Source organism: Pleuronectes platessa, chromosome 7, assembly GCF_947347685.1.
Source record: "Pleuronectes platessa chromosome 7, fPlePla1.1, whole genome shotgun sequence".
Classification (NCBI taxonomy): Eukaryota; Metazoa; Chordata; class Actinopteri; order Pleuronectiformes; family Pleuronectidae; genus Pleuronectes; species Pleuronectes platessa.
This window is the reverse complement of record NC_070632.1, coordinates 21,442,567-21,514,655: the sequence shown is the minus strand read 5'-3', so window position 1 is coordinate 21,514,655 and position 72,089 is coordinate 21,442,567. Positions and strand designations below refer to the sequence as shown.

General features: G+C 40.7%; 2 protein-coding genes across 3 annotated transcripts; one reads left to right on the top strand and one right to left on the bottom strand.

The window, feature by feature from the left end:
- Positions 1-8,135: 8,135 nt before the first annotated feature.
- Positions 8,136-21,212, top strand: map1ab (microtubule-associated protein 1Ab). The gene is made up of 5 exons (XM_053426479.1): positions 8,136-11,475; positions 11,752-11,859; positions 11,965-19,530; positions 20,207-20,439; positions 20,913-21,212. The coding sequence occupies exons 1-5, from the start codon at positions 8,151-8,153 to the stop codon at positions 21,066-21,068; spliced, it is 11,388 nt and encodes a 3,795-aa protein (XP_053282454.1). The 5' UTR covers positions 8,136-8,150; the 3' UTR covers positions 21,069-21,212.
- Positions 21,213-28,250: 7,038 nt separating this feature from the next.
- Positions 28,251-71,259, bottom strand: ppip5k1b (diphosphoinositol pentakisphosphate kinase 1b). Of its 2 annotated transcripts, XM_053426612.1 has the most exons (29): positions 70,743-71,259; positions 70,281-70,476; positions 69,105-69,195; positions 68,331-68,416; positions 67,526-67,680; positions 67,182-67,283; positions 66,212-66,373; positions 65,476-65,597; positions 64,151-64,252; positions 62,972-63,058; positions 62,698-62,773; positions 62,286-62,395; positions 58,640-58,725; positions 58,235-58,360; positions 55,747-55,868; positions 54,579-54,761; positions 54,185-54,326; positions 53,818-54,041; positions 53,498-53,625; positions 53,259-53,373; positions 52,522-52,629; positions 52,295-52,411; positions 49,383-49,523; positions 48,731-48,839; positions 46,130-46,279; positions 44,031-44,093; positions 35,985-36,122; positions 35,093-35,206; positions 28,251-30,340 (listed from the first exon to the last, which is right to left on the bottom strand). In XM_053426612.1, exons 1-29 carry the CDS (start codon positions 70,917-70,919, stop codon positions 30,249-30,251), a joined length of 3,624 nt encoding a protein of 1,207 aa, XP_053282587.1. In that variant the 5' UTR covers positions 70,920-71,259; the 3' UTR covers positions 28,251-30,248. The 2 variants fall into 2 exon arrangements, with proteins under 2 accessions (XP_053282587.1, XP_053282589.1); XM_053426614.1 differs by lacking the exon at positions 44,031-44,093.
- Between the last annotated feature and the right edge of the window lie 830 nt (positions 71,260-72,089).

Here is a 72,089-nt window from a genome sequence, read left to right as displayed (position 1 = left end):
TCAATGATTGGTTGAGTCATCAGTGAGTTGATTGGCAGAAGCAGCTATTTTGTTAAATGATTTTAGTTAAAGCCATTTGTAGATGAGAATTAATGTCAACATTGATATTTTATGCTTTAGGTTTATGGTCATTCAGAAGCCTTAGACCTATACTTTTTCAATGGTAATCACTGCTTATATTTTCAAAAGATAATTTTGAACTCGGCAACATACTGATTCTCTCTCTCTCTTTAAATTCCTTAAACAATCTTTCACCACCCGCCTGTCACTGTAAATGTGGAACATGCTATCTGGAGCAGTGCAGGGGAAGTTTTTTTCGCCTTTAAAAAGAGCGTTCTCGTTTTGGGAGTTCAGACATGGATATTTATATCAAACAGGTCAGCTGAGGAAGCTCTGTCTGACAAACGACCTTCCTTCCTCCGGGGCCTCTCAGTTATGAACATGCAAAAGACCAAAGGGGAGCCAAGAGTTCACTTCCCCAAGACCAAGACCCAAGTCAAGGGACTAAAGCAGAGCAGATGATGCACAGAGTCTACTCTGCCACCAAATTTATTTTTGTCAAGAAAGTGGATCATTGCAGATGTGTGACCTTGCTTTACACAGATGTTCCTGCTTGATGACACATTACTGAACACTTCTCTGGACCAGGACATGAGATGTGACAATGACAGGACAAATTCAAGGTTAAAGGGTTCAGTATATTTGACCATCATATGCAAACGTGCATACTTTCATACACATAAATAATAGTTAAGTTTAAATGCAAACCCCTACCACCATCCCAGACACAGCAAACACATTCAAACATTCTCGTCTTCAACCCAAAAAGTATAATTACAAATCTAGAAGTCAAGGACACAGAGGCTGGTTCAGGCTCAAAAACACTGTTTTTAGTGTGACACTATACGCAATATATGCACACTAGCAAAACTCACTCAAATTCGTATGTCCTTTCATCATGTAGGCGGAGTCTACCTGTAGTGTTGTCAATTCTGATAGAGAAAAATAGTCTAAATAGTCTAAAGTCTGAAGTAACAGAAAAACTGCAAACGAACTGAACCATTGTTCAGTTTGATCCGGACTGAGATCACCTCTTTTGATCTGACAACATTTTGGGCCATTGGTCAAGACTGGGCTTTGAGGCATCTTTCACACCTGTTACTTTGGTTTGGACTAAACTGAAAAGTCTGAAGGTTTCAGGAATAACAATGTTGGAAAATACTAGTCTAGTTTTTTAAGCCCAAATTTTGTTTCTTTGTCTAATACAGTGGCCTTAGTGAACTGCAGAAGTGTGTCGCAATGACATGATAGTGATATGCAGAGTTGTGTTGAGAATCACAGATATATAAACAAAACAGGTTTGCAGAAATTAGACGAATAGAAATATGAACAATTTTATCTCTCTCCTATTTTTACTGTGATTCTCAAAACTCCCTCAGCTGAATTTCTACTCATCTGATAGGACGATGCCTCTTCTTCCCTGTCATTGCAGCGAAGCCACAGGGATGAACAGTTGAGGGCAACTTGGTGGAACATGGTCCTTGGTGGATGTAGTACTGGACCTAGGGATGTTATTTATTTAAAAAGAGCTCATCTCAGACTTCTATTAAGTAGTTAGTTAATGTTGCATCCAATTAAGAGTGTACACAAGGCTGTATGCTGTGGAGACTTGTTGTAGGTGGATATGTATTTAGTCAAGCATCAGTGACGCACTGCAGATTAAAACCTTGATTTAAGTATCTGCGAAAATCCATCAGTCTTAGCAGTTGACAGCTTCCTGTAGGCTGAGCACATTTATAATTTTGTCAATAAGCAACTTTAACAATGATGCCGATAAGGTAGCATATGTCACTGACCTACATAAACAAATAGCTATTAAAAGATACATTTGTATGCAGCAGTGTGGCTCAAGGAATGACACAGTCTACCAGCTTGGTTCAACCAGAATCATCTCTGTGTCCTTAACACGTTGGCGATGCCCTACGAGGTTGACATTTGTGAGTTTGAATAGGATTTGGTATCACTGCCTAACAGTTGCCAGAACTGATGCTGATGTTTTAGGTCCTCAGACGGAACAACGACTAAACACTGAGCTTTATCATTTACTCGCCTGCAACCAGCTCTAGTCCTCTGCTGTGTTATGGTATCCTACATGAGCACTAAGCAGGTCTTTGATTAAAACAGACAAGGTGGGTGTGGATCCACACAATATTAAGACATGACTCATCCATAGTCAAAACATTATATAAGATGAATAGTTTGAACCTTTTCAAACCTAATTTTGAATATGTTTTATGTGCCAAGTCGGTTAATACAATCGGATTTCCTAACCTGAGGTTCACATTATAATTTAATAGTTCCTTGCTCAATAAAGCTGAATGATGTCATGCTGTGTAGTTCGTCTGTACTGTTTCACTTCACCATGTCCATCATAGGGCATTAGGACAACTAACTATTTGTTTGATTGCTGATTATTTGCCAATATAAAGATTTTTTTCTAAAGATAGTTTTGTCCATAAAATACCCCAAATGTTTTTTAACTGTTTCCTGTTACTGTTTTAATAAATTCCATAAACTAAAGTGAAATCTTCAAATAGGTTGTTAGAACATGAAGTTCATATTCAACACAGGAGCTAATTCACAAATTTAGCAATTATAACTTCTCTGTTATATATGAGAACATTTATAATCATACATTTGGTTTTATTATACTGACAGACCAGATGATGACTGTCAATATACTCAAACAAAATTATACAGCAGACACTATTTCTGGGTTCCCACTGGTGGAGTTGTAGTGGTTTTGTAGTAGAATAACACTTTCTTGCTAACAACTACATGATAGGGTGTTAAACATTTATTTCATTCTATAGACTGCTTATAAATTCTAAAACAATCAAAATAGTTGCAGATTCATTTTCTGTTGATCATTCGAGGAATTAACAAATTGATCTTGATCTAATATTAATTTACTCATTGAGATAATTGATACTTTATGAAGAAAACACTTTTACTTTACGCAATTACGTACATTACATTGATAAGAACAATTCATGTGATAATGTATAACCACACCACCGGAGTCACACACAGATCTCCCACCATTAGTGGTGTGTGGTAGTGAGAGTGAACCTGACGTGAGAGACGTCCGGCCCTCAGTGACAGTGACAGCCCCTTTCAAATGCTCCTTCTCGTTGACGTCCTCTGACCTCTGGGGCCAAACAGCAGTGTTTCAGACTGACTCACTGTGTCTTTGTTGTTGTCGTATCCCGTTCCAGTCTGCAGCGTTAGCGAGCAGTCACCCTGCAGGAAGCCATCAACAGCCGCTAATGCAGTCTGCCTCTCCTCTGTTTCACCTGAGAGAAGCAGATTGGTAGGTCAAAGGGACACACCGTCTCTCGGGGGCCTCATCCTCCTGAAAGGATTCGCACAGTCATAGCTGGATGACGCTAGCGTTTCCGGCACTTGTATCGATCAGGTTGCCTCTGTGTTATCGTTTTTAAACTTGTCAGCGTTTGAAGTATCAAAGAAAACTTGCAAATCACCCCTCCCCCCGCAGCTTAGTCATGATGCTGTGAAAGTGGATGCGTCTGTGGGCAGATCTGCTGAAGCGTTAGATCCTCCTGACTGCTGCAGCTGTATTTTCATCTGAACACTGAAGGGTATCATTCCACCTCCATCCACAAACCCTGCAGTCTCCTCCCTCACTCTGTGTTGCAGTTTAGTACAAATCATTGTTTTATCTCTCATATTAGTGATGTAACTGCAGTGTGTCTGCAGGCTAACAAAACATGGACGTCAGTTTCTATGATAACATCAACAGCCACATCTTCTGATTTGTTTCATTGAAGCTCTCTGAATGTTTCAGTTTTAATACATTTCATTTAGTTTTGCTTGGTCTCAGTCTCAGCTTCATGTCTTTGGTGTTATGTATTTTTCTGGCAACACTGATTCCTTGGATTCTCAGTTTCTTAGTTTATTTAGACTCTTTTCATTCTCTGTTCATACATAGTTACTGCTGCTCAAACCCGCACTTTATTTACAGTGGTACATTCCATACACAGTACAATTAAAACAGAATAAAATTAAACAAAAAGGGTGGTACCAATGATTAATTGAAATGAATGAAAATCCGATATTGATACAAAGAAAGGAAAGGAAAGTTTGTTTGTACATACTTGTTTTACGATAAAAAAGTGTAAAGAAATCAAATATAAAAAGTCGAATCAATAAGATTAAGGAGTAAAGAAATATGTAGAAGATCAAAAATGATATAAACTCAAATGAAAGTAGTCAACAACTCAGTTTAACATATGGACAACGCCAAAGATCATCGGGCCGTTATCTTATGATGCTAAACAGCTAAATATGGGAGTCATCACCTCATACCCATGTCATACCTATTTTAAAACATGGTACAAGATGGTGTGTATCCCTTTCAAGGTCTTCCACAGTAGTTTGATGATTAAATCTCAACCACCAGCAGGGTTCACCATCAGAGGTTAGGGATATATCATCAGCTGTGCACCTTAGCATTAGCTGGTGTTTAGTTCCGTTCTCCAGTCCCTAAGTTTGTCTTTGACTCTTTGAGCAACCCTTATGGTGGATGTTGCGAGAAATCTGCTGCAGCCAAGCTCCACTTGGAGAACTATTGCTTTACAGCTTCATTGTTCTGTCTCAGAGGCAATCCCTGCATTCCAAAGCCACTTCATCACAACTTCTTCCAGTGCTTTTCCATATCAAGAAATTGTCATGCTGATAAATGTCCTACCATGTGATAAAACCAGAAGTCAGCCTGCTGTTGCATTAAGTTGACTTCCCTGACTGTGCTCAGTGACAGCCAAGATTCTCGGGTTTATTGCTTCTCTGGTAAATCCAGTCTTCTTCAAACAAATTTTCTCACACTGCGAGAAAATTTCTCGCAGTGTGAGCATCTATAGTGTCGCACCTCAGCCAGGGGTATTAACCTTTCCATTCGGAAACCAGAAACCATTTGCTGGAATAATGCTTTACTGGGTTCGCATTCAATCCGTGCATTTGCTTCATAGGCCTGTGGCATTGCATCTAAGGGAATAATGAAACAATGAAATAAATATTGTGGTTTTATAGATGCTACACATTTATGAAAAATATAAATTTTTGAATAGAGGGATATATGGGTGTATATTTTGAGCATTATTTTCACTATTCGTATTTTCATGTTAGTAAGCATCACAACAAGAAGGTGATGGTTCGAATCCAGGGTCGGCTGAAATCTTTCTGTCTGGAGATTGTGTGATTCCCTGTGTTTCTGTTGGTTTTCTCCAGATTCTCCAGCTTCCTCCCACAGTCCAAAGACAAACTGGAGTTTCCTAAGGGCTTATTTAGACAGACCTGAGAAAAGATGAATAGATAGCTCAGGTTTTTGTTTTCTGTGCCTATTTATTCTACTTAACACTTTGTTTTTGTTGCCAGAAAATATGAAAAGCAGCATTGGCACAAAGTGCAATGATCTGAATAGATTTGCACTGGACTGTGAAACTGAGAGAAGAACATTTCATTTTTATGACAATGTCACTGATGGATAGTTCCCTGATAAGAGGAAAATGTGGTTGAATATAAAAACAATCTGCTTACATTTTCCTCAGTTATAATGTTAATATCATTCATTTCACTGAAGAGTAAGAAAGCATAAAGGGAATGAAGGACAGTCATCAGCTACATAATGAGCACTTCTTCCTCTGACTCTGACTCTGGTGCAGAATTGTAAGCACCGCTCTGATTGAGAGACACTGTAGCTGTGAAGTTTTGTTTCTTAACGTATGAAATTACTTTTCTTGCACCGTCAACTGCATCTTAACTGTTGATAGTCCATTATGGTATGCCAATGTATCAGTCCCTCTGCCACCACAGCATCTGAGGCTGATTATATGATTTCTGCCAGCGATTATGACCAGATCCTAAAAAGATACCACAGCACTGCAAACTCAGGGGATGCACTAAAGAGTCAGAGATCCCACTATTATTAGACCTCTCTAATATTAGCGCCTGCATCTGTGCTGAAACAAAAGGGAATTAAAAACGTCACCTATGAGTGGAATGAAGTTTTTTTGCATAATGATGATGAGTGTGTAAAAGGAGAATCGTAATGTGCTTTAAAATCGAATTCATTATGAAATATTTCCATATGTGGTTTAGAGTTTTTTTTCAGATTATTATAATTTTTTCAAAATGTAAATCTCCTCCTGCAACGCACTACAAGTGGAACACATATTTCTGTCCAATGCAAGAAGTCGTGTGAAGACAAATCCAGAATTCCAGTTTAATATCTATTATGTCTTAACTTAGTGTGTATTGTTGTCATGGCTTAAGTTTTAAACTTCAGCCAGCAGATATCAGTGACCTATTTCCTATTCCAACTTTTGTTCTTGTATTCATTTTAAAGTGGGTTGCCTGTCTCTATATAGTCATTGCCCCACATATGATAGAGAATGCACTGTAGTGAATCTCCCTCAACACCGTCATGCCTTGATGAGGTTGGATCTTACACATCACTGCCTGTTTGTGAAAGAAGTTAACTGAATGGTTTTAATTCTCTCTCCTACAGGACAGAGGACTCTCTACCACAGAAGTGATGTCCTAGAGACGGTGGTGCTTGTCAACCCTTCACAGGACACTGTTGTATCAGAGGTACAGCAACATTCCTATTCAGATGAATGGGACTGTATGTGTTAATACAATTCACATTCGACCAAGATCCCAACTTAAGAGTGCTAAATTGCATGTGCATTATAACAGATTGTACGTTTGGTTGTCGGGCATTTTGCGGGTGATCTACTGAAAATAATTGTGTTACTGATAACAGGTGCAAACATGGAAGAGGCACTACTATTTAAATGTTTTGCGTGTGTTACTGGTTTCCACCATTGAGGATTATGGAGAGCAGAGTGACCACAAGCTCAAAGCGAAATATTTGTACCCGATATCTAACCCGATTCTCTATTAGATATTAATCACTAAATTCACCCAATATCCTTTTTGAGGAACTATGAAAACATTTTTTTTTAGTTTTGTGTACTAATATTTTTCTTTGACAAATTAAAGTTAATTTTCATTTGTCAGTGACTTGTATATTTGTCATTTTATTTCAGTATTCTTATATTTCCTTTAACTGTTGGTTGTCTCCCTCTCTCTTCTTCTGTTTGTGTCTCTGTCTCAGATCCAGTCTCTAGTCACAGACTCAGCAGGACACAAGCTTCTGGTCTTAAGTGGCCAGAGCTCAGATCACGGTGGCCTTGTCCTTCAAACTGGGGTTTTCACCTACCAGAACATTTCACACATTTTTACTGATCCTGGGGTGAGTCAAGTCCTTGGTCGCCAAAATCTTGGGGCGACATGATGAATGTTTTGAAGTTTATACTGTGAAATCATGTTTGTGGTTTAAAATAGTTCAATACGAAAGGATAAGTACATATTTTAATAAATGTTAGTAATTTATTGGTTGGTCCATAGTTTTAATGAGGAGGGTTGCAAACACACCAGAGGAGCAATAATCTGAAAAAACCTTTATACATTCTCAATATATAAATTGAACACATTCACCATTGAACGGACATTTAGATTCAATTTTTTTTTACATGCTAACTATTTTTTTATCTTGAGAATAATAGCATGTTTGTATTTTTTTTTGTTCTTTCTAATTGAACACAAGATGGTGCAACAATGAGAAAGGCAATAATAACAATGCAAAAGACACAGATGATGATTTGAATGGTAAATTATGTAATTATACTATCAGATGCAGGTATTATGTTAGTAAAGTGTTTTTTTGCTTATTAATGTTAACGTTTGAGGCTTTAATTCACAAAAAGCACAAGAATATTGCACAAAGAAAGACAGAAGGAGGGTTTTATTGAAATTTTTTTATTAATCCGAGAAATTCCTTTGTTGTTGTTGTGAACACAATATGTTCCCGTCACTATCCCTGATTGATGTGTCTGGGTGTGTCTCTCCTGCAGGTCAGTGAATTATTTGGCACAACAGCCCCCAAGCAGCAGGCTACACTCACTGTGTCCTGCCGCGGGGAGGTGGGCTGGACCTCCCTGGGACAGCAGCAGACCCTACGGGAGTTCCTGTTGTGCAAACTAAACCCTGAACCTGTTCTCCGCAAGATGGAGGGCATCACCGAGTTCACAGAGTACGTCTCTGAAACGGTCGATGTGCCTTTGCCTTTTGACCTCCTGGAGCCACCCACCTCTGGGGGCTTCCTGAAACTGTCCAAGCCATGCTGCTACATCTTTCCTGGTGGACGAGGAGACTCTGCTCTCTTTGCTGTGAATGGGTTCAACATCTTAGTGGATGGAGGCTCTGATCGAAAATCCTGCTTCTGGAAACTTGTCCGTCACTTGGACCGCATCGACTCAATTCTACTGACACACATTGGCGCTGACAATCTCCCAGGTATCAATGGGCTTCTTCAGAGGAAGATAGCAGAACAGGAGGAAGAGCAGTCCCAAGGCTCCACCAACTACAGCGAGTGGATGAAGAACCTGATCTCCCCTGAACTAGGCGTGGTCTTCTTCAATGTACCAGAGAAGCTACGTATGCCAGAATCTAACCTCAAAGTAAAACGCAGCATCGAAGAGGCATCACTAACTCTACAGTACCTTAGCAAACTGGAAATCAAACCTGAACCTCTCTTTCGAGTGTTGAGCAACACTATTGAGCCCATTACTCTGTTCCATAAAATGGGTGTGGGCAGGTTAGACATGTATATTCTAAACCCTGTTAAAGACAGCAAAGAGATGCAGTTTCTAATGCAGAAGTGGGCTGGTAACAGCAAGGCCAAAACTGGTATTGTGCTGCCCAACGGAAAAGAGGGAGAAATATCTGTTCCCTACCTGACATCCATAACAGCCTTAGTCGTCTGGCTCCCTGCCAACCCTGCAGAAAAGATTGTCCGAGTGCTGTTCCCTGGGAATGCACCACAAAACAAGATCCTGGAGGGGCTAGAGAAATTAAAGCACCTTGACTTCTTGCGCTACCCCGTAGCCACACAAAAGGACATTGCCTCAGGAGCTCCTCCCTCTGTTATAAAGCAAACCAAGTTAAAACAAAGAACAGACAGCAAGGAGAGTCTTAAATCCTCCCCGAAAACCACGGCAAAGGTTACAAAGAAAGAACCTGAGGGACAAGATGTTGTGTCAGCAGCCGCTGAGGTAAAGAGCGAGTCTGTGATAGAAAATACATCAGAGAAAAAAGAAGAGATAAAGCCAACTAAAACTATCAAATCTAAAACTGATGTTCCAGAGAAGAAAAAACTCTTGAAAGAAAAATCCTTAAAAAAGCACTCAAAGGAAAGGGTGTCAAAAATGGATGAGAAGAAGGACAAGGAAAAGAAAGAGATAAGGAAAATAAAGAAAGATGACTCAGCTAAAAAAGATGAAAAGAAAGATATTAAATCCAAAGAGGACAAAAAGAAGGACACATCAAAACCTGAGCTGAGAAAAATTACAAAGCCTGACCTAAAACCACTGACACCAGAAGTAAGAAAGACATTACATAAAGCTAAAGTTTCGACTAAAGCCAAAACTGGGAAAGTTAAAGCAGCAAAGTCTGAACCTGCTGAACCCAAACCACAGGAGCTGAAACCTGCAACAATCCAACCTGAACCTAAAGAGAATGGAGCTGCTGAGGGACTGCCTGCTCCCTCCCCACCCGAAGACCTCACCAAGGATTTCGAAGAACTTAAAAAAGCTGAGGTCTTACTTTTGTCAGCAGAACCACCAGCGAGTACGGACGTTTCATCTGAGCTAACAGCAGAAGAGAAGCACGAAGCACAAGAAAACGTATCAGAGATTCCAGCTGGCACAAAGTCTCCTGAAAAGGAGGCAACAGCCCCAGAAGTGGAAGCTGAAATTGAGGACAAAGACAAGGAATCAACACAAGAAAGAGAATTAGAGGAGGCTCAAAAGTTTGAGGATGAGGGAGCAGCATCTCAGGATGAGGAAGAAGAAGAGGAGGAAGAAGAGGCCCCACCTGCCAAAAAGAAACCAGAAGAGGAGGAGGAGGAGGAGGATATGGGAATAGGGGAAGAGGAGGATGAATCCAAATGGAAAGAGGCAAAGGATGATGGACTTGACAGGAAACATGAGCTTGAAGAAATGGAGAAATCAGAAACTCTCTCAGCTAAGGTTGTGACAAGAGAAGATCTGGAGATGACTCCACCCAGGGAGGAGGAAGAGGAAGAGGATGAAGCAGGAGAGAAAGCGGAACTTGAGGAAGTGGAAGATTTAGATGTCATAGCAGATGAAGAGATCAAAGTGAAACCTGAAGATGCGGTTGAAGAAGAAATGCTCACAGAAAGCAAAACTGCTGAAACCTCGACCACAGCTAAATATGAGGAAGAAGAGGAGGAAGGCTACCTGTCTCATGTTGGAGGGGCCACAGCTCCCATTACCTCGGTAGCTCAAGGGGCTGCTGCAGGTGAACCCATGTCCTACATCCAAGATGAAACAATCCCTGGCTACTCTGAGACAGAGCAGACCATCTCTGACGAGGAGATTCATGAAGAGGCAGAGGAGAGGATACCACACCTCCAATATGATGTAGGTGCCTACGACATCTCTGTTCCAGATCAGACTGAAACATTTGTAAACATTCATGGCATGAGGGAGATGCAAGCTGCAGCTCTTAGTGAAAAGGGGTTTATCCCAGCTTTGCAGGAGCAAGTTTCTGTGTTCACAAACATCATGATTGCTCCTTTGGCCGAAGAGGAGCACGTGTCTTCTGCAACGTCAATCACAGAGTACGACAAAATATCCTCCTTCCCTACTTCTATTGCTGAAGATCACTCTGTGGCATCTGTCACAGCACCTCAGGCTGAGGAACCACCCAAAACATCTGATCCCCTGTTAAGCCCGACTGATACTACACAAGGCAAAGAGCAGCCACTCTCTGCAGGAACTCTTTCCCCACCTTCTTTGGAAGAAGACAAACAACCCAGGTCTCCATTTGATGACGCATTGCCTCCTGCTGTAGAATTGAAGGCGCTGGATAAAGCTCATGATGCAGAGGAGGAAGATGAGGAAGAAGATGAGGAGGATGAAGAAGACCAAACTCCTAATGTTGATATTTCACTTGAAAAACTCCAAGAGGGCTATGCTTTATCCCAAATATTACAGGATAAAGAGAGAGACAGTGAAAAGCTAGCTGGCTCAGTGTCTCCTGTTTCAAAATCTACACAAGACATCAAACCAGTCCACCTGCCAGTCGAAGAGGAAAATATAGATGCAGTTTTACCAAAAGATATTTCATCTGTTGTTCCTACCAGACCTTTTGGATCGGACTCCCTGACCTCTGAGAGCGAGGAGCGTTGCTTCAGTCCCGATGACATAACTGTAAAAATGGCCTCCCCTCCACACTCTGGCCCATCAAGTGCAGCTCCCTCTCCAATCCGTCAGTCACCAGTGGAAGACAAGATAAAGGTTTCCCCTGGTTTGGAGTTGCAGAAGCCAGAAGAGCTCCTTGACATCGGAATTGAAGACAAAAATAAAAAGAAAGCTGAATCAGAAAACAACACACAAAAAGCTGTTGACAAACAGATGGTAGATCAGCATCAACTAGAAGCTGCAACATCCTTGGACAAAATATTGGACAAGGACCTTAAAAAGGTTCCGGAGATAAAGGAGACAGAAAAAGACACATCACCAGTGCGAAAAGATGAAGGCAAACCGACAGAAACAATCATAGATGTTGCTGCATCTTTAACAGGCAGTCAGCCTCCAGTGTCAGAGAGACACTCCTTCATCTCATCTGAACAACATGATAAAGATGGTGGTGTTGGACTCAAAGACAAAGAAACTAAAGTGCCTGTTTCAGGTAAATTGCCAGAGGGGGACAGTCGTTTCTTAGGGGATGATGATGGTGATGATGATGATGATGATGATGATGATGATGATGATGATCACGATGATAAATCTGCAGTTAAAACCATCAAGGTGGAACATGAGAAAGAAAAGGACGACACCTCTGATGTCAAACAATTCAAGGACAAGGAAAAACACACATCTATCATTAAAGAAGATGTTACCATCACTAAGTCTTTAATGGATGAAAAAGCCGAGAGAGAGGCAGTAACGGCCGACACATCTGATATTAAAACTGTCAAAGTTGAGCAAACTGCAAAGGACACTGTCACCATTGATAGACCAATTCAAGATGAGCCTCGACAAGACCATATTCCTGAAGTCAAAACTTGTAAAGCATCAGAGATCAAAATAATTGCTTCTGAGGCCAAAGAAGTTAAAGATGAGCAGGAGCAAAAAGAGGCAAAACAAGATGACGGTTTTGACTTTAAACCCAAAGGTGAGGTTGAGGAAACAGATGTTCAGAAGGACGATGTGTCTGATAGTAATATCTTGAAAGAAGAAGGGAAGAAAGAGGCAGATACAATTGATTTTAGCTCTAAAAAAAAGGCTGAAGAAAAAGAGATAGAAAAGGCCAATGCCACAGATATAAAGGAGCAAGAGGCAAAGATGGATGATATGCCCATTATTGAGCCAAAAGATGAGGAGAAGAAAAAGGAGACAGAAATATCTGACATCAAGTTGATTGAAGATAAGAAACAGGAGAAAGGGAAGGAAAAGATCGATTTTTCTCTTGCCAAGCCCTTTACAGATGAGAAGAAGGAAAGCGAGAAAGAGGTGCATGACATCACTGTTACTAAACTCCCAAAAGAAGAAATCATGGTTAAGGATGGCACATCTGCTGTTACCATGAAAGAAGAAAAGGAGCAGGAGATTTGTAAAGATGCTATCTCAACCGTTAGCCTCATCAAGGTCGAGGAAAAGGATGTGTCGGTGAGTAAAGATGAGATTCTGGTTGCCAAGTCAACCAAAGAGGAAGAAAAAGAGAAAGAGACAGGCAAAGATGGTAAAGTTGATACTGCCGCTATAAAAGGTACAGAAGAAGAGGAAAAAAATACAATTTTAAGCAAGGAAGATGTATCTGCTGGCAAACAAACACTTGGAGAGGAAAGTAAAGAAGATAGTTCTCACATCAAACTTATCAATATGGAGGAAGAGAAGTTAAGTAAAGCTGATGGTGATTTATCTGCCACATCAACAAAGGTAGAAGCAAAGGAAACAGTTGAAGATGCTGTCAAACCAATCATAGGAGAAAAGGAGCAAGAGACAAGGAAAGATAAAGATGTCATTGCTGTCAAACTCGCTACGATGGAGGAAGAAGATGTAATAATTTCCACTGTCAAAACATCCGGGGACGAAACAAGCAAACAGGCTGACATTTGCGCTGAGAAAAAAGCAGAGGAAGACAAACAGAAAGCAGTGGATGAGGACGAAAGCTCTGAGCGAGGAGCAGTGACATTTCAGAAACACACATTACCAATTAAGGAAGAATTGTCTGAGATCAAACCCTTCATGGAGGAAGAGGGCAAATACAGCCCTGATGGAACACCACCCAAAGATGAGGAGAAGAAGACTGAGGTGAAAGAAGATACAGCACATGCAAAACGTATCAAGGAAGAGGTAAAAGAAACACCAAAACAAGAGGAAATGGAAAAAGAGAAAGAAAAGAGCAGTTTATCTGATTTGGTATGCATTAAAGAACCGAAGGAAATGGATATCGATGATAAAAAAGAGGTGGAAAAAAGTGAAATTCCTGACAAACAAATAATAACAGAGGCAGCTAAAGAGCAGGGTGATGTCCCTGACCACAAACCCATTTTTGAGGAACTTAAGCATAAGGAATCTGAAAAGGACATTGAGAAAGAGTCCGCTGAGCAGCCCGAGGGTGTGAAGGAGAAAGAGCCAACTAAGGTTGAAACCATCGAGGAGGAAATGAAAGATGAACAGGAGATGCATACTTCAACATTTAGTACCAAAGATGAGACAAAAGAAAGACATGATTATCTTTTTGAGTCAGAGCCGAAGAGGGATGATAAAAAAGAGGTAGATAATACCTTGGAAGATGAGAAGACTAAAAAGGAGGATATTTGTGACATTAGTGATACGCACAAAACTTTTGGTGCTCCATCAATAGAAATGCAACAAGACCCCTCTGTAACCAAATCAGGGGAAGACCTGAAACCAGTGACAGATTACATGTATATGACTCCCCATTACATCCAGGAGGAGAAAAAGGAACAAGATAAAGAAGCAGAGGTCATTATTAGTCAAGAAGAGAAGATAGAAAAAGAAAAAGATGACACGCATGTCGCTGAACTGAGCAAAGAACAGAAAATGGAAAAAGAGCAAGAGAAAGATTATAGTTATGAGACTGAAGACAATAAAGATGAAAAGGCCAGACCAGCAGAAGAGGAAAAGATGACTAAAGAAAAATATGCTGCTGACACAAAAATGGATGAGATCCCAGAAAAAGAAAAGTTTGACTCCGCTGATGCAGATCAGACCAAAGAGGAGAAATGGGAGAGAGAGGAATTACAGGAGAAAGACAAGGACAAAACCATTAAACAACCTGCACAACCAGTATCAGGAGACACAGTGACATCCACGTCAGATTTCAAGCCTGTGTTTGTGGTTCAGTCCTCTGATGAAGACAGGGAAGACGAAGAGGAGGAAGACATCTGTATGGGAGGAGCTGGCTCTAGACCTTTGTCAGTGGAGCCAATGAAATCAGAGCATGACATCTCCTCTGCAGATCTGCCTTCATACGATACTGCACTAACAAGTGACCAAACTAAGCCACAACCATCACAACAGATAGTGATCATTCCTACTCTCACAATGCAGGAGCCCTCTATTGATGAAGACGTCAAAGAGTCTGACAAAGAAGAATCCAGATTTCTACCTGAGGCAGACAAAGATGCTGTGAAATCCGAAATCACACCTGCGCCTCTCGCTAAGCCTGAGTCCTCGTTTGATAGTGACACAAAGGAGGAGACGACCTTCATTCCAAAACAAGAACCAGTTTCTCATATCCCAGCTGCTAAAACAGAACCAGTGTTAGACCTGACCGAGAAAATCCCTACGTTGTCAACAGTATCAAGCAGAGACAGTCAACCCAGGAGCTGTACACTCTCAAGCACTGAGAGCCAGTCCAGTGTGGAGGAAGTACCTGAACAAGAGAAACCGATTAAATCTCAGTTGAGTCCAGGAGTTAAAGCTACAGAAAAGACAAATCCACCTGAGAAACCAGGGAAGGAAGCAGAAAGGGAGATGGAAGGAGAACGAGAGGTGGCTTCTCCAGGATTTTCACGGCCTTGTGCATATTTTATGTTGGACAAAGAGGAGGCTGAGGATTCTGGACACACTGTTGCTGTAAAACTAGACACTGCAAAAGTGGAGAGTGGCCAAAAAATAACCTCTGAGATAGAGATAGGCAGTGGGAGCCTACAAGACGAAGAGCAAACATTTGGTGCATCAAAGTATGATCCATATGAAAAGCCCATCCCAAAAGATCACGATCGAGACTCTAGAGAAGAGAGTGAAGTTTCTTTAGGTTTTGATCACACCTCAGATATTGATATTGATGATAACAGAAGAACAAGCCAGGCAGAGGCTGGAGGAGCCATGTTTCTCATTGATGATGAGTACAAAGAAGAGCCTCTTTCCTTTAGCAGAGTTGACTACAGCCCAGTGTCCCTCACAGAGAGTGAAAGGAGCAGTCACCATAGTCCAAGCACCTCCCCGAAATATGAAGACAGAGAGAAAGGCCAAGAGGAGGAGAGTGAGAGAGAGGAAAGACCAGATACTCCTTATGTTGACAAGAGCTTTTCAACCATAGACCTACAGGACAACAAAATGTCCCAAGCTGCTGAGTTTTATTCCTTCACTCCCAAAGAGGACAAACCGGAGAAATCTGAGAAAGAGAAAGAGGAAGGTGCTGCAGCAGCAATTCAACCTGGGACGACAGGAGGAAGCGCAGCTGCAGCTGTTCAATCGGCAGGCTTACCTTTAAGACAAGAAGTACCCTCTCATTCATTGAAGGAGTCAGATCTTGGTACCCAAGCTTCAGCTCCCCCTGTCGCCTTTGGAGAATTCACAGAGAAGGAAAAATCTACTGAGTCACTGAAATTGAAAATCATGTCCTCTGAACATGAAAGAGAAGGCTCGCCATCTGGTCGGCACTCACCAGCAGAAAAAGACATTTTACCTCAACCATCACCTTTGGAGAGAGTGGAAACATCCGCTGACTCAAGGGCTGCCCCTGCTACCATGTTTCTAGGTCACGGAATAGACGATAATGTTCTTGCCTCTGATAACAGTCAAATTAGCATCTCCGCCACTTGTAGATCCATGTTAGACTTTCCTGAGGGAAAAGAGAGCCTGATAGATCAACGGCTACTTGTAGAGGGGGAAGATTTTGATGATGATGATGATGATGATGAAGAGGAAGATGAGGAGGAAGAAGAAGAGGAAGAGGAGTTAAGTGATGTAGATATGGAAAAGGGGGCAAGAGAGCAGTCTGAAAAAGAAATATGCAGATGCAGTCCTGATGGTAGTGCCAAGTTAGCTGAAACAGAGGACTCAAATAAAAAATCTCAGTTGCCTGAATCAAGCTCCCTTAAGGAGGAAACCACGTGTAAACCAACACCTGATGGTGCCTCCGCTTCTAAAGTTGTAGAGACCGCCAAGCAGGATGTAAGTGAGAAACCACCATCTCCTGATACAAAACCACTCAAAGAAGAGGATAGACCTGGCGATACAGCTACATCCAAACCTCCAGAGACAAAGAGTGAAGATGCAGCAAAAACCTCTCCGTCACAGGGCCCCAGTGCTCATAAAATGGATGAAATCAGTTTTGCTACACCTGCTGCCCCGAAACTTACTGAAACAAAGGAAGCAGATGATCCAGACAAAAAGCATCTATCCCCCGAACCAATCACAAAGAGAAGGTTGTCATCGTCAGAGGACATAACCTTCTCTGAACTACTCGAGTCTTCATCTCCAAGCTTTATGTCAAAGGAAACTTGTCAATCAAAGTCCACAAGCAGCTCGACAGGCATCTCTTTGCAAACTGATCATTCAGAGCCCAAGCCTTCATCTAGTCCCCCCCCTCCACTAACAAGCAGTTATGCTGATATCGGACAGAGCAGATCTGGAGGTTATTCTGAGCATTTGCACAGTGAGCACAGTCAAGCAGTACAGAAAGACGATAAGACACAAACACACAAGTTCTCAGATGACGCTAAGCTATCCAAGCTAGTTGATGATAAATGTCGCGACCAAAGAGACATCCAAGAAAAAAGTCAAGATGAGAGGCAGACCTCAGATATCACCGCGAAACATGAGGAAACTACCTCATCAGGTTGCACATACAGCACATTAACATATTCTCCCACAACATACTCTTCCACATCTTATAGTTACTCGTCTTCAGCCTCAACTGATGCCCCTTTTACCAAAAAGCTTGGAGATAAAGTTGAAACTCTCACTACAATATCGAGCTCTGAAGTACCTCTACTCAAAGAGGAGCGGTCCTGCACGAAAGCATCTACAAGCTCATGCTTTGGAGGATTTCAGAGAGATGAGTACATGGAGGTGACAATGAAACCTATAACAAAAGTTTCTTTACTCAGTCAGGTTGAAGAGACCACACCATCGTCTCCAGTCCAGTCTGCCACTGCCAAACAGACTGAGGATCATATCGACTCTGCAAAGCCGGAAAGTCAAGTCACGGATAGTTTTTATACGCTAGAAACAAAGATCACAACATCCACCACAGTAACATCTCTACAGTGTGCTGAACCGTTGAAGATGACAGAGAGCTTATCCACATCAGAGGCTCGCTTTGACTGCTCTCCCCTCCAGAGGGCTGACTCCTCTGAGAGGGGGTCCCAAGGGTCAGCAGAACATGAGGAGCCTGATACACTTGAAATTAAGGACAGCACCCTACCAAGTCCTATTGAATGTCAAAAAATCCAAGTGGCTGAGCAAAAAGAGACTTTTTCATCAATAACGGAGTCAAGCGTGGTAGAAAGCACCACACACGCCGCAGAGACTAAGACTGTCACAATCACCCATACAACTGTTGTGTCTAAACCTGACGTGGTGTCGTCAACCCAACAGACAGCCTCTGTTACTCCACTGAGTGATAGTGGAGCCAGCAAAACCTCATGTGCCGTAACAGAAGTGTCCAAGACTGAGAAGGATAAAGAGAAAAGTGAGGAAAAATCGGAGTCAAAAGAAGAAAAAAGAAATGGAGCTATTCAATTTGTGAAGGAGGATGCCAAGGTTAGAGTAGGAGAAACAAGTGAGGGAGATCAAAAGACTGAGCAGATAAAAGAGGAAAAGAAAGTAGAAGTAAAGACCTCTAAAGACAGCACAGAAGAGAAGAGTGCTACAGCTGATACAAAGATGTGTGAAAAAGCAGATGGTGGGGAGGAAAGAGAGGCAGAAAGAGGAGAGGAGAGAAGCCTGTTGGACAAGCCACCAGAGAGATTAGAAATTAGAAGAAAGAGTAGTATATCTGATTGGGAGCTACTACAGAGGCCTGATGACTGCCCAAGTGCCCCTCCTCCAGGATATGGTGATGATGATGAGGAAGAGGAAGTAAAGGAAGAGATGGAATGGATGGCCAGTGCCCACAGTACCTCTATATCCTCTTCAAAGGATTCTCATTTCACAGTGCCATCGAGTGAAGGAGCAATTAAGACTGATCGTCCCACGGACTTGAACACCGGTGCCACCTCCTTTTCTGCCTCCCCTCCAGGTTACTCCTCATGTGAGTATAAACATCGCAAAGGAGAACTGTCTCCATCGTTCATCAACCCCAGTCCTCATCAGCTCTCCAGTGACGAGGGTGAGGAGGACGGCTGCAGTGACCCCTTGCAAGACGGGGACGAGGATGATCAAGAGCAGCACTCTGTGAAAAGGAGGTCGGCCAAGCAGAGGCACCACCACACTCAGAGTTCCCAAGCAGACACTGTTCAGGGGGCAAATCTTTCTGGGCCCATGTCATCTGGTTTGGCTGTGACGTTAGCTGGAGAGGAAACCCCTCCCACATCATTGAGCGAATCGCTGTCGTCACAGTCGGACTCAGACGTCCCTCCAGAAACTGAGGAATGTCCATCCATAACAGCTGAAGGAAATCTGGACTCAGACGAAGATGCTGAACATCTGCCTGTGGACAAATCATCTGCATCTGGAGCTGGAGGAGGTCACCATCCTCCATCACCACGATCTGCTCAGAGGAGTCATGATCCCCTCCCCACTCCAATGAAGGACTCTCTTCCTCATCCTCCCCACCCAGATGTGTGCATGGTGGATCCAGAGGCTCTTCTTAATGACCACAGCAGCACAGAGAAGCTTCTCAAGAAGGAGCACAAGACCACCAAGGGCCTCCGAAAGGGTAAACCCAAGTCTGCCTCTCCTTCTCGTAAGGGAGAAGTCAGGAAGAGGTCCTCTACTCCAATGAAGCAGGCTAAGGACTCTGCATCACCACGATCAGCCTCCCTCAGGAGGAAGGACACAGAGCGAAGCTCCCGGCTGATTAAGATGTCTGAGAGTCAAGGCTCCAGGACCGAGGTCCTCAATCCAGGGAAAGGCTCGGTCAATGGTGTCAAGAGCAGTTCAGGTTGGTAACAGGCTGTAAAATCAACATGACATTAACCTATCCTCCAACTAATCCCTGGTCTGATTCAAAGTGGTTTCACACCAGATTTAACTAGAAAACAGTAGATTTAAAACAGGACTTATAATTGAGCATTATATGATCAAGAACTGTGTAAACTGCACACAGTGGAACTAAAGGTTACTGCAATTGTGTTCCCTTCATGGTATCATTTTCATATGTTTTATGGAAATTAAACTTAATAACCTCAATTGAATTTTGTCTAAAAAGGCTTTGTTAGATATCTCCTCAACAAATATCATCAGCAGTCAAAGATAATAGAGGGTGAAATGTCCAATATGATGCATCATCTTTTTAATGCCAGTTAAATGCTTGATAAGTTATCAATAGAAAAAAATTAAGTTAAAATTAGTTAAAAACTATAAATCGGATTGAATTTGGCCATTAGCCACTAAAATGAAAAAGTTGTAATAATCCAAAGAATACAAATATGTTTTTTTTTATTATATAACTTGTTTTTGTGCAAGTATGTGATCAAGCTCCTAAACTTACACAATCACAACATGTGTTTAATGCAGATAAATAAATAGAACTTAGTGATGTGCTTTTTACAATACATTTGAAGTACTATTATTATACTCGAATGCCTGTTTATATCCGTGTTCCCACCCAGGTAACAACTCACAGAAAACAAGCTCAGCCGTCCCAACTGGGCCACCTGTCTATGTTGATCTGGCCTACGTGCCTAACCACTGCAGTGCAAAGAACGTGGACCAGGAATTCTTCAAGAGAGTTCGGGCTTCTTACTATGTGGTGAGCGGGAACGACCCGGGCAGTGGAGAGCCAAGTCGTGGGGTCCTGGACGCCTTGCTGGAGGGCAAGGCTCAGTGGGGCTCCAATTTACAGGTGTTTAATTATATCTACTATCTACTCTGCCATTTTATTATATGCTCTGCACAAATGTGTGTTTAATTCTCCAAAAGTTCATATCCACACTATTGTCTCCTTTTTACAGACGAATGAGAAGTAGGGTGTGATCATACACATCCAGCAGTGTAGGGTGGAATCTCTGTTTACTTCTTCTTAGTGTCTAACCATGTGCAACGACACCAGTAGTGGCACACACACTTTGGCGACAGGACAGAGATTTTGTACGAAGTAGAGATTTTCTTGCTTCTGGAGTTTTCTGAAGGCAAAGACCATGTCGTCCAAAAGCTGCAGGCTCCAGCTACATCACATATTCACTGTACAGACATGAGAATGAAGTCAATCTTCACGTCTAACTCCGAAAATAAAACCCCAAATGTTTTTATTTGATTCCTTCAATGCCCTTTCCTGAAGTTAGTATCACCTGTTAACTCTCCTTGCGTCCCCGTCAGGTGACTCTGATCCCAACCCACGACACGGAGGTGACCCGGGAGTGGTACCAGCAGACCCACGAGAGGCAGCAGGACCTGAACATCATGGTTCTGGCCTCCAGCAGCACCGTAGTCATGCAGGACGAGTCCTTCCCCGCCTGCAAGATTGAATTCTGAGTTTCATGAACCCTGCTCTGCACCCTAGAACTTTTGTTTGTTTTCGTCAGTGAGTTAAATGCCTGCCCTAACACACGTTTCAAACTAAGACTAAAGATGGTAGTAAACAAGTTAAATCATCCAGGAAATAGGCGAACATCATCATCATCCCACAAATATATTAATATTAATTATAATCAAGAAAATGCAATGTTTCCCATTTGGAAAATCTCCTATTTAAAGGCCAAAAGTGCCAAAACACGAGTCCTTACTAATTACCTTTACCAAAATATTTCCCAAATAATCTCAAACCATCAATAGTTGCGTTATGTTATACGCACAGTGCACAGACTAAAGTTTTTCTCTTTAATTTCCATCTGTGCACATGACAAAACTCATCCTTTGCTCTTCTGCTCGCACTACACTAGTGTTTGGATAGACTCAATAACGACAAAAATCTATGTTATGTTTAAAGAAAAGAAAGAAAAAAAACAAAAAGTTCCTTCTTGTCATTTGTGCTGAAGTTTTAGAAGGTGTCTGAAGTTGCCGCCCTTTGAAATGTTTCTTCTCGGCTTTCTCAGCTTCGCTGGTGCATGATGCTTGTGTTTAAGCTCTTTCAGAGACACATGCTTAGGGTTAATGTTTCATTTAGCCAGTGCTCAAGCGTGGACTGCAGTATAGCGTAGATAGGCTTCTACACTGTTTGGCCGTCTATGCTAAAGTGAATCCAATAGTCGGAAGGCAAGAGGACAATGTTTTTACACTATTCATATCTCTGCTTCTTTTCATGGTCTTTGTTGGTTGTATGTACTCGAGTATACATAATACGATATATACATAAATGTTTGTATATCAATACAGAGGTTATTTATTTTGTGATGATGAAGCAAATTAGGACCCTGAGGTTGAATGCGGGGTATTGGGTCGTGCATTTGATCAGTTTTAATGAATATTTCCTTCATTTCCTTCTGTTCAACTACATTTTCTTGTCCCTGTCAAAATCACGAAGCGGTGGAAAAAACAAGCAGTGACCTGTGACAAATGTAGCAAAGAAAGCTGGTCTGTTCGTCCCTTGAGAGGGACCAATGCTAGGACCTGCAATATCTGTGTGTACTGTTGGTTTTATTTTTCAAGAGAACATCTGTGTTTAATATGTTACAGGGGGCTTCTTTGATGTGCCTTTAGCTTGTGGTTTTGGAGGCAGCAAATTATTTCAAGGACATTTGGGAGCAGACCAAGAAACCAGGGTATATCGAGTACAGGACTTTTAAGCAGAGGACCAATCAACTCAGATAGTACAAATACAAACTTTATCCACAGCCAGGATAGTAAACCGTTGGCACTATGTAATCCAATTCTTAACTCCACATCCTGAAATGCCATTTTGGAAAATTTCCAAAGCAACATGAATGTCGTCAAGCAAGGTATTGCACCAAATACGAGCGCACTTTTCGGAGGAGGGAGAGGGGAGTTAAGACTTCAATGGTTTGAATAAGTTGAAGCACAGAGAGTTAGTGTAGCAGCAGAAGTTCACTTTTTACTGTCTTATGACATAATGTACAAGTCGTTCCTCCAAACTGAAGGACGACATGTCTAATACAAAGCGATGACCTAATATTAATCCCAGAGTATTATTTATAGAACGAGCATGAATGTGATAATTATGATTGTACTGGATATGAAGTAGGAATGTTGTACAAGTAGTTCTGTACGTGTGAGAGTACACGATGCACACTGAGTAGCTGTTATTTGTAAATACAGCACGGTTCGTTTTCTCTAGGTTTTGTTGCGAGTGACTTTCTTCAGTGGGTTCAGTGTGAAAGGTCTTTCTGCTTGTTCACAGCCAAATTAGCTCATATTCAATTCACATGAATTTTTCTGATTTACATTTTCGAAACATTGAGCTTTGGTTTCATTTTCTGAGGCTCGATGAGGGGCCTGGCTGGGTGAAGCAAGGCAGGCTTGGATTTACAGATAGGACTTTGTTGGAGCTGTTTACGACAGCTCCTCAGGATGTGCCAACTCAAAGCAGAGAGGATCATCTGCCTGCATAGTTTAACTTCACCCAGTTCTCTGACTCAAAATATGGAAGAACTTTCTTGAGATGTATTGAACATCCTGTTAAATTGTACAAGCCTGCATGGGATCCGTGCCAATTTCTTTTTGCCGTAAAACCCACAACACAAGCACTACTTTTTTTATACATCATCTTCCAAAGGCCCCGTGCTTTGCTTTGCCTGGCCTACACCTTTTTTCTTTCAAATCAAAGATAGATCATTTTTTCTTTTAGTATATTACTTCACTATTATGCACTGTGCACGCCTTGATATGCATCTCATTCTTTGGGATGTTTTAGAGGCTTCTTTATTTTAGCTCTAGTTTATACAGCTGGGTAATCACTCACAAGTTCAAACATACTTTACGGCACGGTCACACATACACGAACGTAGGCAAACATTGCGGGTCAAAGGAAACTAAAGCTGATCTCCACGTGTAGCCAAGCTGCGAATTTGTTATTCACGTATGATTGACCGTGCCTTTAGTCTGAAGGGAGTTGATTAGCAAAAGTGCAGACGTGACGCACACCCAGTGAAAGTTCCAAATGACTCCCTGTTACTTCAAACCCAAATGTTTGTGAAACGATCAAGCAAAAAGTCCTTTCCACTCTTTTATCCGCTGCTGAATGGGAACGTATCCAAAAACAGGGAGAAGCTTTTGAGGTATGGGTCAGATGTAGTGGACGCTCTGATGCGTCGTACTGTGTTTCAGTGATGTTTTTAAGTTGGCAGATTCCAAATACTTGGTCTTGAGATGCTCAACGCTGTGAATCAATCAGTACTGAACTGTAAAACTATACAGAAGCTGAATGCACTATATTGGAGATATATTTTTCTGAATGTAGAGTTGGTACTACCTTATGAATGCTGCTGGATCAAAACAATAGACAAAAAACTAATAAAAACAAAAAATATATAAATAAAATACTCGCACCAACTTAGACAAAAATCAATTTAAAGGGAGCACAAGGGAGGGGAGGGAGAGAGAGATGCTGTTTTGGCAAATTGTCATTTCAGTAATAGTTCTTCTTTGAAGTAGGAGCAAATGATAGATTTTTAAACAGAGGTCCCATAACAAACGTATATTAACAATAACCATGCAGCTGAAACTTTTTCCCTTTCCTGAATATGACTTGAAAAAAATGCAGATTCAAAAACTATCAATAAAATCAAACAAATTCAACATGTACACTGATGTACTGTGCATGGAAGTGTACACAAGACGCTCTGGAAAGAACACATGTGAAAGATATAACAACTATTCATCTTGTGAAACGTGTTCATTTTAGCTGACTTTAGTGACAGTATTCAATCAACACTGCTAACTGTTCTATAAACCAAGGAATATATTCAAAACGCTGACAAGATACAGAATGAAAAAAAATGTACATCTTTCTGTTCAATGTCATGAAGATATTATTTGATCATAATACTGTATCATCCGTCCATCATATCTTTCTGCATGTGATTTATTTAGTTATAATCCTGAATGTATGCTATTTTAAAGAGGTATATTTGAAAAAAGCTAATTGTCTTAACTGGTACTGAAATGACTTACAGTAATATAATACTGGGCTGTGCTTTCATTGTTTGCCCTATTAACATGTTGCTAAGAAGACGCTGTATTGGTAGTTCTGTTTTATTCTCTCTATCTCTCTCTTTTCTTTTTGCATTGTATTAATCTTACTTCTGTTTTTCTTCCTCAGCGCAATATTCAATATCTCTCTGTCTCTTTAAATCTAACTGGTTAAACTAGAACTACTGCAGATTCATTGTAAAAGGGAAACAGCCTGGTGATCATTAATTAAAGTACATTTAAATCTGGATGTGTTGTGGGTTTTCATTTGACATCTTTTAAATACAAAACGGGGTAAAAGGTCTAACTCAATTTTCCCAAGTGCAGTTCGGAGAAAAAAAGTATACGATAAAGAATAAAAGCAAATTCCCTGTATTCATATGGAACATCTGCTTTCACCTGACTAACAGATATATAGTCGTAAGAGAGGAGTATTTGAGTAGCTTTAAGTGCAGTCTCCCACTAGCTTTATTAAAGTGTAGTTTCCATCTAGACATCTTCCACACTAAACCTTTAAATATGAGGATTTTAATTTGTGTTTCTGCAACGAACCTGTTTTTCATTGCACTGATAAAAAGTGAATAAACTGTATAATATGAGCTGGTTCTATTATTCATCTGTGATGAGACAGAGCAACAGCAAATTTCAGCACTTAATCAAGAAAACAATTCATTGCTAAATGTATGAACTCTTGACTTTTTCATTCTATTGCTTCATTTGGGCGTTGTCATTAACTCTTTCCAAGATAACACACCTAAATGAAAGATGCAGGGTAAAGGACCTGGCTAAAAAATATAAATTTTAGCCATGCCACAACTATGGTCCAGACATTCCTTGTCCCCTGAGGATGAACTGCTCTACTCTTCCTCTTAAAATCCATCTAAAAGCATAATTTGTTCAAATGTTTGTCAAACACTTTGATTTATGAGTAAGTACCTGCATAAAGTATAACTCAAGTTAGTGTAGCAGATGCTGCATTCAGGACCAACAATGAAAAAACAGGAAAAACAACCCTTACCATGACCTGGTCAAGATTAGCACCAACCGGTAACTGTGAGCTATGATTGAGTATGACACAACAAAGGAAACAAACTACAAGGCAGAGGGGTGGCAGATCAATGTGGGCTCCACAAACCAACGTGATGGAGCCACATCTACACCTGAAGAAGTCACATGCACACACACGGCATTCATTACATTCAGTGATGAATGGTTCCTATTTAATCTCTGTCTGCCCTTTTATTGCGGTAAGTGCGTTACCCTGGAACCTTTCTCGGTTTTGTATGAATACACAGGAAGAAAGACAGAGAAAGAATATCACCTTTTCTCTCTTTTTGACACCCGTTGGCGGCCTCTCTCACCTTGGACGTGATACTATTTCATGCAGTTTGGGTCTCTGGTGGGGTGAGACGCCACACATTGCCGTTCAGCTACCACATTGCCAGGGAACATAATCCCCCAGTTGCCATAGCGACACATTTTGGAGGAGGGGAGTGGAGGGTGTGGGTGTGGAGGTGGCACTGGAGGTCTAACTGGGCACCTTCCTGTCTCTGTTGGGTTTGGATATAGCCACTCGAGGAGGGTAATTCTCTCATCAGGATGACTAATAGTCTCATCTCCTGCCCTCACCTCCCACTTCTCTCGTTGCATTTATGGTTGTGTTTTAAGCAATTAGCGTGAGCTAAGTCACTGAACAGTAGATGGGTCAAGACATTGGGACACTGTGACCTCCTACAGTGGAAAATACACATCCAGTGCATCTTTTAATCGTATTTCCGATAAGAAGCTTTCAGCAATATGTGGTGTCAACATGGTTCAGGCATGAGTCAGCAAAGCCACTGCCTACTTTTTTTTCCTAAACACATCTTCAGGCGGGGTCTGAAGTGCTGTGGGCTTATTCCACAGATTTTCATCAAATACATATTTGTTCAATATCAGAAACAATACTGTAAATGAGCCAGAAATCGTTACATAAGCTAATTTTCATCTGTTGTCCCTGGCCAAATATCGATGGATAATTCCTGTGCAGTAAACCACCAAACCAAACAGGGCAGAACTTAGCTTCCAGACACATCACATACACAGTGGGTCCTTCACACAGAGACGTGAGCTGTAGGCCTTTTTCATTCAACTTTTTATTCAATACCATCTCTTAAGACTTAGCTGTAACATTTGTTTTTCCCTACAGCATTGATTAAATGTGTGGGTGCTTTCCTTTCCTGAGTACACTCTGATAAAGGTCTCAAAACTACCTGCAGTCCGTTTCTCATCTTGTGAAACTGTAAATCAACTGTGTACTACGAAAGATGTGTGTTGATGAAAGTGTGTGTCTGTGTTAAGGGTTTTTTAAAGAGGTAAGACTTTGTTTAAGGGCATCTCAGAAAGATAGAAATACATTTGTGTTTCGATAGAAACGGAATGAATGGAGGTTTTGTGGTGAGTGTAGGAAATAAAGGCAGAGAAAAAGACTTGTCATCCAGACAGAGTGAATGACATCAGCATTTGGCTTCCAGTGAGTCGGCTGGCTCCGTCTCTCTCTCCGTTCACCCAGCGCCACTCTATTACATCTGGGGGCGCCGCCATGGCAACGCATGGGAGCAATAGGAGGAGGCATGAGTCATCGCTATTCGTATACGCTGTTTGGAGAGGAAAGGAGTAGAGAGGAAGAAGAGTGGAGGCAAAAGAGAAGAAGATGGGAGGAGAGGATAGAGGAAAATAACTCCACTGGGGAGAAGGAGGATCATAAAGAATGTGGGTGACGGGGATGAATATGAGATTAAGTTGAAGGAAGATGAAGTGAGGAGAGGATACAAAATGAGAGGAAACAAAAGAGGGGAGGAGCTTAGGCACAGGGGAGAGAGAAAGGACAGGAAAGGAGAGCAGTCAAATGAAGTAGAGGAGCAACAGGAGGAGAAAGAAGAGGAGATAAGCCGATGAATAGGAAGAATTGGGTGAAGAAAAACAGACAAGCGGAGAGAATAAGAGAGAGGTCAATTTCCAATGAGGTAAAATAGAGGAGTGGGGATGAAAAAAAGATGAACACAGAGTGGGGAGGAGGGAACCAGGTTAGGTAAGAAGATAGAAGAGGAGATTAAAGTGAAGGAGGAGAGGAGTGAGTGGAAGAAAGAACAGAGTGAAGAAAAACAAGAGATGAGTGGAGGAGGAGCACATGTTGGTGGTGGAGAAGAGAAAATGGGAGTTAAAAGGAGGGATATAAAAGGAAAGAACAAAAGAAAAAGAGAAGAGTGGGACAGGAGGAGAGGAAAAGATTGGTGGCAAAGAGAAGGATAAAAAAAACAAAAGAGAGAGGGGTGTTGGCACAACAGTGACAAGGAGCTTTGTTTATGGAGCAATAAGAGGCTTATGTGTCTGGACTGGACTTAGTACACAACACACACACACACACACACACACACACACACACACACACACACACACACACACACACACACACACACACACACACACACACACACACACACACACACACACACACACACACACACACACACACACACACACAGTGTTAGCTCATGTGATTTGTTGTTCTTTACAATAAATTGAACAATGTTTTCACTGTTTTACTTTTTTATTAACCCCTCCTCCCCTTCTTCTTTTCCAGCATCACGTCTCGAACTAAACGGCCATCGGAAAGAAATGTTACAGAATTTGAACGTTAAACCGATTTGTTCTCCAGCAGCCATACGCGTCACAAAACATACACACCCCTCTGTGGCTGTCATTAAATTGAACATTAAATAATAACATAAATACACATACGTACATTTACCAACATCAACAAAAAAGACTGGAAGGAAAAATAATGAATCTGAATATTAAAATCAAACTATTTCTGACTAAAATATACATATGTTTGTTCTACAGCAGGCGTTTGGGCTCAGATCATTTTCAGTTAAACTAGGTTAAAATTGATAGGGAGCTATTTTATTTCTTTAATTTGAACTTTGGTGTTGCTGACAGCATTGCCTGAATGCAGTTCTCTTTATCACCGCACTCCTAAAAAAAACTGCAAGTCACTGCTTTATCATGCAGCTTTGTTTTGGTCAAAGTTATAAAAGTATCTGTATTTATTTTGAGATTTGACTTTAACCAACTGAGGGTGAATTGACACCTAATTCATTCATGTTAATGATAAAAAAGTTCCACTTTCAGATTCCTGTCAAGTCTACCTGAGCATCACTTGTCTTCACAAACTGTCACTTGATAAATTCAACACTAAAAAATACACAAGTAATTTGATGTGATATCACAGTCTGAAAACTGCAGTATTCACGTAGTCGTCATATAGAAGTACATTTATACAACTCAATCAAATGAGGTTTACCTTTGAGTCTAAAATAAATCTAAACCAAAGATTTTCTTGAAATCAAACCTCAGTTGTGACAACCCCTCAAATAAAGATAATACAATACAGCAGGAAACCAACAGTGTGTGAAACACTTCAATATTTCTCTCACAAGTTATTTAAAGGCACATTGACACATTCATTGCGTTTCCATTTAACAGCATATGATCAAAAAAAAGAAAATGGCAGGCGGAGTTCTTAAAGGATTAATTTGACACAGATGAGCACATCTTTGCTTTCTTACCAAGAGTTAGATGAGAAGATCAGTATCACACTCATGTCTGTGCACGGAATGTGAGGATTCATTTAGCAAATGGGATATAACACATTATATAAAATGTATTTAATTCAGACATAAACTGCAGTGTTAAAGCTTCTGCAAATAAAACCACAAACTGTTGCTCTTTACACTTTCAATTTTATACAAATCACAAACAGATAAAACGTGTCGATTGGAGGAAATGTTTCATTATTTTTGGAAAGAGACCTTGTACAGTGCGAAGCCAACTGATTTTTTCATCATATTCAACTAACAGATCAGAGTGATATTAACACACTTATCTAACTCTCATTTCCACAAGTTTAAAGTATTTTTTCAAAGCTTTGATTCTCTCCCCCCCCCCTTCATGCTCAACAAACAGATTTCTCTAAGGCTGGACAATGACTGGCTTTTGTACAGCTGTAATGCAGCAGAGACATGTTTACCTTTTGTATTCTCAAATGTGACTATATGACAGCTGACGGGCGGGCTCATGCATTACAGCTGTAGGTGCAGGTAGTTTCATGAGGCAGCTGGTGGTTGAAGCATTGGGTTTTGATGTTGGCAGTATCAAAAGGATATCACAGGCACAACTGGTCGGAGTTTTGGCTCAATGTACTGTTGAAGGATTTGCAGCGGCTTTATGAAATTGCAGCGAAACTGAAGACAAAGATGTAGGTTCGAGGTTTAGAACTGGTGAGGGTGCAGAGTTTTCTTCCAGTGTGGAGCAGGGAAGGAAGAGTCTGTGTTGCTTGTGAGTGGTTATATTAACAGTTTGTAATACCTAAGGCAGGAAGGACTTAGTCCAGAATCATTTGCCTCCAGTGTTTCTTTGGGCTCGTGAGCAGAGGGACAACAAGAAAGATGTAGAAAAGCACTGAGACGAACAGACCAAGGGCCTCATGTCGTCCCCTCTCAGGTAACCAGGAGTCCTCGCGTCAGTCTACTCACTGAAGCTGAAGTTCAGGCCAGAGCTCTCTGTGACCGGCGAGGAGGGGCCCGCGCTGGACACAGTACTAGAGGGGATGCTGCCATCTGCAAAGGAAGAAGAAAGAAAGTTCAGTCAATTCTCTATCTAACTCAAAATACATGATGATCCCAACGCATACAACAATCTACACAAATGAAACAAACATGTCTGAAAATAGCATTGGTACAAGTCATTTATTTTGAAAACCTCTGTCAGCCCCCGAGGGAACTGTTAATCTCAGTGATACTGTATGTGTCATTCTGAGGGACGCAGGGGGAGGAGCCACACCATCCCCTCGCCGAGTCATCTTCTGCTCTGTTGCCATGGACAACATAATAAAACCATTTTGATACATCAAGCCAAGTGTATGTGTGTGTGTGTGTATGTGTGGCCATGAGCCTGGGCCTCTTGGATTTCTATTGGCCTCAGCGTTTTGAATGTCAGACCAAATTGCCTCATGTTGTGCAGCAGCCGGTCATTTTTAAGAATCTGGACAACAGAAGGTTCTTTGAGTTTGCACAAGATGTTTGAAAGGGTTCTGGACTTTGTTTCACTGAATTCTTTCATTAGAACATTGTGGAACAGAAAGGTCTGGTATTCCTACCACGCAGCATGTTCTCTGTGGTGGTTCTTGGTTCACATGGTGTGCTCCTCTGTGTGCTCTGTTTTATATTTTGTATTTCTCTAGAATGTCTTGTTTTGGACCTCTCTCCTTTCCTCGCTTTCTTGATTCTCTTTGTCTATGCTTCCAATTCTTTCTCCTTTTCCTCTGTTCTCTTACATTCGAATCCTTTATGTGCTTATTTGCCCTTCTCAAACTCTCTGTCTCACAATTTCTTTTTTTAATTCTGGCTGTGTACTGATTTTCTCTCTATGCTTTTTTGATACTCTCTGTTCCTCCTCCTCCGTTCCTCCAGTGACCGAGGTTACCATACAGGAAATATTTATCAAGATTTAAAACTATAAAACTTATTTGACCCTTCATGCCCTAGATGCACTCTGCATAGTTGGAATGTGAAAATGGGTTTCTCAGATGAAGTGGTGCTCCTTGATTTTATTACATTTCAATGAATATCTGACAGGGTTGAAGAAATGTGGGACACAAATTTGAAACCTTATGAAATATAAGATATTATTAAGTTTTTCTTTGATGAAACAAGCTATTTTTAATCATTACAAATATTTGTATCCATTTATTGCACATTGATCGATTGTACCCTTCTGTGAGGACATGCTGTTGTAGATGTAGCGGGAAGACAGTAAGTGTCATAGATTTAATATAATAATTATTAAAACATAAAAACGTCTAAATCAAAAAAATATATATATTTTGAAACCTAATGTAGTTTCAACTGCTGGATTTGTTTTGTCCCATGTATCAAGAATCAGTGAGTTAGAGCTAGGGTTGGGAATCCTGGAAAAGCAAACTAGAGCAGGCTAAACTTTGAAAAAATGTGCTATCATGTTTGCTTCAACAGTGTATGTCTTCCCGTCTTAAGACTCCAATCAGGTTTATTACAGTCCTGCGAGGGCTACAGACGTTTTTCTTGATTTTCAGACGACCTTATTTATTGATGGCTATCAGGAAGGGAAGAGGATGTCAACAAATAAGGTAAAAAAAAGTGTTTCAGAAACAGATTACCTACTATTTCTTCAACGTTTTATTTATTTTGGGCCATTTTAAACAAATAAGTAAAATCATATCATCATGATTTTGACAAATGAGATGCTATCCGGTGAGAGTCTGGTCTTGCTGAGTGACAGACTGGAGCCCTGCTCTGACAACAGCTGTACATGCAACCATAAGCAGAACAAGTGTCCCATTCATGCAGCTCTAACCTCCATCGTCCCTCTCTGTTCACTATCTCATAAACAAGGCCTATTGAGCTCTGAGCAGTTTCAGCTGCCCACATCTGGAGCAGGTACCGATGGGACCGAGGACGATGGGGAGATGAACAGAGAACGGAAACACCCCCCACAGTGAGCCCCATGTAAATAACATAAACAAGCGGTGGTGCACGGATTTGAGGAAAACACAAGAGGAGATAAGTGAAAGAGAGATGAGCGAGCAGAGGCTTCATCAATCAACAGCAGTTGTGAGAGGATAAATTTATCTCCTCCAGACCTGGGGGGATAAGATGAAAACAAACAAAAACAAACAGAGGGAAGAAAGGATGAGAGGAGGAGAAAGACGAGAAAGGGTGACAACATTGAAAAGGAGGGTCAAGTTTTTACAGAGACTGTGATCTTCTCTCCAAGTCCTGTTTAGGTTTAATAAAATATGCTGATCCAACACGGTGGCCTGCCAAGCATTTACGCTCTGCTCCTATTTAGTTCATCCGACAGTTTTGGTGCTTTTTTATAAAATGCAACTCACTTTGTAAGAAGCCACCTCCTATTATCTTCCTCAAGTCATTTTAGATGAATCTTTCAAAGCTAGCTCAGGTTGGTTTAGTGCTGAAACAATGCATCATCACTACCATCATCATCATCATCATCATCATCAGTATTTGACTGACAAATGCAGTGAGAATCATTTGCTGCTTACCCTGTTTTATGTTATAAATTACCTTTGGGTTTATTAATGGTCGGATAAGACAACACAATTTTTGCCTCTACCAAGGAAAGTCTGCTTTTGATTTTTCTTTCTGTTAGTTTGATCTGATTTGTGTCCAGGATTATACAACAAAACTACTGGACGGATTAACACCATCCTTGGTGTAAGAATGCTGTATGGGTCAGGGAAGAACCCATTATACACTGCTCAGAGTGTCTCTCTGCTGTGTCTCCTAGCATAGTCTCAAGAGCATGGAGGAAATACCAAGAGACCGTCAGGCACTGCCAGAGCCCTACAAAATGACCTCCAGCAAGCTACTGGTGTGCATGTTTCTGATTAAACTGTCAGAAACAGACGCGATGGGGGCGGCATGAGGGGCAGACGTCCTATAGTAGGCCTCATGTGGCCAGAGTGATGAGGCAGTTCCTGGATGACGAAGGCATTGATACCCTTGACTGGACCTCATGTTCCCCTGACCTAAATCCAATTGATCACCTATGGGATGTTATATATCGGTGCATCCACAACGCCAAGTACCGCCACCAGGTCTGAGAGGAGATCTCCCAGGACACCATCCGCCGACTCATCAGGATCATGACCAGCCCTCAATGAGGTGATGACTTAGGTTTCCTTTGACCGTTATTACATCATTTTGTTTCCAACAAAATGATGTAATAACAGTAACGATTTTTTAACTTGAATAATTCGTCCATCAGGGTCTGATGTGTGATTTAAGTGTTCCCTTCATTTTGTGCAGCAGTGTATTTTGGTGCGGTAATGGATCAGGGGGCAGATCCATTACCTTTTTTTTTACTTTCTTTAACATTTCACTATTTTTATTCATCTGTCAGAAAATAATTCATGTAGCTTGATGAAAAAATTCTGACAAATCTGACGTGTTTACGGAACTGATATTCGTGGGTGTTTGAAGTTTGAGCCGATCCAAATAAATATCCGTAACTAGTGAATTTAAATGTGGTTTCAAAAGGGGTCTGTTGGTAGAGACATTTTCACTATTAAGGGACATTTATTACTTTCTCATATTTGCTAAACTGAAAGAAGAAACAAGTTAAACCTATGTGTAATCCCAGTGAAAACATTTCCTATGTTTTTACATTTCACGTTTTCAGAGCTGCTCATTGGAGCCCTATGAAGCGCTGAGTGAAAGGTGTCACTGTTGTTAATGTAAATGAATCGTTGCTTTATTTTGGGACTTGTGAAAAAGATGTGACCTCTGTGTTATGATTCAGTGAGTATGTATAACCACTGGGTCAGCACAGATAACTGAATCTATCAGCTACCTTCAACATGAAGGTCATGCTGAATGTGAGGGAGGTGAACAGGCCGTTTGTCTTTTTCAAGGTTTTGCTGAGCCGACACCCTTTATCGACGTCACTCTGCTGTTCAGTCGTACTCAGCTCCTCCTCCTCATACACAGCAGCTGCCCAGGACCATGACAAGCAGCCCTGCTGGAACTACTAAAGGGTTTAGCCAATGTTCAAGGCGGAATGTGAAACTGCTTGGTGACCGCACTAAACAAATCAACATGTTCGTGTGTTATTTCAGGCAGTATGAATTATTCTTAAGGAGTCCATCCGGATTTAGTATTTGGGTTCAGAACCAACGTTTTTCCAATAAATCTTCTTTATTAATACATTTTTTATATTTGATATAGTTTTTGCAATGAATGCATCAATGCGTCAGAGTTGGCGGGACACAGTTTGGCATGGCTTTGTGCTCTCAATACAATCAAACACTGTGCATGAGTACTTTTTGTTGCCAGTAGGTGGTGCTATGACTGAATAATAGCATGTAGATGACTTCAGACAGGGACTCTGTATAGATTCTACATTTGCCATGCTGCCGGTGCAACATCGTTTCCCAAAAGCTCAAAATTTTCCCAATAGAGTGTCCTCAAGATCTTGACTTTTCTGATCAACTTAGAGTTACATATTTAGCTTACTAGCATTTAACAGCAGCATTTGGATGTAGTCATGTTAGTATTTAGTGTAACACTCCAGCTGCACTGTTAATCGTAAGAAAATCAAGATCTCGGTTCAAACCCATAAATGATATAATTTCTAGATGATGAGTCTACAGCATATTATTTCCCGATACCCACCCTTAAGTATTTGTGACATACCTAACACTTTTTCTTACTCTGAATAATTTTGTCTTAATGTCTTAAGAACTGTATTGTGCAGACATCTACCGGAACAAATAAAAGGAAGTCATCATAAAAATCTTTAAAAACACTCACGCCACAGAGGCTGACTTGGCGGCCGCAGAGAAGTCTCCGATCCAGAGGAGGACAGAGGCTGCTGTGGGCTGTAGAGAGACGTCTGGCTCTGAGAGTCAAACAGGCTGGAGAGCGCTGGAGTGGAGACGCCATAAACACATTAATATCAGTTCCCAAATGTCACACACCAAAGCTAATTTTACTTGATGGAGCAAAAGCATTGTAAAGGTCTTGGTGTAAGATCAAATCGATATCACAGGAACCTTCAGACCTAAAACAATCTACAATTTTTAAAAGGCACCACATGGGACTGAACAACTTATTAACTCAAGCAGTCGTTATATTGATATTTGGCAGCAAACACTTGACTGACACAACATTCAGCAATTTGTATCATTACTGGTGATGCCGAGTCATTCATAAATTCAGCAGTCTTTTGTTATGAGGAATTTCTGCCCAGTCTTCATCAATTTAATCCCATGATCTACTGGATTTAGGTCAGGTGACTGACAAATGACAGTTAACAGCAGGGGTGGATTCAGACACGGGGTCAGGTGGTCTACTGGTCCTTGCTGAAATTATATTGGCCCCTGAAGGGCTCCTGTCCTATCAGTAGACCTTTTTTTATAAACTTTCAGACAATACTAACAATAAATATAACATGTCGTAAGATGGTTAGTAAGACCTAATGTGCTGAGTATAAAACCAAAACAAACTAAATTATACAATGTCCAAATACGCAGAAGGTGCCTCTTTACTTTGAAGCAGAAAAACCAACTTGTTGCATTAATACAAAATTTAAAATCATTTTAATAAAGTTTGTGTTCGAGTTATTTTTGTACATATTAGTGGAGAACTGCAAGAAAAACTAAAATGCAAAGTATGTATTTGCTGCTTCACAGTGTGGACTCACCTTTCATGGTTTTGGCGTGGGCCTCGCTGCTGCTCTCACACACCGTGTTGAGAAACTCGTCCACCTGCTTCAGTGACAGCGAGTTGTGCAGCGTCTCCAGCGGGTAGATAGAGGGCACCATAGAGCAGCCTTCAAAACCTGCAGCAGTGATAGGACAGACAGAAACATTGTACCGCTTCTCCATCAGACCCTGAAAGGAGGAGTGGTGAAATGACAGCTCTCTGTGCATGTTGCCAGTTCGTTCAGTTCGCTCAGTGCGGCAGCCATTTGTATTTGTTAGCAAGCCACGCAAAGTGTTGAGGCTAGTGCAACATCTATAGTTAGTGCCTTGCTACTTTTTCCAATAGTGGCTGATACAGCAGACACAGTCCGTAAAGAAGACAAATTCAGCTGCTAAAATATTTGTCAGCAAACGTACCATCAGCAATATGGTTGATGATCATTTCCTTCTGTGGTTAGTGACCCCATATTAACAAAAAATTATCAAGTATCATTCATATACAGTGAAATGGATGTGCAACCACATGGACGATAATTTCTTATCTTTATCATTTTTACATTATTATAATATTGGACAAATATCAGGCTCCAGACTTGTAAAGAAAGTGATTCAAGCATATAGTACCGTGTCCACTGATTTCTTTTGTGTCAATTTACAAGCAGGTGATGCATACGGTGATCAATAATATAAGTATAAGTTACAGTCAGCTGCAAGATGTTAAGATCCCACCTATTTGTAAGAAAAAAAGTCAAAAAGTATGTGCTGCCATCAATAATAAAGAATCACACTCTGTTTCTGCGGTGTTAACAAGTAAAAACAACAAAGAAACATCACACACTGCAGTACGCTGCAGCCAATGGCTCTGGATCAGGAGGAAAGATCCCAACTGGGCCCCAAGATGCTAGGGACATGCACCCAGCTCTGATCAACCTGTGGTGGGACTGCCTTAGAAGAGGGTGTGTTGGGATTAAAAAGCAGAAACACCTGATGACGCTAAGTAGCACAACTAACAGCTGCTAACATCTACTGGTAGTTGGTAACCTTAATTGTGCAGAAGACATTCAAAAGTACAAGGGATATTCACCAACTCATCCTTTATTCTAAAAAAATAAATAATATTGATATGCGGCTGAAAACGGTCATGGGCCAAAAAACTCTTATTCCGAACAGAGCCCTGTATACAAGCATTTAAAAATACACAATGATGAAGTAGTTCCATAAAAAAATAGGCGCTTTGCTTCTAATTCATCAACCTCTTCAGAGAACATGCTGATCAGCGCTGTTTCCTCCACATGAGTAATGTGCTACGACTGATGTGAAAATCTAGTGAGCTGCCAGAGGAAGGTTCAGGAGACACAGAGAAACAAGCTTTTTAATGATGCTCGGTGCATCCAGGAGAAGAGAGATGAAGAAATACAATTTAATACTGTGTAAAACCACTCAAGCTTTAGGTACCGGGAATTCTATCCTCACAGGGGCACAGACGTGTGTTGTATATTAGTGACCATGAGTGACTGATGCTGTTATGACTATTAACCTTATCAGTAATACCATTGCTGTTATAGTAGCAGTGAACAATTGTTTACAGTAAATGACAAGAGTGTTACCTGTGTACAGAAACATGGCTTCATGCTCAAGAGGAAAGATTCTCTGACAATAACTATAGAGTTTTCCCCTAGAACAACTCGTCTAATATAATGACACCAGTGGAATGATCTGCAGTCAGCATTTAAAGGACAAGAACCATCAGAGGACGTAAAGGGGCCAATATATGAATTCCCAAGCGGATCATTAGCTGAGCTGTTTAAATTTCATCGTGGGATCATCCATGTGCAGTAAGTAGCATAAGCCCCAAGAAAGCAAAAAAAAGTATTTTCACAGTCAGCTGTTTTTCTGCATTCACTCCACTTTCTATATCTGTGCAATGTAAACTGTATTTCTACATGACAGTCCTTTGACGCCCTTTTTCCAATTGTCATATCACAGCCGCAGCAGCAGGTTGAAAACCTCATTCTTAATGGATTGTTGGCCAAAGCATCTTATCTAGTAGACAAAGCCATGGTTGTTGTTCAACATGAAAAGGTTATCCTGCAAAAGTTTTGAAGATAAAGGAAAAGCAGACGATGTGAATGTTGATCACCCCCAGACGGTTTGCTCTGTCTTTGTTGAACTGTATAATTAGGCAGGAGTTGTATGAGAATAACACTGAAGATGACTTGGCATTCATCACCTTTCCCTGCTCCCCATCTCAACAGCAACCTCTTCGTACAGAACTCAAATTCAGCTCACAAAATGCAGTGGGGAACACTACACTAAGCTGCACTGCACTATCCACTCTTCGAAACAAGCCAAGACAGAATGGAAAGGAAAGAAAGCACAATGATACATAAACCAACAAAAGAAACAAGGTAATAAAAGTTGATGCGAGAAGCCTGAAACAAATCTCAGCCTGTTCTTTCTTGCAACCAACAAAAGCAGCCGTAATTTATTGAAGTCATCTCTGTTGACTGCACAGATTCATTGTGCAGCTCTCTTAAGGTGACATAACGTGCCATGTCATGCTCCAGAAGAACTTTACTAAATCACTTTATACACAGGCCACCAGTTGATGAGCCAATTAAGATGAGGGATAAAATGACGACCCCCATCTCTTAACTGAGACTATAACCCCTGCAACCTGGGCAGGAGAGCACTTTGGGAGACACAGCGGAGCTCAGACCTGAGCTTTAATGTTCCAAGGCCAAATTATTGCCATCAACTCCCGACTCTAGTCTACAGAGCTCATGAACAGTGAACAAGCCCCCAGTTTAAATACCATTTTACTACTTTATGTCCAAGTTAATCCTGATGCTACTGCTGGTCAGTTGCTGCAGAGTTGGTTCAACTTGTGAACTTGTTAAGACCCAGTTTGCTTTTCCATGGGCTAGAGTCACAATGGAGCCTCCTCATTACGCAACTGTACACGTCTGTGACTTCCCAGCTACACTAGCATCGACTGCACAACATCAACAATGGAAGCAGGTATTGGGACAGCCTACCCCTCGGGTGAACGCGCAAAAAGACGGGGTAGGGCCAATGGGTGAAATGGGATTGGGCCTTAGACCGTGGAAACACAAAGAGCCGGTTGGTCATAAGGCGGCGGCTCCGATCTGGCTCTTGATCTGCCTTGGTGGAATAGGGGCACGTGACAACCATAACTCAGGATGGACCATTCAAGAAGGCAGTTGGAACAGTCTAATACGCCTCCCCAAAAAGTTTGTTTCAAAGATCATCAAGGGTCTACCCATCATGCATAGGGCAATTACTCCTCTACACATTCTCATATTTAGAATAAAAATATAAATGCTGAGCAACATTCGCCGGAATAATATCTTTAAAGTTTGAAAAACAACAGTGTCTAATTTTGTATAAAGGACAAGCGACAAAACGGACCTGAGAACTTAAAGCCACAGTGAAATAAAAACCTGTGATTGTAGTTACAGTTAATCGCTTAGTTTTAAGAATTTTCATAAAAGTAGCTTTGTATTTACACACACGTTTTCATGCACATTTTCAATTTGCATTTAAACAAAACATCATACCAGGCTGAGGTGCAAAAGGCGGCCGATTAAAACAGAAACAGGATTAAAGACATCACTGCGATGGCACTCAGTTGAGCTCAAACACCAAGACCCAACGGTCCCCGAAAGTCAGTCAAGCGGCACCAAATATCACACACGCAGAGATATCAGTTCCCAAAATTTGGTTGATTTATCCCCTGGGAAAAACAGGGAAAAAGTTGAAAAAAAGCCTGCAATGTATAAGAGATAAAATAGTTACTGTATCTGCACTATTAGTTATTGAGTTCTTCACTGACACAAACTCCATCTTTCCAACAAAATCCTTTTGGTTGCTTTTGTGTAATCTTGCTTGCAAAAAAACAATCAAGCCAACATAATTAAAAATAGGGTGTTTATAAAAGTTTATAATAGTCTTTTCTCTTCTACCAGTATATATAGAGGCTGTACAAGTGTCAACTGTGTGTCTGAGTGCAGGTTTTCTTTAACCAACAAATAGTAACTGCTGTTTCACTGTGACGTAAACTATGATGAGGAACATGGACTTTACCTGCTTTGAAAGCCACTGACATGCAAAACAAAATGAAGGAACCGGTTTACAGTGGGACATTGAGCAAAGCTACAGATGGAATCGTCAGGCAGAAAGTGGAGGATAAACAATCAATGTATAAAATCGCAGACATAAAACAAGACTGAAAGACAAAGCTCAGCCCAGCAAAGCTCAGTTGGCACTGGCAACGTCCCATTTGCTCCACATGGGTGAATTGGGCTGGAGCGAGTCTACAGAGGAGGCAACAGGGCGTGAGCAAGGAGTACGGCAGCTGACCGTGGAGGGATTCTGGGAGCTCCTGACCAGACATCAGCCAGGTCTTGAGGAGGCGGAGGTGGTAGGGGCAGTGATGCAGGTGGTGGGCCGTGGCCCTGTCCAGAGCCAGAGGGGCCAACTCCGGAAGGGCCAGCTCAGCAGGAAACCCCCGTAGAAGATGGACTACTTGGAGCTTGACTGAGGGGTCTGAGGGGTGAGAGGCAGAGCAGGGACAGAGGAAGAGACAGAGAAGGTACAGTGGTGCGTGTGGAGTAACAGGAGCCACAAATGAGCATGGAGCTATGAGCAGGAAGGCTTTGTGTAGGAGCTGGAATAGAAAAATCTAAAAACATGTTAACAGGGACAGAAAAAGGAGAAAACGCTGCTGATTCAACCACTGTGAAATCATTTAAGAAATACATGTGCTGACCTTTACGTTTTGAATGAGGAAGGTCAACCGTGCCAGTCCTTTCAAAGACTAGAAGGTCACTCAGGGAGTAGTAATGCCCAAAAAGATTGACAGGCCGCTTTATCATTTATTTTTACATGTATTGAGATAAGACACATCGAGATCATGATCCAGATCCACCACAAATTTAAACTCTTCAAAGATATTACCACTCTATGCCTGACATCTGCATTATTTCCTAAGAAATTCAAATCTTGCAATGTTAAGTAAGGTAAAATAAATTCCTGGATCTGACAGCGAAATAGAATCTTCCCCAAAAGTAGTGGATTCCTCCTTGGCCCTTATCCCACTCCTGCACAAAGTTTCAATAAAATTGGTTTTTGTGATTTCTTGCTTCTACCCAAGCTAATAGAATATCTATGAAATCACAGGTTAAATGGAATAAGTGAAAAACATTAGCAGAAACAGATCTTCAATCACTCCAGCAGTCATAAATATCATTCAAAGACAAAATCTTCAACCATGACAATCCAGAAATTGACACATCAGCTCGGTAACCACAAAAACGCAAGAGCAGATGATTCTGGGTCGTACCTGCAGTCAAAATATCTATTTTAAAGGCTGTTATGATTTCAGTGTATTTGTTGTTCATCCACTATAAAATTAGGCTTTATGAAATATAGAAATGACAAAACACAATTTTCTTTCTCTGTGTGATACACTTTACAAGGATAGGAATCAAAAAAGAAGACTGAGTGAGTGTATGTTCCCTTCTCCACTGAGAATCCTTTTACATTCCAATTGTGGGAATTTGCTAATTTTCTCAATGTGCCCTACAGGTTTCCTCAGGCCAGGGCAAGATAATCAATTAATTCAGAATGCATTAGTATAAATATTTCTTTTTTGTTTTACAAAATCTCTACCCAATGTGTGTGTGAGAGAGAGAGAGAGTGAGAATAAGAGTGTATGTTTGAATTACCTGCACAAATGTCATCCAATTGTCTGAGGTCAGGTTCAACTCTGATCAGTAGTTAAGAAACATATCGCTCTATAACACCGCACTGATTTATTAATCAATATAGAAAATGGTCCCCAAAACATCTGAGCAGAACATTTACAGATGAACAATTATCTACAGAAGCCATTCTCTTTTAAAAGATAAATTCTTACTATAATAACAAAGAGTGGTATATTATGGCTCCAATATCTTTTCTTCCTTACTGATGTGAACATTAAAGAAAATAACTAATGTATTTATGTCATTTTATTACTTCAAGTCTTCCATTCCTAATGCCGACACACTGACTACTTGAGACCAAAGTGAAATAACTACTCGTCACTGGTTCTCAGTGGTTGGTCCAAATGCTTGTCAACATTAGATCAGATTTCTGAATTACACAGACTCTGACACATGACCCCTGCACTGAGACCACGAGTAAATTCTCCTGCTGAAGTGCAGCTGACACTGTTCAGACTGCCAACACAAGCTGGAATGTTTCTGAGACACTTATCTCAACCCTCCCACACCAATCAGGCATATCGGATTATCCCAATAGGACTCAGCTACGTGCTGTGCAGTAACTGAGTCCCTTCTGGGTCTAAATGATCCATTGGGACTGCTGTCAGTAAGCTACCCCATACTGCCTCAAACACATTTCAAGAAGGTTAAGAGTGATTCCAGTCAAACTGTAGCTTTGAAAATGACAGGAAAGCTTTTCCGAAAATAAAAACTACTCTCATTAAATTCCCAACAGCTGCTGTTTCCAAAGGAAAACATCAAACTCATTGGCTACTCACCAGGGACAGTGAGGAAATGAACAATATTCACACAGACTAAACTATGTTTAAGTGTAAAAGCAGAAAACTGTACATCATCGGTTTTTTTAAGGTGCAACATCCTCTTGCCCTTAAAAAGAGTACTATTAAAAAAAAAATTCAGGGGGGAAAAAAACTTTGGAAACTTCAGAGAGCCACATGTGAGGGATCCCTCTCCCAGGAAGGACAGAAGTGAAGAAACATAATGGAAGAGTGTGTCAATGTTTAAATTATTCATACCTAAGAAAATGTCTGATAGAGATGAAGGGAGCAGCAATGAGAAATGAATTGAATATTTCCTGAGCCTTTTTCAGCCTTTAAAAGCTACTTTAAACTGACAGCTATGCTATAGGAGGGGATTACTAAACCGACCAGCATGTTATGCAAATACTCACTATCAGGTGGGATTTTAATAAAACAAAGAGGCACTTGCAATTATAGAGCTAGAACTAATATTTTTCCCAGATTGATGAATCTGGTGGTAACTTTCTCACTTCATCAATAAATCATTTGATCGCTGAAATATCCAAAAGGTGACATAATCAAATGCCTTGTTTCATCTGACCAATCAAACCTATTCAGTTTACAATGAGTGACAGATTTATTTCCCGAATTTTTGCTTAAAAAGTACAGTGAACTGATGGAGATTATTGTCATTCAATGAATAGAACAAATCTATTTTCAGTGCTGATTAGAAAATAGAACAAATGTCATGAATGAGATAAAGTTGCAAAGTACAGTCATGTCATCCCACAAAAAAAAGAACTGAGAAATCAATTAGTTATGGGTGTGCAAACACATTTGATTGATTCTGTGATGAGCTCCTCATCCACATATTGTAATGAGACTCACCGCCTGAAAAAGTTGTTTTTCTCCCAGTGGTTTAAAGTGACATAGTGGAAGCACTTCAGTCTGTGATCACCACTGTTGAGCATGGTTACAAGTGCAGGAAAGTAAATTTCTGATCACACCCATCGGTGAAGTTGAACATGGAAACTTTCAACCAGAAAAGGCAGCGACAGACCGTTTTACAGGCTGGGCTTAAGTGACTCTTAGCCAACACTCAGAAATTGATGGAATAAATGATTTCAAATGAACAAAAGGTGCAGGAGATTATCTACACATGGAAACAAAGAGGAGATACATCCATCCTGTGAAGAAACAGCTGGATCAGAGAGGCAAATTGAACAAATGCAGGCAGAGCAGGTGGTGTTAGAGGTCAGGGCCGAAAACAACACAAGGTAAAACAAACAATGAGGATGTGTGGAAAAACAGAAATCCGTGAGAGTAATTGAATTATTTTTTAATCCTAGAGACGTTTAATGTAATTAACGCAAACAAACGTCAAACTCCCAAAAATAGAAAAACACATCAAATGTTTTCCCACAAAAAAGGCCATGCAAGATAACAAGAAAAACTGGAGGTGTGTCGAGATGAACTTGAATAAATGCAGACATACCATTAGTCGGATGCCTGGCAAACGACACAGAAAATCTCTTTACTGCCGGCATAGAGAACAGCTCTGAGGAGATAAGAAAGGTAACTGGTGTTACTGGGACTGCTGGTACCTGTGTCTGCCTGATTGCCTGTTTGTTATGTGTCATCATGAGGAAAATGAAAGATGACAGAAAAACAGAGAGAAAAAGAGGGGGGGGAGTTGGACGTCCATTCATCAATGTCCGTTTACCAACCAACATGCGTGAGAATGAGTCATCTCAGAATAGACCAAGATAGATAGGCTATCAGAGAGAAAGTAAATGGAAAGGTTGAAGAGATGATGGCGTAAATGTTTCGGTTAAATAGTAAACATGCAGGAGAAGTGATGATGAGTCTGTGATGGGAAACAACCTAACCTCCACCCTACCTTTATATACATTTGGTTGACCTACACTCAACTGTCTTAAAGCTGTATTTTGACATTGTAGGAAATAATTTTACCCACTTTCATTTATCCAAGAATGATACGTTTAAAGCTTACCAACTAATACGTTGTTTCTTGTTTCCTTAACCTATTCAAATACATTAATTATTGGTGCTGGACAGGTAGGTAATAATGGACTTTTGGTGAACTTTCTCCAGAAAGAGCAGCTTGCTTAGGCTGAAAATTATGCTTTGAGAGCAGTGACAGTGAACCAGAAGAGTAAAGTTGCAGAAAACCACCACGATGAGCTAAAAGACATTATGTAGCTCCATAGGGCTGAGGGGAAAAGAAGAGTCAGGTGATGGTTCACAGTGGTTAGAAATCATGTGATCGACTGTTAATGTGAAATATGTAATGCATCTACTTTAATGTGATAATGACCTCGTTGAAATTAACCTTGCTTCTGTGACCCAACCAGTAGTGACACAAACTTGACCAAAACCAATGGGGGAAAAAATAGTGTTTAAACCTGATCGCTTTTCAGGATCACTCGTATTGCGTCAGAGTTTTACATCCATTCAAAAGAACATATTTGGAACACGACAGTTGGTGTTGAGAAAAGGGTTATTACGTTCTGACAGGACTGTGGAGGTTCGACAAAAAGCAAAAGTACCAACAACACTGCTGGTTATTCTCGGCTTATTCTCAAAAGAATAAGCTGTCGTCCTGAAGAAGCCCTTCTGTTTCCCCTTAAATTAACAGTGATGTAATCAATCCAAACCCCTCAACTGTGTGTCACAGAGCAGCACATAACATGATGTCAGACAGGGAGAAAAGGATGTGTCACCTTGCAGCCAGAGTGACACCCAGTGGATATATTGAACAGCTCAGTTTCCTGTGTTGTTAATCTGCAGTGAGGAAAAGAACCTCTGTGACCATGAGACAGATGTTCAACACATATGTTTGGGATGATTAAACCTGATACAAGGACCTCTAGTGGCTGTGAAGGGAGATTCCTTTTTCCTCAAAATTGTCAACATGAAACTGAGTGCGAGGGGATGGAGAATGAGACTGGGGATTATTTAAATGTGGATTATTGTGTCTTGAAAATATATCTGTTCCATATAACAGGCTGAGTTTCTTAAAGTAAGGATTCCCATAATTTGTGATTAATGAGAAAAGCCACGCACACCAACAACTCCACTGTGGATTATTGAATTCAATTTCCTGAGAGACGAAACTGTACTTCCTACACAACAACATGCACAGAGAGAGTAAATTTCAACACATTCGAACCCAAGAGTGGGTGATCAGTGAGCGGACATGCCGATCTGGAAGAACACCCATCTCTGATAATATCACACAATCTGATGCAAGGTTGCATGCTCAGCGTCTGCCGCACAGCCAATCTCTCATTGGTCAAATCAGAGCCATTATCATGCACACTGTGAAGTAAAATACTCAAAAAATGTGATGCAACAGTTTGAAAGTGCTGATTTGTTTTCGGAAAAGGGATCGAAAGAAAGGGATCAAAAAACCAGGGACAGATCTGAAAGTCCCAAATAAAAAAAAGATCAAATTATCTGAAGCTAAATAGGAAAAAAGAAGAAAAAATATATTTTGAGAAGAGAAAGTTTGATAAAAAAGGAAAAAAAGACCCGCTTTGTGGAGGAAGAGAGACAGCGGTTTGAACATACCAAACATTCCAATCTGGCATGGCAGGCTGCCGGGGGACAGAGGTGGCTTTCGGTGGAGATGGTGGTGCGTGCGGACGTAGTCCCGCAGGTTGGGGGCGCTACTGGACACCCCGAGGGCAGAGGCACTGAAGAGCCCAGAGCAGAGTGAGCCTGTGTGAGGAGGAGCCGGGGGGGGAGGTGTGCAGGGCGAAGAAATGGACGGAGATGTGAAGGGTTAGCATTAGTTTTCATTACACACCATGCCGTTATTGTCATAAGTGTTTTTCTTTCAAAATAAAACAGTTTATGATTATAATCTGACAACAAGGCTACAAGTTTCTACATGGTTTACACAACAGTGCATTTGTATGACCTGTGTAAGTTGATGTGGGTGTACACAAGACTAATAGTGTGTGCACATGTGTATACAGACAGTGTTGGTTTTGTCTGCAAAAAGCAGCATAGGGGTGATGAGTAGGTCGTGTGGATGTTGGATTGTTACTGTGCATAAAAAACATCTGAAGATGCAGTAATTGCTGCCAAATTATCATGTGTTTTTACAGATTATAGACTTATTGCAATATTTCAAATCAATGTTGAGTTTTAAACCACACAGGAAATACTTTGTTTGAAACAACAGAGACAACAAAAATGTAAGCGCATCATTGTTAAATCTGCTCATTCCTTTGTTCTATAAACAGTCCGACAGTATGAGAAGCATCTCGCTGACAGAGGTCGTCCGTGACACCAGCTGCTCATGCTGTGACCTGAGCTGTCAGTGTTGGACATGGACAGGGAGGGATCACTCTGCAGCCTCGCACTAACTAACAAACTGACAGGCTCCACTCAGAGGAAACAGAGGCTTTAGAAGGAGCACTGAAACAACAGCTTCTTTCTGACGTGTGATGATTAGGCAGCGTTATAGCCTCACTGCCATTTTGTACTTTTACCTGCTCTCGTTTGCATTATATCGAAAGCCTGGCATTAATGATTACACCTGATTGTATTAGATTGTTTCAAACTAGGAAAGGCCTTATTATTGCCTTCTTTCCTTTTGGCAAATATTTCTTTTAGGTCAAAATTTAGAAAACTTAGGAAATGACCAGTACTGAATACCAATGTAAACACATCAAACAACCAGAAGGACTACATTGTTCAGTTACTGTAATCACAGTTATATTTCTGTAAAATAACATACAATATTGTTAAAACCATTTAATCCTCAAGCACAAGATAAATAATTCTCTATTAAAGCTCATCACACATGCTTGGGTAATATGGAGCTATGCATTGAGGCTGTTTCGAGCATCTCAGTGTGATACATCGGTTTCAAACATCCAGTGAGCCGACCGTTTCCACAAAGTGACTCCACTCACTGTTGACACATTCATGATTTTATGGTTTCCCCAACACGTCTATATTAAGCCAATGACCTTTCATGCTCGTGTGAGTGTCAAGGTGCAGGTTGTTGGAGGTTTCAGGCCCTTGTTATTTGTACATTATGCAAAAAACGAAGCCTTCGAGGGAACTTGGAAGGACTTGTGTTGTGCTGTTTTCACAAGGGGAAGGTTATATCAGATTCAGCTTCACGGATACAGGTGATTTAGAACATTTTCTGGACGCAATTCATAAAAAATATAGATTTTAGGGAGTTTATTGTTGCGGAATGAGATAAAAAAACATTTACGGTCAAACATAAATAACTTTTAAGAGAGTACGTTGAGATGTTATCAGAAAGCAGACACAACCTTGTTAGACTAGGGAACATGCTGTACTAAACTGCTGTTAAAAATACGGCGACCTTCATACGTTACTTAGTAAATACTGAAACTGTTGTACTGTTTTGAATTGTTTACTATATAAACACTTTTTTTTATCTAAGAAGGAATTGGAGGAGCTATTTAGACCCGAGTAAATAAAGTTAAAGAAACTGAGCTTGTGTGTTCAATCTTTATAGAAAAAAAGACATTCTATCTGTTAAATTATTGTTGACTTATTACTTTCAACCTCACACATCAGTAAGATTTGTTGATATAGTTTTTTTTCATGAATATTCATGAATACTCATTTATCACTGAGCAGTGTTAAAAAGTCTGTAATCAAAATCCAATCAAATGATTCAGTGTGATCATGTGAAGCTTGGTTCAGTTCCCGTGTTGACATAAAAATAACAGATGGAAACACCAACAGTATATTCCCTATGTTGTCACCTTATCACCTAGGTGGGGTATCGGAACACTGCAGGTATCTTTCAGTTGGCTGGGCACACTGCTCTCCCCACTGACCTCTTGCCTACATAGTTTGGAGTCTGATCCTGTTTGGCTACTGCTCAGCTAAGCTGGGTGGAAGCTATGTGACCAACAGAAAGCCTGTGGTGGTGGAGGGGGTGATGGAAAGGAAAGAGGAAAGGAAAATCAGACAGAGAAATGCATGAGACAGTGAGATATGAAAATGGGTGGGAGGGGGGTTTGTAATGATGAGGAAGATCAGTGAAGACAGCTGGGAATTAATGTGTTGAGAGGTCGGTGTCTGTGGGCATAAAAGTTCTCTAGCACACCTACTCTCAAACACACACACACAAACAAACAAACAAACAAACAAACAAACAAACAAGGAGCCCACCTAGGCCAATGGTTGGTTTGATCTCAGGAGACTGGTGTGAACAGGAGGGCAAGAGTCGGTGGAAGGTGCAGCCCTTGGAGGACGCGTCAGGAGGGGTCTCAGAGAGGACCTGAATAGGGTCATGGAAACATGATATTAATGGGATAGTTCAATGGCAAATGAAAATTCACTCATTATCTAACCACCACTATGCGGTTGGAGGGGTAGGTGAAGTGTTTGAGTCCACAAAACACTGAAGGATTCTCAGGGGTAAACAGTGTTGACCCCAAGGCGACCCCTTCTTGAGTAGTTAGTTGATAATGAGATAATTTTTATTTTTCTGTGAACTTTAAGACTGAGATGGTCTCCCCAGTTTATCAGGTAATTGATGGCTCCCTTTAATTTTTACAGCATTAACAGTTTGAGATGAAAGACAAGAGAGCATAGACAACCTCCTCTGGGAAAAACAAAAATTAAGAAATGAACCAATCACATCCACTCAAGGTTTTCACATTATTAACGCAACATTCATATAACTCCGGAATTAAATCTGAAACAGAACCAAAATGCTTGTGTGTCCAAGATAGTTTTCTAACTTAAACATAGTAGTATGAACGTAGCCTAAGATTACATTCGGCCTGTTGCTTAATCAATGCTCATTTCAGTCTGGTACCTCCATGGAGCCCGTCTTGCGGTTGCGGATCATGGGAGACCTTCGCTGGATGTTGATCGGCTCAGAAATAAGAACTGCCTGGTCTGGCTGGTCCTGGGAGAGGTCCTCTAGACTGCCCTGATTCGGCTGTTTGTCTTGGTTCTGATGTGGTCAGAGAAAACATGAGGGAAATGTTATTATGTTATCTTCAAAGTCAAAGTCCACTTTATTGTCCTGTCATATGTACGGGACATAGACAGGATTGAAATGTCGTTTCTCTCTGATCCCTGGTGTAAACATTAACGCAGACAGAAGTTAACATAAGTACGCAACTATAATGACCAAACTGGGTTTGTATGCCTCCGCCAACATTTGCATTTGCCGTGTACATATTTCTTCATACTTTTCTTTCATTTAAAAGGTCACTGTAGCCTTTACCTTTGACAACTGACGCAAATTAGCATGAGGTCTTTGTCACCTTAACCTTTGACCTCCAGGCACCAAAATCTAATCAGTTCATCTTTGAGTTCAAGTGAGAGTTTGCACCAAAATTGAACACATTCCCTGAAGATATCAAGTTCAAGAAAAACATAAACATACTTTGTGAGGCCACTGTGACCTTCAAGTGAATGTGTGTGCCAAATGTGAAAGGATTCCTTGATGGCGTTCCAGAGATATTACCTTCACAAGGCGAAAAATGTGCTTTGTGAGGTCACCATGACGTTGATCTAATCAGTTCATTCTTGAGTACAACCGGTGCGGAGGCAGAAGAAGAGAATATACAAGTATGCAACATATTAAGTACTCTAAAAATAGAACACACTACGACATAGTATGCAGTCATAAGGCACAAGGTGGATAGGATGAGAGTAGTTGTGTTTTTTATAGGGCTGTGAAATGATTAAAATTTTTAATCAAATTAATCACAGGTTTCTATGGATTAATCATGATTAATCACATTACCGATTTTCTCGGAATATTTTTGTGAAAACAAGATTTATGACATTTAACTTTTCTTTTGTGCTGCAACTCAGCAGTTCTTCAGCAGTTATCATTGCTTTTCCATATGGAACATTAATATAATCTTCATCCTAAACAATATTCGGGCTCCTTAGCCATTGTGTGGTTGAATAAAACTTTTTTTTTTTTAAATCAAACAGAAATTATTTGAGCTTCTTAGCCATAGGATGGTTGACATTTTTTATATTTTTTGTCACACAACCATTAACCACACCATGATACAATCTAATGCCTCTAAAGGCCCTCTTAGCTACTCGGTCTTTAGCCAGTTGGTGAGGCAAACTAACTTGTTCAAATTCTCTGACAGTAAAGCTGACCGCTTCTTTTGCACAATGTGTCCGGCGAGTGAGTCTGGTTTGGCGCATTCCACTTGAACGCCCCTCGCCGACCAACACATGCTTCGCGTTGCGAACACGATCTTCCCGTCCAGAAGGTCCTCAGGTTCATCAGAATTATCCATGTTGTTTGTTTGTTTGAATGGCAGCTGCCGTCTGACTGCATTAGAGCGGCGACTTACGCCGGGTTCACACCGGACGCGGAAGCGACGCCGAAGTGCCGCGCATTACTAATAATATCACATACTTCTGCTGTTATCAGCCTGCAGTAAAAACGGCATTTAATCATTTTTTTCAAGCATATACTTACTTGTTGCTCCAACATTAACTGCAACAGCGTCCCAACATGTGTCTTTTTTGGTGTTGTATTTATACAACATATGCTGAGAATCAACAACTCAAGTTACTTCTCCACTTCAATGATTAATTTAATGTCATCCATGTTGAAGAACTTCTCCGCTGTTAGCTCCGGTAAATGTCGGGTGTCGAGGGTAAATTACGTATTCTCCACTCAAGCCTATGTGGAGAATACGTAGCCCCCCCCCCCCCCCTCTCTTTTTTATCTTTATGACTGCTTGTGTGGCTGTAGTGGATGGGCAGAGGGGGACATTAAATAATGTGGTTGGTAAAAGTGGTAAAATTAAAACTCCAAGACAACAGAACGTGAATACAAAGTATGGGATGCATATTTGATCATTTATATCATATAAAATATGTCATCTATATCGTTTAAAATAATTTTTCAGTGTGTTTCCTGTCACGATACGCTCGCGTCAAGCGGAAAAAATAGACTCGACGCCGAAACGATCGCTTCACGGCGCTAGGCAGCCGCGGCACAACGCTACGCTTCAGCCTCCGGTGTGTTCAGCGCTGCGGTTTAACATGGGAGTGGATGGGAGCAAGAGGATTGGCGCTGCGCTTACGCCTCGCTTCGGCGTCGCTTCCGCGTCCGGTGTGAACCCGGCGTAATGCAGAGGCGGCGGAATTGGAAGGTCCTTCTGCGCATGCGTTAAATGCGTTAAAAAAAAAAACGAATTAATCCTGTAATTTAATCATAACGCGTTAACGCGTTATTTTTCACAGCTCTAGTTTTTTACAATATAGAAAAGAATTTATCTGAGGGTCAGCCAGTTTGGTGCAACATATCATAAAAAATATAAACATATGAATCATATAAACTGCAGTTAACATTGTGTTGATTTAACCAGAGACAAGAACAGTAAAATCTCCCGCTTTTATAAATCCCAATTCATCAACTTAGGAGCCTTGGAAAACTCATATATCATCTAGATACAACCACACAACAAAAAGGACCAAAAAGAAGAAAAGCGGTGATGTACGGTGGTAGAGAGGCAGCCCAAGTGGCAACTAAAATACACTGATGAATGGCTAAATCATTAATCTCATTCCAGATACAGTTATGCAATTTTATGCAACTTGAGGCAAAGGTTCTTTACAAATGTTTGTTTAATGTCTGTTTGAATCTAATTGATTACAATTTAGATTTAACAATCTGTACAACTTTAGGATGTCAACTGTGGGCAAACCTGCTAGACCAACCCACATCTTTACACAAACCTCAGAGGAGGCTGGGCGGAAGCCGAAGCCGAGAGGTACATTCTCCTCATCGTCACATCCTTTGACTCCTGGGCTGAAATGAAGCTCGACATGGAAACGCTCTTCTGAGGAGGGGTCCTGCTTGCCACACACATTTTAAAATACAATGACTTATAAATGATAGATCTGGTACAATATAAGTAAGAAAGAGCATTGCTACACAGTGATGCAGCTCTGTGTAGCCTGACCTTATTGTTGTCTTCATACAGCATGATGACTATCTGTGTCATGTAGTTAAGCTCGGTCACAGCACTCAGATAATCCATTGCCTGTTTCCACTGCTGGTCCTTCTCCTCCTGATGCACACACATGCACGAGCATACACACACATACAAATACATTAAACACATGCAATTGGTGTGACATCGGCCTGTATTAAACAGCAAATATGTAATGCTTTAAAATGAACAATAATGTTAAAATTGTTGCTGAACCACACAGTTTTTATCAAAAAGCCTCAAATGGGCTGTGAATGACTGCACTGCCCATTGGCTATGATCTTTGCCGTCCACTGTTTAGCTGATCGTTTCGATTACTGTGGTCCGCCTGCTGGAAACCAAAGCCGTTTCAAACTTGATTGGACAAACTTGAAACCGGAAGGCTTCTGTCCTCAAAATCTGCTTTAAGCAACTTCATCAAACAAATACTTATTAAAATCCCCGAATGGACTTCATTTAGTAAAAACTGCAATGAAGTTTTGAGAACATTTTTTTAACTTCTGATATATTCATTATATCATTACATCAGCTTGTTGTATAACAAGCTGACTTCAATGCCAAACAGTGATTCTATCCGAAACAGTCATTCACCTGCATGCATTTATTGCAGCAGTTTATAGATCTACTCTTTTTCTGCCAACTCAGCATCATCATCAGACAAATGGAAGAAAGAACACCATCTTTCAGAGGGTGAAACCACAGCTCACATTCAGCAGGCCTCCATAGCGGAAGACACTGAGCAGGGAGTGGACGTGGCTTTCGCTGGTGAAGTAGAGACGCGTGCGGACGTGACGACCAGGAGACATTACACCCCGAGAATACCTGAACAGCAGGGGACAGGAAATGACACAAGAGATCATCAGTCAGCATGACATCAGTGACTACAGAAACACACACAGATACATGTGAACATGTTTGGGCTTCAGTGGTGGTTTTGAATGCTCACAGGGGGTGCAGCTTGTTAACAGCCTCATCCTCATGGGTCCTCTGCATGTCGAGCTGGATTTTCTTCATCAGAGGAACACAGTAAGCCTGAGCAATGTCCAGCTTCTCAGCTTTGCTGATGCCATATTCCTGATATGAATGATGGGGAGGAATAAAAAGAGCCATTTTAAAAGTTGTATTGGCATTTTAATCTACTTGTACATGACATTGAGGAGATGGACCATATTTTGGGGGAAGGAAACAAAAGCATTACAGGATGAATGAGTGTAATCTGTTGCACATTCTCTGAAAACCTTGTAGAAATGACTGTTTTGCTTTCACCTGTGGTATAACTATGTCAGCCAGGGCGCGGGACAGTCTGAACAGCTCCAGCGTGTCCTCCAGTCCTAGCGAGGCATTGTGCTGTGAGTCGTATTTGATGCAGTCGTAGATGTCAGGGATCTTGCTGATGTCGTAGCGCCCATTCTTGGTGCGGAAATCTCTCTCTAATTTGGACCAGCGCTGAAGCATCAGCTCTAATGTCTCGCTGTGGTAAAGCTGCAGGTCTGGAGCAAAACACATAGGAGGATTCATCTTATGAACTTTAACACTGAATTATTGTCTGGTTTAATGTTTCACTATAAGTATTGCACTTTTGCTACATTTGTCTGGAACAAGCCTTGATTCAGGTACTAAGGGTTCACACTACCTGCAGACTTGGGGTCCTCCAGTCTCTTCCTGATCTGTTTGGTGAGACTCTGGATGAGGGTGTAGACCTTATCACAAGTGTTGACTGGATTCTGAATGATCTTCATGGAATTCACCAGGGAAGGACTACCTGTTGGGGCCAACTGACACCCATTTATAACAGAAGGAAATTGATATCAGAGAACATAGACAGGAGGGACTTTGGTTAACCTGCTGCCAATACATGCATAGGAGGTATATATTTATATTTGGATAAATATTAATACTTCAGCAATGGAGACTTGAGAAGCACGCCCTGTTTCCGAGAATTACTTGCAAACAGGAAAATGCACAAGTCGTCATCTTATCAAATCATCTGCAAAGTTTCATTTCAGGATCTCACGTGTTACAAATACCTTCTCATAAGCTTCAGCTGCAAAGTCCTGATCCTTCTGCATGCTTTCATGAAGCCTGGCCTTCACCTTCTGCTGGCAGTCAGTCAGAGAGTCGCTGTCACTGTCCAGCAGTCCATTCATGTTGGCACTCTTCACCATCTGGACCAGGATCGGTGTCAACTCTCCTTCCAGGGCCAGCAGACCCTGCAGAGAAACCAGAGAACCTGAACTGATGCCATTGTGTCTCATCTACCTATCCCATATCCTGTGGGAACGTAATACATAAACCTGCTGAATAAAATTTAACTGTTTATAGCTAGGGTCAATCTGAATCAGGTTTTTGGGAAAGCTTTGGTTCATTGATTCTTTAAAAAAAAAATTTGATCTACAGCCTCTGGTCATATGAATATTTACTCAAAGAAGCCTGTATTTATAGCCCTTTAAGATAGTTCAGGCTGAACGTGCTGTAATTTTGTATTTATTGGCATTTAGCACAACTTCACATACCCAGATTGTATGTTCCATTAGAAGGACCGGAAACGTTCTTTCCATCAATATTAAATGAATCAGAATGTATTTTGATTATCAATGAATTGTTGAAAATGTTCAGTTCAATTGGCAATTCAGCTTCTCAAGGTAAATATTTGCAGTCTCTCTTTGTGTCAAAGACTGGATTCTGGACAGTTGATTACACCAAACAAGCGATATGAAGACATTTTCATAAATTTAATGACATTTTTGACTGCTTTTCAACTGCTTATAGTCATCATATTTATTGACACTGACAACTTCAACCCACACTAAGCAATATTCTGTAACTTCAGGAGAAAAACTGCAGGAGAAACCCGAGCAAAACATGAAAGCTCTATGATAATATACAATATTATGTATATACTATATATATATATATTGTGTACATAGGTTGGACATAGAGTTATAACCTCTGCCAAGGAGGTTATGATTTCATTGCTTAGTCCGTTAGCAGGATTATGTAACAAATACTATATGAGAGTTGTCCTCACAAAGACAGGATTTCAGATCTCCAGTATGTCCTGTTACAAAAGGTGCACATGATATATTGGGAGTCAAAGTCTTTCACAAATTTGGTACTGAAACTGAAAAATTAAGTGTTAAAACCAACTCCAGTAACACATAAGGTTAAATCTTTCAGTCACAGAGGCAGAATTACCTTGGCAAACGCAGCAGCTGTCATCTGCACTCTGCCTTCGTCAGAGGCGTAGATCTTCAAGTCGTGGCGGTAAGTGCTGTGCAGGCGCAGGAGGCCACACCCAGGAAACCCAGCATAGTCACCTGGAAGATTGAACGAGTGAAGCATCACAGTTAACTGAGCTTTTTACAGCACTGAGATTCTGTACACTGAAGAAACACCTGAGTCACAGGTGAGGTAGTTGAAAAGAAAAAGAGGAAAAAAAGTATACCACAGTATATTAATTGTATTCAAAAATGTCCATTTAAAAGTACAGACAATACCCCACCTGTGCAGGTGCACCATCATTTTCAGTTCAAATACATAGACCTCAACATATGAAAGCTTTTACATGGCCCATTTCACCCGACTGAGTGTTTAAAAGTAACAATAAGATGAAGTGAAGGTTAAGCGAATAGATGTTTAGTGAAACCCAGCAGTAAACAGCTTTTCTGCAGATGAGATGAAAGACTTTAGATTATCTAAATGAATAGAGACAATTAACATTTCTTAAATCCCTCGATCTTTTAAAATTGTAATATATTTAGATTCATGTAGCTCCATATGAACATCAGATTAAATCACACTGATGCATCATGCATTTTTTTGTCTATAGCCAATTAGTCTGACTATCATGCCTTATTTAAGTCAGAACCGATGTATGTTGGGGATCGACCTCTTTTCTAGGATTTAATAAAGGCTAAAACAAACTGGCTCAAACAAACAAGACATACAAAAATGCTGTGGGATTAGTGTGAGATGACCCGTGTGATCTTACAACACCAAACAGCCACTTTTGCTGACTGTGTATGTGCCAGCAAGACATTAGATCACCTCGGGAAAAATCAACAACACAAACAATACACACCAATTTCAGCGTAGGACACACAGGACTAGTTGCTAGATTAAATGAATCAAAAGGTCATGATGAGAGGAGAAATCCGAGCGCGTTAGTGGACTGAGCGACAAGCGCGCAGAACGGGGAGAGAGGCGTGAAGGAGCGGTGACATCCAGGCAACCCTTCTCTTACCAAAGTCAATAGGGGACTCGCAGCCAAGGGACCCGCGGTTACCGGCTAGTGGTTTAGACAATGCAACAACAGGTGAGAAGAGAAGAGCAGAGTTAAAAGACAAACCTTTTGCTGTTGAAGAGGAATGAAAACTGTAGCTGCGGCAAGAAAATAGTCTTCTTTTCATCAGAGAAAAGAAGCAGCAAAGGACAGACTACATTCTTTTCATCAGAGAAAAGAAGCAGCAAAAGACAGACTGCATCTACTAACCAATACGTTTAGTGCAGCTTCAGGTTGTTTTTCTGCACAGTTTGCATGCATGATGAGACAGAGCAACATAGAAAGAAAGCCTGAAAAGAATGATTGATGGACAGCATCAAGATGTGGACGTTAGCGGACGATAACATTTCCGACAGTCCCTGAACGCAGCTCGCCGGGAAGATATCAGAGGACTTATGGGCTTAAAACTCTGTTTCAAGGAGGAATTGAATGTCGAGGCTTACGGACACATGGATGACACCAGAGGAGCAGTGTGGAGGCATGTTATGGTTTTTCTGTTGTTTAATTAGGTCTGAAGAAGGACTCACCATTGACTTAAATTGTATTGGATTCTGATCTAACAAAGTTTACCCCTGAGACTCTATAATATTGTGAGAGCATATATTGTGGTGTTTTTGTACATGTCATGGATTTCCAAGTACATTAGATATCCTGAAGTGGTGAATTTAAATGTGGTTTCATAAGGGGACTGTTGACAGACATTTTTTACCTTTTTAAGACCATAATGAATAAATTATATGACCTATGTCAATTACAACAGATGAAGCAATATCAGAGTCCCAGAAGTACGCTTCAACATAATTGAAGTAGTAGTGTAGTGAATAACTATTGATCTTGCAAACTGCAAGCAGAGACATTAGATATATTATATTCTTTCCCACAGGCAAGCAGTGTACGGAGATAAATTCAGACCGATGTGTTTGTAGACAATCAGTTATCAGTTCCAAGTTGATTTTGTTTGCAGTTTGATAACAGCGTCTGAATATCGGTATCATTGAAAAAGAACAAAACATTTCTCATAACAAATTATTATCAAGAATATGTTTACTTGAAGACAGTGATTACTGATTATAAAACATCACTTTGATTAAAACAGAAGAAAGCATGACAAAAATGTCTGAATATCCAGACTGTGGATATGGGCTCAAACTAGGTTCAGGAAAATGTCAGCTTGTTAAATTATAAACAAACATTTGTAAACCTTTAAAAGAAAGCTGGATGACAAATTCAAGTTTGTGCATGGGTAGAAAAAAGATTTGTAAACTATAATTAAAAAGGGGCCATTTGTCTTTTACGACATAGAAGAACACGTTTTTCACAAGAGCCAAAGAAGTAGGTCAGTTAGTTGAAGGGCGTGTGTGTGTCTGTGTGAGTGCGAGTGCGAGTGCGAGTGACTTGTACCTTGACCTCCAGGATACATGCAGCGAAAGGCCCTGCCCAGCTCCTCAGCCTGAACCCGGCCTGCAGGCGTAAGCTCCCCGCCCCACTTCAACACCAGCAGCAGAGAAGGACCGTCCCTCTTAGAGTCTGGAAGAACCGCAGCGGATTTGCAATTTTTTATCAGAAATCACTGCATAAAAATACATACATAACCAACATTTTAGTATTTGGCAACTGCAAAAGCACTTATGTCATTCAACCTTCTATCTCGTCCAACCAAGTTAAGACCCCCTTTTATAATTTAGCATCTTTCATTTGCTAAAATGTTTTATTTGAATCATAGGTTTCTGGCTTTTGAAATGTTTTCCCACACTGCAAAAGTTTTACTACCTGTGTGAGTGTGTTTGTGTGTGTGTGGGCGTGTACCTTCTTCTTCGCTGGAGGCTTTAGGTTGGCCGTTACGCAGGTAGGTGAGCTGGACTTTCCTGTTGATACCTGAGAAATGACCGTACCTGGAGGGCAGGAATAGAGGGACAGACAGTAAAACACAAATAGATACAAAGAAACAAGTCATCCCATCCTGAACTATTTTAACACCACACACATCTGACTTAACCCTGAACCAATTCCAACAAAAGCTTGATAAGGAGACCAGAACAAGGCAACAACTTCTTCCAAGTCTGCCACACTGACCACACACACAACACAGTAACCTTATTAGCAGTTGATTTAATGATAATTCAGTCACCCAGTTGATACTTAGGATCAACTGGGTGAGTTTGTATAGGTCATGACTGGGGTCGGCAACCTTTACTACCAAAACAGCCATTTTGCCCCCTATTCCATCAAATAAAATGTGTGTGGAGCTGCAAACCATATTTAATAACACATCTTATAAAGGTTTATATATAGTTATACTCATTGTTGTGCCAGTTTACATTTAAAATGAACTAGTTCAAATTTTTAACTAAGTTTACGTTTCCAAAAAGGAATTAGTTCATGTTCATTTGTTCCATTTTTCTTGAGATGATTTAGGTGACAACCTAACGATCATGTGTTTAGTTATTAATCAATGGTGTCGGATCATGTCTGCGTGTCGCTCTGGTCATTTTAGCACCGAGTCCTGACTGTGAGCGTCTCGTCTCGTGTTGAACTGAGAACAACATTTTGACGAGCCATTTTTCAAACAAACACTACGGCCGGAGATACACTTTCTGTTTAAACAAGCGTTCACGTAGACAGCCGGCTGCGTCGTGAACGTAGGTGTTCATATACTTGCCGGTATACCACACGTTTTACCAGAAGTTACTACTAGAGGGCACACCAGAGAAATCCGACCATATAGAACTTCTGGATTTGCATGACGTACACAATAAACATGGCGACACTCGAGGAGGCTACTTTTTTGTTCATTCTGAGATCACGGCAGAAATGATGATACACCACATATTCCCTAATACTATCTCTACACTGCCACCTACCTTCAAGTACATATTGCATCTGGCGTAGGCGTAACGTTAATTTCTGAGGAAATGCACAAATGACACTCCGAATGGACGCAGTTAACTAGAGTTAGTAATTAACAACAAGTATATCCCAAATAAAGAGTGCTAAATTGCATGAATGTTAAAACAGATTGCACTTTTGGATGGGGGTGTTTTACGGATGATCTACTAAAAATAATTGCACAAATGATAAAAGGTGCAAACATGGTAGAGGCAGTAGTATTAAATTAGTTTTTTTCTTGCGTTGCTGGTTTCCGCCATGGAGGATTACGGAGAACAGAGTGACCACAAGCACAAAGCGAAATTTGATGCCATGGAATTGACGGCGTTAGGGGAAGAGGCAAACAGACATGTTGTTGAGCTACAGCAAAGAAGCAGCAAACTATTAATATGACTCAAAGAAATGCGATAGGGGAGAGTATTTGCGAGAAAGTAAATGCTGTGGGTAAAAACAAAAAACGATGAAATTAAGAGAAGATGACAGGACATAAGAAGAAGAACAAAAGAAAAAATAGCTCATAATAAAAGCCTGTACATAAAACAGGTCGGGGGCCGGTGGAAGAGATGCCTATGACCAATATTGCGCAGCAATTGCAGTTCACTTTCTGTGAAATGAGCTCTCAGGTGCGACACACAGGCCATTGTAGAGCACATAGAGCGCACACCAGGCAGCCGGCCAACGCTGTATCTGGTATGACGATGGCCATCAGTGCCCTGGCAAGAGAGGGACTATTTTTGCCTCCGTCAATCCAAACATATTTATACGAGCAGAAAAAAACTGTTCTCTCGGTCTTCAACCTGCCGACCCCTCCTCACCACAATAACTGCAGACATCTGTGCGTAACGCTGTGCCAATTAGCATCTACCTCTCAAAAGGTACATAATATAGACATAGTCATAAACACAGTCATTATATTAAGGCTTTGTGAATCACATTGACCGTGATAAGTTAAAGTATTTGCATCTACTCCTCCCAATATTTTGGTCGAGTAGAAATGCTAGTTATTGCATATTCACGTTCATCAAATAAAAACTGATTCGTTCAGTTCATCATTCACGAAGATGACAAAGAACTCTTTTGCAATAGTGCAGGGTGAAATTCAACATCGATTATATTCCTCTTATGATTCTCAAAAGTAAAATGCAGAAACAAGGGCCTCTGCTTGCCCTGCATGACCGTTTACACTTTCAGGATCGAGTTTACTAAGAGTAAGGGTCGACACAAGGGAAAGCACAGGTTACGGGCAGATCACAGTCACAGGCTTTAAAGTCTCTGAGGTGTACATGCCTAGATATAGATATAGATTTAAGGGATAAAGAAAATTTTCATCACAAGAATCAAGTTGTCAAGATGTAAAGTATAAATAAAGATCATGCAGTGAGGGGAGCCCACATCTTTAAGACTATAGCTGGTGATTTTCTTACATATGAAAACCAAAACCAACAAATCCATTAAAAACACATCAATGGGCCACATTGATAGGTGAAGTGTTTCTTCTTTAACATAGAATGGGCACTGCAGCCTATTCAGAAACAGATTCTCAGGAACCTGGTGTTGCTGGGGTCAGTGCTATGTGATGCTAACACATCAGCCCTTAGTTCAGGTCTGAATGCACCCAAATGTTTCCTCTATGCGTCTAGAGATTGGTTCTCTCGGGACGGATATTAATACCAGGTCAGAACAGGACCTTACAGCTGTTTTAAAAGTAAACCACTTAATCCTTTGACTTAGATTTGTATCTTGATTGATAAAACAATTCACTGCATTCTTGGTTTTAGTGACTAGTGCAGCAGAAACTAACCATCATTAGTATAAATGCTAAAACGGAAGGTAGGGGAAAGGAAGACATTAGAAGATTGAGAGTCTAGTTGATATGTGGTGAGGATGGCATGCAGACACAGCACACACAGAAACACAGTGAAATCTGAGACATTTGACTGTGTATGTGTCCAAATTAATGGAAATGATTCACTCTGTGTACAAAACATTAGGAATATCTTGCAAATATTAAATCAAGTGCTTAAACTACCTTCTTCACCCAGTTTATGCGCATTTTCCGACAATCTTAACGGTTACCATTGGCGAAAAATCACAGTTTTAACATAAATTCTTCTCGGTCTGTGTCAGGTAGAGACAAAGCATTCCTAATATTTTATACATAGTCTATGAAGACTAAAGAAAAGGAGGGTGATAAAACCTCATCCTTTTAAATAAGAAGGGAAAAGGGTGCGTACTGAGTGTCATTCAAGCTGGATTCCCTTTTGGAGAAAAAGAAAGAGGGATGGTTGAGCAGGAGAGAGGAGGGATGGAGGAGGGAAGAAAAGATAAAGCAAAGGGTTAGAGACAAGAGGGAGGGAGTGACCACAGTAAACATGTGTCTGGCTGTGAGTATGAGAAAGATGATTGAACCTGGGTGAAGCCAGATGGAGCTCGATTTGAATCGAGAATCGCAGATGAGAGTGGACGACTGTCGATGAATGGCGATGGCAGAAAACAGGAAGATAATGACTGATGTTGTGCGTTTGTGAGCGAGTGTGTGTGTGTCTGATATGTGCATGTCACTCACATCTCCAGGACGGTCTTGAGCTGTTCCAGTTTAGATTTCTTCTCCTCGATCTCACAGTCGTTATGCTGGCCCAGTTCAGCCAGCAGCAGGCGGGCAATGTCCAGCACTTCCTGAAGACAGAGGCAGTTATCCTCAATTTGACTTCGCTTTAAGTTCACTACCCAGCCTAAACACACACTAGCACGTCCTGTACAAATGTTCTGATTGAATATTATGTGAACAACGAGACTGACAGTGAAGAAATATGTTTTTTATAAAAAGGTGACACAGTGACAGGATAACAGGACTTGAGATAGCTATTAGATTGATCCATAACTGATATAGAGCCCAGTACTGTAAGGATTGACTCATAATCTTAAGAGGAGAGCATGTGGGAAAAGAGGGAACAAAAGATAAAATTAATCTCACTCACTTGTAGTTGTTTTGGCTTTTTTAGCTTGAGCTTTCCTGATTTATAGCCTCCATGCTTCTCAAACAAGTCGAAGAACCTGTGAGAGACAAACAGAATAAAGTAGAAGGATTAAGGGAGAGAAGACAAGAGAAATGCCAAATTAACTTAAAAATGTGGGGCAGCATGAATTGGCAAGGCCGTTTAATTTAGGTGCTACCTGTATTTTATATTTAAAAAAAAAAACTGCGAACAGTAAGAAGACCAAATCATAAAACTGAATGCAATCCAGACTTACAGAGGATGTCGAACCTCCATTTTCATCTTCTGCTTTGGTGTGCGATCTCCATGACGGATAATGGCAATAACACAGCGCAGCTCCATCCTGAGGAAGAGGAGCGGATGGAACAAGATGTCAATGCAGCAGAAACTCAGGTATTTCACTGTTCATCTCGGTAAATCTCCTCTAAGGTCCTATTCAGACCCGGTATTAACATCCATCTTGAGAGATCTGATCCCAAGTTGTCAGTGTTAGGTTTGTCTGCGTGTATACAAATGTGTTCTGAATGTGTCTCCTGTGACAACTTGCGATGGGATCTAATTTTCATGATCTATAAGCAAATAATCACGTACGTCATTTGTGTTTGCAAAGACCAAATTATGTTAGAGGACTCCAGAGGGGCTGAATGAATAAATGTGCTATGGAGAAAGATTTTACCATTTTCCAGTCATTATGTGGTTGTCAAATCAATGTACAGACACTGAGAAACAGCACATGTTAAACACATATAAACTGTAGAGGTGTCAACTGAGTAGGTGGTCCTTTATGTGGCCCAGGGGCTTTTTGCGTTCACATGGGGAAAATAAAGTGGCCACATGTGTCCCACACCACCTCTGAATGTGGTTTGAGTGATTGGACCTCCGATCGCGTTCAGATCTTACCACTGACCACTTGAGATTGGATCACTCTAATGGGATCCAAGACCTTTTACAGCCTTGAAAACCACATTGCTCATCATCTAGAGTGTCACTGACACCAGCAACAGAGATGAGATTTCAGTGAGGACTCAGTGAGTGTCTGAGTGTGTGTGGAGGTCAGTGGGTCAGTAAACATTAATAACCCTGCGTTCATAAGTGAGGGCTCATTTCCACCCACCTTATTCATCTAAGGAAAAAGTGTAGGACATGTCAGGTATGAAATATGAAGCCTGTCAGATCACATGATTTTTGAAAATTAAAGTTTAGTAAATCAGGAGAAAATCCTATATTTTAAAACTCAACATTTTAGTTCGGTTGAAAAATGTAGCTCAATAGTAATAGCTTATAAAAAGCGTTGAAGATTTCATGTCTTAAATCCACAAATTTATAAAAGACAGTACAGGATGAGGTCTTATCTCATATCACGTGTCATAGGCACAGGAGCAATAACCCTCGGATCAACATGAACATTTCCCCCATTTTCCCTGTCAGTACGTACATGGTTCCTGAGGTGGTTGGGACGATGGGGATGTCTTCAGCCTCCATTGGAATGGACCAGGGGATGTGGAACTGGGGGGCTAACTCCCTCATTACCATGTTCCTGGTGGAACAGAGGAAAGAAATAACAATGATGACTTGAAATCATAATTGAATGAGGTAAATAGGTTAATAAAACAAAAGAAAAATATACATAAAGCCGACGTATTATTTGTTCAGCTCATGCCTCCCTGTGCCAGTCACTTTCATTGCAACACCTTGATTCAAGGTCTAAATCTGTGTCTCATATGTCACCTGAAGGATGTTTTATGCAACCAACAAAAACCAGGGACATTGAGATTATAAAAAATAAAAAAAAAATCGACTGCATTGTAGATCATAAAAAACACATTATATGAAATTAAAAGCTAACACTTTGATATTATTGGTGCTTGTTTTGTGCCCTTAGGAAACTAATGAAGACTTGCTGCTTGGACATAAGCATTGGACCTTGAGGAATTGTGCTCATGCTATCATCATTACTGGAGGGAAAGCTTCCTTTATATTTGTAACATTTTTAAGTCTTCAGTCATGCAGTTTCAGCTTCGAAGGTAATAATTCAGAAACAAACTACAATGTAAAGCTGACATCAGCAACCTCGGAGCTCCCAAGGGCTGTGGATAAACTACAACATGACAGCTTCAAGGCAGCACTTGCCACACAGACACAGCAAGACAATGCTTCAAAGACAGTCAGCAACATCAGAAAGAAAAAGAGCCTTCTTCTTCATTACATGATCTACAATGCTGCATATCGTTCTTGCAATAAAGTGTGATGGTAAATACAATTACAAAGTTCTCCTTCAAAAGTCCTGCGATCTAATGACCTAGTAGAAAAGTTTAACAGTTTTCAGACGTGAACCCGCACAATTGGGTCATTCTCCACTTAGTTCACAACAAAACAGAAATCTCAGTCCTCAGGTGATGGGTGACGCAGCAGGCAGAGGCAGGAGATCACAGGTTTTTGTTTACAGCATATCTACAACAGTGGCGGCTCTTATCACCAAAGGCTCTTTGGACACCTTTGTCAGTGTCTTCTAAATGTATGGCGCCACTTTTTTTATAGTACGTAACTAACGTCCTCACCATGCCCATTCATTCAGACATTCTCTGCATATATTATTAGGAGCCTGGCCAGAGAAAGTCTGGAGCCTCTAATTCAGACAATTGCATTCTCATGTGCAGCCCCTCCAAAGAATGTCCAGAGAACCTCCAGAGTTCAGTGCATTCTGAAAGCAGCTTTAGAGATCAGTGTTTAGAAGTTTGTCTGTGAGCTAAAGTCACATACCCCAGGACTTTGGCACAGTCGTCGTAGTACTTCATGGAATTTTTGACGAAGCTGAAACCGTTAACGTCACAGACGAAGGAGTGGCCATTGGCTCTGAGCAGATCAAATCCACAAACTGTTTGCTAAAGAAGAAAAAGATTTGTTTAGGTACATCATGTAACATCTATAGAAAATACTTAGTGTGTTTTAATCAGACAGACGTAACATGATTATAATACAAGAATATAAAACACAGCTGAGGAACACACTATAACAGAGCACTCCATACAGTATGTACTTTTTTTATAATTCGTTTGTGTATTTGATTCTCTGCTTTTTAAAGAACACATGATCATTATTATTATTATTGCTAATAAACTATTTTGTCAGCAGTAACTGCAGCATTTTGTTTATGGAAGTAATTATTATCATATTTATATATTTTCACAGCAGCTAAATAAAACTGCAGCACACATTAGTCATTCAGTCACAGGTTTATATTTATCAGGCTTGTAATGGATAAAAATCGTATGGTCTTGTGCAGGTTGATGCATTGTTTGTGTTGGGTACAAATGGATTACTGCACATTAAAAAAAAAATTCCCACCACTATTTGTGGGGAGGTAAAAAAGGTCAGAAGGATGACCTCGAACTCATAAATAATGTAGTTTTCGAAAACAAAAGGCTGACCATCTCAAACATGGATCTTTTATCTTGGATCACTGTGCTGAATTCGCTGCATGATGACGCAGGTTTACCTTGAAAGCCAGGCAGACCTTGCGAGCCACCAGTTTCTCCATGGCAGTAAGCATGACGGGGTAGCGGATCTCCTTCCCCTCGCTGTCCCTCTCTACCTTTCCGTCCAGAGCAGGAGACTTTCGTGCCTCGGCGTGGGCGTAGTCTGGACCCACTGTGTAAACCTGAGATTTCCAGGACCAACACATAATAAGAACACAAACAGAAGACACACAAACAAGGCAACGTCGGTGAGCACATTATAACGGTTTCTATATTTCATTACAACTGCTATAAGATCTGCACCGAACACCAAATATTCTCCTGAAATTATCCAAAGGGGCTGTTGTGAGGACATAAATGTCTGAGTCAGTTGCTACGGACAATCTCCGGAGTTTTTCCTGCCAGCCCTGTGAGAAAATGTCATGAAAATGTCAGAATGAGCCCATCTCAGAATACAGCAAGAATAAGTCTGAAAAAAGTGTTTAAGATGTTTCTAATACACGACAGACTTAAAAAAAAAAAAAGAACACAAATATCTCGCATAGAAAATGTGTACGCATATGCATTTGCATCAGTTCAAAACTCTTCCCTGAGATCTTCTAACACGGGCTTGCTTGATATCCCAAAAACGAACTACAAAAGGTTTGGGGAAGCAGCTTACTGTTGCTGCGCATCTAAAGGTGTAGGTATTTTTGTGGTTTTTATAAATTCTAAGTCTTGGTTTTATTGCTAACATGTTCTTATTGATATCACTTATTTCATGTCTTTGATATTATTGTAAAAAACTTGGAGCTGCATTTAATATATGAAAGGTAAATGAAATGAAAATGAAATGAAAAAAAGGTGCTAAATAAATCAAATGCATTATTATTAAGTCCTGCCTCAGGCACTGCTCCTCATCTGAACACTTATTCTTATGTGAAAGGAAAATTCCGGAGAATGTCAACTTAAAAACAACTCCACCAATGGCCAAATGAACTTTGACTTTACCTTCACGTCTGTGCCATCTGTGGGCATGAACTCCTCGTAGATGTAGGATCCAGTCTTTCGTACGCAGCTCTCTGGTGAATATACACTACTCCGACTCCCAATCTATATATATCAAAGAGACAGGGTTTTAAATTATGAAATAATTTAAGTTTACATCATTTTCTTTTTCTTAAGCAAACAAAGTGAGACATCAAATCAACATCACATTTAATAACTTAAAGAGACAGCAAATATTTGCGTCCATGGATGGCTGGGTTTAGAGTTGTGCAGCTTCCTGAACTCCTTCCTGAAAGTATCCGCCAATGACTGAACATTTTGTTGCCAATTTGCTCTGTGAGAGTTACCTTTCTGAAGAGTCTCTGGCTGCCTCCTCCAGCAGATGTTGGGTAATAGATGTAGACATTGTGGTCTTCAGCACACACAGGTTTCTCCACAAAGGGTTTCGGGAACACCTCCCCATTCACTTCCACATGGTCCTCAGCCTCCACAAGGTTACACTCTGCATATGGACACATTTTGCTTGATAATTCTTAACTAACATTGATGGTACAGACAAGGAAGTGGCCAAATAAGTTTCGATTTTGTACAATACAAAATCGTTAAGAATGTCTATGACCAAAAGAGACAGTGAATACGTTTTTCTTCTTCACGTAAACGCGCAATCAAATCAAATCTTCCTGCTGAGCTGGGATTTGAATCACATGGTGACTAGTTGCATTGCAATCACATTACAGTTTACGTAATCTCTATGAACATTCTCTACTTTGGATGTCCAACCCTCATTTAATCTGAACACAGACTAAGAAAGATGACTTTATGTCCAACAGGCAACATGTCACAATGGCAGCAAAAACAAATAAATAAATAAAATTGTATTATTTAACTTTTCAATGTGAACTGTCTCATTTCTGTTTCTATAGTTACACAAAAATAGTGATGAACTCAGCAAAGTGCAATTTAGCTTACATGGGTAATACTTTGTTAAATTAACTCGGGTTTCCGGCTCTTGGACTTAACACAAAAAAAGATCAATATATTACTTGATTACTGCAACTGTGATTGCTAATATGCGTTTGTTGCTATAAAGCTGTGGGTTCGTATTTAATTATTTAAAATCAGATTATATTTTTTAAAAGAACTCTTGCACACCCTCAGGATTGTCGGGATCTCGGTTTAACACAGCGTAGCGAGGTAGGTCAATGCCCTCTTCTCTTAGGATCCGGTAAACTTCTCTCCTGACAGGGAATCAAACAACTGTTATTAATAACGTCATATGTTTATTAAACATAGTGAGTCTACATGTTCAGCTTTTAAAGGGATAGTCCACCAAAAAATTTAAATTTTGTGGTGGAAGAAGATTTTTCGGGACCAAGTGTTTTTTGGACCCGAATACTTCACCAATCCTTCTATCAACATATTGGGGAGTAGATAATGAGTGAGTATTCATTTTTAAGTGTGAGCATGTGGGTGTTGATAGGATTGGGTGGTAAAGAAGGAAAGGGTTACACTCTTATTAGTGAGCCAAAGATAATGTTACACTTTGGTGGACAATACAGCTCTGTTCTATTATGACCAAACACAACATATCAACCATTTACATGTTAATGTTTTGGCTGATTTATGTATAAATCTGTGTGAAAATAGCAATAAGGTCACTGTCATTCCCAGAGTTCAGTGAGATTCTTATCCTGAACTCCTCTAGCAGGTCATTTCTGAACTTTCAGAGGAGCTTGGAAAATGTCGGACGAGAAACCTTAGGTGCCCTTAGGTGCCCTTTTATATCATGCTCTGGGAATGACTGGGAATTACTACAAGGTCTCAGATTGCATTCGGGCTGGAGTAATGTTTTCCCCTCTGTTAGTCATGGTAATGAGCCTGGCAGGGAGTGTCTGTGTGTGTGTGTCTGTGCGTGTGTAAGCTTACCTGTCCTGTATGAAATACTGCATATTGAGGTCATTGATGAGCAGTGGATTCCTGAGCTTGGCGTACTCCACAGCTTTGTCAAGGGGGAATCCTGAAAAATGAGGTAAAATGTATACAAACTGTGTCAGCCTGTATACCTTAGTCCAGTAACAATCCAAGCTCAACCAACTACTAAAATTGAGTGTGCTGATGACATTATGTCCCACCAGTGCAGCAACAATAGTTCATTTATTTGAACAGGCTTGCATCACCATGTGCAGGTTAAGTTACTTCAATATAATTAGTCAACCACTAGGGCTATTGAGAAATTATATCTTCAAGTTCCTTTAATGCCTAAAAACACATGTTCCACATGAACAACTTCCTCTGCAAGTGAGTGTTACAAACTTCCATGTCTGTCGGAAACAGTTTAGGAACATCATTTTCCGTCTTTCCAGCAACACGACTCATACCAACACTCAAAAAATGATGTTCTATAAACAAACACAATGAAAAAAGTAGTTCCATGTGATATCTGACTCAAATACCCACAGAAACAGTTGGTAGGGTAGTAGGGTTAGTAGAACTATATATTTGAATAGTGTATGAATGTCCAGTATGTATATTTATAAAGATGCTTTTTTAGTTAACTGCCAGTGATGAAAACCTAAATAGAGCATGATACTTGAACCTTCATTGTAAATGTGTCTGAAGTGACATTTGTTATAAACAATACTTCTATTTAACTTATTGAACAGATTCATACAATGTTGCAGGAAATTACATTTAGTTTCAGTTAAAATCTGATTCCCATCTTCGTCTGACAACTAACTGGTTACTGTAAAAGGGAAGCATCACTTCCCTTTTGTTTCCACCAACATACAAATGAATTTCACAACAGAGGTTTGATAATACAAAGCAAAGAGTGTTGACTTATAATTTGATTGTTTCATTATAGGTGGATTTTTTATTTCAATAAAATAAGATGCATTTGCACAGTAGCACAGAGTACAATTGAAAAGCTTAAAGCAATTCAAACTTCATAGAGGAAATGTAAAGCTACTTCTCAAACAAAGGTGTAACCCAAAAAAATCTACAACCTCCACCACCTCTATGGAGAGTTAAGATACCAGCACACATTTGCCTGCCCCTGTCACCATTTGTCATGACACAGAGAGATATCCCTAAAGATCTTACCTTTAGAGTGGAAGGAGATGAGGCAGTCGCAGAGGGGCCATTTCTCCACAGGTTCCTCCAGGATCACCTCCTCAGGAAAGATGACCATGTCGATGTAGTCAAACTTACAAAGGCGCTCCAGGATCTGAGTCATGGGCTTGGACTTGGACTTTTTCATCATGGCACAAATGCCGACCACAATCTGTCTCTCCGATGGCTGGCAGAGAGGACACATGACATGAGGACCCAAAAAAGAGTCAACACAGATACACATAACACAGAGACTTTTCACCACTTATACTGCAAATGCTAAAAAAAAAAACTTACATTTGAATAGTTACAGTTTGACTAATAATATATCAGTACAAAGATCGCTCTTAATACCGTAAAATTCCTGAGGTACAGGTTACACCTAATTATACACCTGTTAGCTAGGAAACCTTTGACACAAGCTGCACACATGAATAAACACCTGCAACTTACCGATCCATCTTCATCATCCTCCATTTCTTCCTCTCGAAACATCTCGTTCCTCATGCCTGTCTCCACTTGACCCATGTCCTGCTCATCATCTTCGCTGCCAACCACGAACAGAGGTGCGTTTCTGACACTCCGCCCTTTCCAAGCTCCTGGTGCTGGTCCGTCGCAGGGCTCAGACATCACAAACCCACGCCCAACATGGCTGCTCCAGGCGGCACCTCCTGGCACAGTGTCAGATAGTGATTATGTGCTGTACAGGCAGAAGGAACCCAGTCAACTGTTCCACTATCGCTGGATGACTGACACCCGAGAGCACCGGTGATAACGTGAAGGGTCAGTTGGACTTTCTGACGCGGTTGATAAGAGCTATGTGCATTTACAGTACATGCTGAGGTAGAGAAGGAGTAGGGGATGTGCTAAGAGGTAGAAGAGAGAGGATGGATGGCACATTTGTTGAGGTAGACTGTCAAGATCCTTTTGTCAGGACGGAGGAGGTAAGGCTATGATGTATGACATGTCTCCTTTTTTTCTTGCCCTGCGAAGAAATGGTACAAAAAACAGGTTCAGTAGCTTGATTTGAACTCGCATGCCCTGATCTACTGAAGGTTTGTGCGTGTGCACATCTGCATGCCTAAGTGTCCTTGGCAAGATACTGAACCCCTAAATGGCCCCTCATAAATGCTGAGTGTTCTAAAAATGTAAGTCGCTTTGGATAAAAGCGTCAGCTAAATGACATGTAATGTAATGTGATTTCACCTGCAAAAAAAACATGCATGCTGATCTACTAACGGTGCGCACTGAGCATTGCGTGCAGAACAACACCTGTGTGCATTTAGTACGTTTGCCTTAATCAGGCATTTCTACCTTAATACGCAAAATACTGGGCGGAGTAGATGCAAATACTTTAATTTAAGAGTAATTGCAGGGATTGCGACTGCGTCTTTATTTAATACGTTTGAAAGGTAGATGCTAATCAGCACAGCGCCATCTGTGGCTGCAACAATCAAAAGTGAGCATTCACAGCGACTCATTTAAAAACGACTGACTCAACCATGTTTGCACCTGTTATCACTTGGAATAATTTTTAGTAGATCACCTGCAAAACGCCAACCAAATAAACGTCTAATCTGTTATAATGCAAAGGCAATTTAGCACTCTTTATTTGGGATCTTGGTAGATCAGGCCCACAGTGATAAGATGCATTTAAAGGGATGCCGAAAAATGAAAATGCACTCATTATCCACTCACGACTATGCCGTTGGAGGGGTGGGTGAATTGTTTGAGTCCACATTTTGGAGTCTCGTTGTTTCTTCATCAAAATAGTGGTGAGCAGATAATGAATGAATTTCC

Bases quoted from the DNA above. Each gene is read 5' to 3' on its own strand.
- map1ab (XM_053426479.1), top strand. From the start codon at position 8,151: ATGGAGGGCATCACCGAGTTCACAGAGTACGTCTCTGAAACGGTCGAT. The intron at 11,476-11,751 runs GTTTGGAGTTGC...CATCTTTAACAG, and splicing joins CAAGATAAAGGTTTCCCCTG to GCAGTCAGCCTCCAGTGTCA. The intron at 19,531-20,206 runs GTTCAGGTTGGT...GTTCCCACCCAG, and splicing joins GGTCAATGGTGTCAAGAGCA to GTAACAACTCACAGAAAACA.
- ppip5k1b (XM_053426612.1), bottom strand. From the start codon at position 70,919: ATGTCTGAGCCCTGCGACGGACCAGCACCAGGAGCTTGGAAAGGGCGG. The intron at 54,042-54,184 runs GTAGTGTGAACC...GTTTTGCTCCAG, and splicing joins GGAGGACCCCAAGTCTGCAG to ACCTGCAGCTTTACCACAGC. The intron at 52,630-53,258 runs GTGAGCTGTGGT...TGTGTGCATCAG, and splicing joins GCTATGGAGGCCTGCTGAAT to GAGGAGAAGGACCAGCAGTG.